Genomic DNA, 72,089 nt, shown 5'->3' on the forward strand with positions numbered 1-72,089 from the left:
TAATTGCCTACTTCGAATTCTAACTCACTTCTTTGGTTGTCGACATGATTGTTTTTGCCTATTTTAAGCTATCATAAGATGCTTTTTAATCAATTCACATTTACGCAATTTTTTCCACTAATTCAGGTCCAATCAGTTTTGTTCTCTAACTTCTTCCCAAGAGATAGGTGATCTGTATGGTCTTCCATACAAAGCCTCATAGGATGCCACTTGGATGCTGAAATAATAGCTATTGTTATATGCGAGCTTAATCAAAGGTAAATAATCGTCCCAGTTACCTTGCAACTCAATGACGTAGGCTCGTAGCATATCCTCCAGAATTTGGATTATTCGTTCTAATTGACCATCTGTCTGAGGATGGAAAGCCCTACTGAAGGATAACATGGTCCCCATGACATTTTATAAACTAGTCTAAAACCTTGAAGTAAGGCGGAGATCTTGATTGGAAACGATTATAACTAGAATTCCATGCAATCTCACAATCTCTTTGATATAGACCTAGCTAACTTGTCCAATTAGTCATTTACTCACAAAATCCATGATAATATGTTCCCATTTCCACTATGATATTGGCAAAAGTAAAAGTAGTCCTCCTGGTCTTTGACACTGAACCTTCACTTGTTGATAGGTGAGATATTTGGAAACTAACTCTGTTATATCCTTTTTCATTCCACTCCACCAATATTTAGTCTTCAAGTTCTATTACATCTTAGTGTTATTAGGGTACATTGTAAATCTACAGCAATGTGCTTCTTTTAATATCTCATTATTCATACTATTATTTGCCACACATACCATGTTTTCAACCTCAATACACCAGCTTTTGAATGTCTGAATTATGGCCTAAGTTCCTTATTAACATTTTCTATAGTAGACTTCAAGGCAAGATTAGACTGTTGGACTTCTTTAACTTTATGCACCAAGATGGATTGTACTTTTATATTGGCTAGGTATCCTGTTAATCTCTTTTGTTAGACATTTAGGTCTAACTTCTAGAACTCCTCTACAAATCTTCATTATAAGGCCATCATATAGGCAATAGTGTAAGAACTCTTTTTACTAAGTGCATATGCAACCATATTGCCTCTTTCTGGATGGTGTATGATCTAGTAATCATAATCCTTAAGTAAATCCATCTATCTCCTCTGACACATATTAAGTTCTTTAAGTAAGAATAAATACTTCAAACTCTTACAGTCTATATAAGTCTCAAAACTCTCACTATATAGATAATAACACTAAATCTTTAAGACAAACATTGTAGTGACTAACTCTAAATCATAGGTCAGAGTTCTGCTTATGATTTTTTAATTGTCTGAAACCATAAGTAATCACTTTCCTATGTTGCATTAACATGCTTCTTAACCCTTATTTTGAAGAATCATTATAGATAGAGAATTAACTAGTACAATTGGGAATATTTAGTAGTGGAGCTGTTGTCAACTGTTTCTTTAGTTCTTGAAAACTTTCTTTACACTTGCCATTTTACTTGAACTTTATGTCGTTTTTGATGAGCTGAGTTAATGGAGAAGCAATCTTTGAAAACTTTCAATAAACTTCCTGTAATATCCAACTAAACTAACGAAACTTCGAACTTCAGTCATTGTTCTAGCCTTTTCTAGTTTATCATCGCTTCTACTTTAGTTGGATCTATTGATATACCGCTATTTGAAACTATATGTCTAAGGAACGTAACTTTCTTTAACCAAAACTTACGCTTCTTAAACTTAGCATACAATTTTTTTTCCCTGAGTATCCCAAACACCATGACCAAATGCCCCACATGTTCAGTCTTTCTTCATGAATATATCAATATGTCATCAATGAAGACGGTGATAAAATTATTCAAAAATAGTTGGAAGACTCTATTCATCAAATCCGTAGATATTTTGGGAGCATTTGATAAGCCAAAATGCATAATTAAGAATTCATAATCGCCATACATGGTCTTAAAGACAGTTTTAGGAACATCCTCTTTCTTAATCTTTAATTGATAGTATTCAGAACATAGATTAATCTTTGAGAATACTTAGCCTCTTTGGAGTTGGTCAAACTGATCATCGATACAAGGCAACGAATACTTATTCTTTATGGTAACTTGGTTCAATTATCAACAATTGATACATAGTCCACAGATACTATAATTCTTCTTTACAAATAGTACTATTATTCTCCATGGTGATATGTTTAGTCTGATGAAGCCTTTGTCTAATAACTTTTACAGTTGTTTCTTGAACTCCTATAATTTGGCTTTTACCATTCAATATAAATCCTTAGAAATAGCGCTCGTATTAAGGATTAAGTCAATAGAGAACTCGATCTCTCGATTTGAAGGTAGACTTGAGAGATCTTCTAGAAAAATATTGAAAAATTCCTTCACTATGGGTATCTATCGTAGATTAACTTCACTTTTATTCTCCACTACGTAAGTTAGATGCATTGCACATCCCTTCTCAAGTAATCATTGAGCTTGAATACAAGTTATGAGAGACGAATGCTAGGGTTTTATAGTTCATTGGAATTTGAAGGCCTTTTCATTGGAAACATTAAAGGTTATTGTCTTTTCATTTCATGACAATCTACACTATCAGAGTATGCCGTCAACTAGTCCATTCTAATATATTGTCAAAATCATGCATATCTAAAAGCATAAGGTCTATTAATAACTCTCTAATGGCAGCTTCCACAATGCATGTGCAACAGACTATACTAGTGGTCAAGTCTTTATTGGCTAGGGTAGAGATTACTAATTCATAATCTAAGGGTAACTATTTAATGAAATGTTGAGCGAACTCATATGATGTAAAAGAATGTATAGATCCTGAGTCTATAAAAATCTTAGCAAAGGTATTAAAGATAATAAACATAACTTAGATCACATCCTGGAGGATTCAGCATCTTGCTTCATAATTGTATATATTCTTCTTTAAGTTCTTTCTCTAATATGCTTTTTAGAGATATGACACTTCTTGATTCGATGTTGAGTACTACCACATTTAAAATATCATTTTATCAATTTGTAGCAGAGTCTGCTACCATAGTTTTTTCGATAAAAGGGTAGATCTACTCTAGCTCTTGTGCTGGGGCCCATAAAAAAACTATGAGAATCATCTTCTGTTTTTTATCACACTATTATTACTAATGAGCCTTCTTTTTATTATTTGATATGAATGGTCGAACCGCTAGATCCGTTGTAAGAGTAGGCTTGTAGCATCTTTTATAATCTGGGCACGTTCTAGTGCTTCTTGGTAGACACTAATCTTTAGAACTGAGATCTTATCTCATATCTCCTAACGCATACCTCTATGAAACTTCCTGGCTTTTAAACTTTCATATTCTACTAAGTTGGGTGCAAAACAAGGTAGTTCTGTGAACTTTTTTGCATATTCTACTACAGTCATATTCCATTGCTTTAACTGTAAGAACTCTGTTTGCGTTTATTCTCGAACAAAGTTAAGAAAATACTTCTCGTAGAATAATGCTCCAAATGCTTCCTAAAGGATCAGAATCCTGAGGAATCTCTTTTTTAAGTGCTACTAGTGTTCCGCAATTCCTTTGAACATGAGTGTGTACCTTTTGCTCTGAAGTGGGACTAAGAACCTCGAACATTTTTTCTAATTCCATGATCCACTGCTCAACTAATATTAGATCTGGTCTTCTGACAAATTGTGGTGGGTTCATCCTCTCAAATCTTTCAATGAGTTTTTTATTATTTCTCTCAATTGGCTAGGTGTTATTAGTACTAGCATTATTACTGTTTGTAGCACTTTGGCTATGGATATACATTGACCTATCATCGTAGTCAAGCCTCGACTATACATATGAGTATATCTAGACTCTATTCGATTTGATCTTCCGGAACCCGATATGTCTGCTCTCTCGGTACTGTTGTTATTTCCTTATATTCATAAAATTCAAATTTAGAGGTGTTTCACTATTTTTTACAACTCTATCTAAATCTCATGTAATCCTAAATCTTGTACTCAAGTGATGTCCTAAAATCGTGCTCTACCACCTATCAAATAAGTACATCGTTTTATAGGGCAGTGACTGAAATATACTTATTTATATCACATAAACTTAAGTTAAATAAAATAATTTAATTTTATTAATCACAAAGAGTTGTATTAACATTACATCAATTGAATGTAAAATAGAAACATATGATACAAGGTTCTAAATTTTCTTTCTTATATTACAAAACAAAGGTACAAAACAGTAATCTTAATCTCAAGGCCTAGGTTCAAAAATTTTTCTCCATATTACTGCTCTCTCTACAACGATATCTTCGGTATCTAAAGGATGATAGGAGGTGAGATATAATATCTCAGTAAACAATATTATAAACTCATAACATAGTACATATAATATATAGTTTGTTTTTATACAATAAAAATATATATCATATACACTTTTCACAAATATATATACGAATCAAAAATCAAATGTACGAATCAAATAACGGAATCACAATTACTATATTCTACAATAAACTACAGTTCATCACTGTTATAAAGAATTAATCAGTTACTACACATCATGCGTAGATATATGCGCTTATCACTGGTTCTCTTACACTTAGAACACGAAATGACATACATGGGTACCCCAAATCACTATTACCTCCCAAACACGAAATTATCAGGGCACGTAGATCACACTAATTTCTTATACACCCGAATACGGAAAGACATATATGCGTACACGCATAACATTTTGTTAATACATCTGAACACGAAGCGACATGTAAAGACACACTGAAGTCTAGTATAATGCAGGTGCTCATGGAACAACTCATTTCCATAACGAGTGATGCACATATATCAAAATTATATTTTAAAAATAAAAAAAATAACATTTAAATTGAATTAATACTTAATAAATACTTATTTTACACAAATAAAAGTAAGCATAAAATATTTTTCAAAAATACGTAGGTCGTAATATCACAACATCCACTTACACATATACTAAAAATACATAAAATACTTTAAAGGTACATAGGCTAATGAATTCATAATATCTGCTTACCTTAGGTGCTATTTAATTGTATTTCAAATATTTTCTTTTTATTTATCGCTTTATGAATTCCCTTGGCAGAGTTTCGGGAAGATTTTGGTCACTTTCTTCTTTAAGAATATCCAACACAATACTAAAAAATAATCTCAAAAATCAAAGAGAAATCGGATTTCAAAACTTAAGAAAACACTTACCTTTCTCAAGATTTATGACATCTTTTGGTCAGGAACCTTATTCCTCTTATCTTTTTCTTTTTTCTCACAAATTTAACAGAATTTTCTCAAGTATTTTTTTATCTAAAAACTTTTTAAAACTCTCACGAAATCACACACTTCACACACTTTCTTCTTCCCTCACTTATTTACTTCTCACTCTTTCTTTTCCATCCATAATATTTCTCCCTCCATTCCCCATCCTCTATTTATAGAAGTGGGGAGCCAAGAGATAAATGTTACTACTTTTTCATCATGTCACTTCACAAAAAATGTTGGTACTTTTCATCATACCACTTTATCTAAAAAATTATCATCTTTCATTATGTCACTTCATCTAAAATTTTTTTACCATTTCTTCATATCTCTTCATACTTATTCTAGATTCTTCCACACTCTTCTACTTATTTTCTCATCCTTATCCATCATTTAGCTACTTGCTAATCAAATTTGAGCTAAAATAGAGCTCATTAAACTCTCTTAGGCTCACCTAAGCTCATAAAGCTTATTATAAGCTTCTCCACATGCCTCTAGATTTTTCTTGGTTTTCTATCAAATTTCTTCTACGTAAAATTTTTCTCACTTTCCTAAAGTACCTTTTAATGTCTTAAGATGTCGTTGTGGTGTCGAAACTCGTTGCTTGGTCGGAAAAAATTAGTTTTCCGTTTTGAGGAAAATTCTCACTATAAGGAATTCCAATTAACTTAACTATTTGACTTTAAACTGAGTTTTTAATCTTATTATATATATGTATATATATTTAAATACATATCAAAGTCAAATTAAACATGTCAAATAAAAAAAAAATTAACTCAGTGGCAGTTTCAGATTAGGGATTGACTACATTTACTTGGGACTCCTTAAAAGATGGCTAGTTTTCAATCAAATCCACCAACAAATTTCTCAGCCCTGTAAACTAAACCGACACAAACAATACTTGGAAACCCATATGGAATATCCACTTCTACTTTGACAACTGTGATGTGCTTGGGTAAGAATGATAAACTAAGTGATTATGTTTTTTCGGTTCTATCGTTTTAAGGAAAATTAAAAAGAAAATAAAAGTTAGATAACTCTTAATTCAAATAACTCAACTTTTTCTTACAAATTATTTAACCTAAGGAAAAACAGTTATTTTTTTCTTCCAAATTAGATAACTCAACTTTGAAAATGCAGCGTTTTATGTAATGGTAAAAAATCTTAGATTGAAAGAAAAGAAAAGAAATTTGACCGTGCGATCCCTGTCGTCAAGCATAGAAATATCTGATTCTGATTTCTGATCCTACCCCTTACCTCGCTCTATAAAGTCCCTTAATCCCTTCACTTATCATTATAATTACCATCAATTAAACCCTAAATATTTTTTTTTTTGAAAATAAACCAGACATTCTCAGACAACGACCATTTTCTTCCATGTGGTCACCTATATCCCACTCAACACAAACGCTCAGAGACTCACCCAATCTTCTCTCTGTCTCTATTATATAATCATCCTTATATATATATTCTGTTTTCGGTCCCTCCCATTTTCTTCTCTATGTTTCAAAATTGTCTTTTTCCTGCTTTTCCTCATCACTGCGCTGCGGGAGAATCACTTTTTTCTTTTTCTTCTCTTTGTACCTCTAGACCTGCGCTACGCGTTTCTGTCCTTTCCCACAGATTCTCCACGCGTTCGTCGACTCCACACAAACACCAAACCACATGTGCCTCTCTCTCTCTCTCTCTGTTTACATACATGACTGTAACTGATCGAATTATACAGGCTAGACAGTCTATAGATACTATTGATTTCATCAATGGGGACGTTTCCCAAGCACGAACGCCGCTGGGCCTCCGACACTGTCCCCGGAGCATCCGTCTTGAGCTCTGGGACGTCCCCCGGCAGCGAATCTAACTCCGCTGAGGAGTTCGTTGAGGTCACTCTCGATCTCCAAGACGATGACACTATCGTCCTCCGCAGCGTCGAGCCGGCTACCGTCATCAATATTGCCGACGACGGGGTCGACACTTCGTCAACCGCCTCCGCCACAGTGTCGGCTTCGGTTTCGAGGTCATCAACCATCAGGCGGAGCTTTTCAAACAGCCGGTTGAGGCAGTTTTCGCAGGAGCTCAAGGCGGAGGCCGTAGCCAAGGCCAAGCAGTTATCACAGGAGTTGCGAGCAGAGCTCAGACGCTTCTCCTGGAGCCACGGCCACGGGGCTAGGGCTTTCCCGGCTACTACATCGCCGGCGACGGCTCGGAATGGAGGTGGATTTGACTCGGCTCTGGCAGCTCGAGCGTTGAGGAAGCAACGTGCTCGGCTTGATCGGACTCGGTCCGGCGCTGAGAAAGCGCTTCGTGGCTTACGATTCATCAGCAACAAGAAGAACAACGGCGTCGATGCATGGAATGAAGTGCAAAACAATTTCGATAAGCTTGCCAAAGACGGTTATCTCCACCGCTCCGATTTCGCTAAATGCATAGGTTAATCTCATTTTTCTGTAATTAAAAATTGTTAGTTAATTTCACTCTATTGTTTTCGGAAAGAAAAATCTTAAAGCGCATTGTTAATTCTTTTAAATATTTGTGAAGGAATGAGAGATTCGAAAGAGTTCGCGCTGGAACTGTTCGATGCTTTGAGCAGAAGAAGGAGAATGAAAGTTGAAAAGATTAGCAGAGAGGAGCTTTACGAGTATTGGTCGCAAATCACCGATCAAAGCTTTGATTCTCGCCTACAGATCTTCTTTGACATGTACGCATAAGTAATAGTCAAGTTTTACTCTTATTTTATTTAATTAGCTCAATTAGTTCATTATAATCTTGATTTCTCAATGCAAATTAGTGGTTAATTTAATGAAATTTTAATATAAATTTAAAATTAATTAAGTACATGCGTAAAAAACGCCTTGGAAAATCCATAATTGGTGTCTGTTGTAAGAAGAGTGAGGCGATGAGAAGAGGACAAAACTGTCTTTGCAGGGGAATTTAACCACAGTATTAATCTCCTTGATTTTCTAATTATGTGTAGCTAATTTTGTACTGGTGCTATAGGGTGGACAAAAATGAAGATGGTAGAATCACGGAAGAGGAAGTCAAAGAGGTAAAATTTTGTGCTTCTCAGTTAGGCTACTTTTTTAATTGTATGAAATTATTATTATTATTATTATTTTTTATTTATAAAAATTTATAGGTGGAGCCTGATTATTTTCATAAAGTAAGTTTTAAATAACTTAGTTTAATAAGCAGGCACATTAAAATAATGAGGTCATTACTCAACCAATCATTTTCCACTTTAAACATTAAAAAGAAATTGTATAGCCGACTCCCCCATTATTAGAGAAATGAAGAAATATAAATTGATACATATATATATATAGAGAGAGATTAGGCAAATGAACTAACAAACAGAAACAGGGTGTCATTTGTTGTTTATAATAATCAACGTTAGGCGAGGATTTGGTGAACTTAATTGCTTAAAATTTCAGCACTAACCACTCCAATGTAAATAAAAAGCAAATGGAGTAATCAATTTTGCTTCTCCTTTGACGTAGCCCATCTTCACAAGCATCCTTTCCCTTCCTATTATTTTTCCTTTTGGATGTTATTTATATGAATTAAATAGTTAACTGAGAAAATTATAGTTTCTTTTGTTATAGAAATGTAATTATGACGTTCTTCAGTGGGGTTGGTAGGGGTAATTTAGGTCCATGTATATGTTTTCATTGAATCAAAATTTAAAAAAAGTCATACTTTTAATAGGATAATATTTTAGATAATCATTTTCAACGTAAAAAGTAATGGGGGTTTACTTGGTACAAACACAGATCATCATGCTAAGTGCATCCGCGAACAAATTGTCAAGACTAAAAGAACAGGCAGAGGAATATGCAGCATTGATAATGGAAGAGTTAGACCCTGAAAGACTTGGCTACATCGAGGTGGGTCCGATTCTCTATTCTAACTCTCTACCCACAACATGTATATATATATATATATATGTATATCTATAATATAAATATATGTAGGTGTATATATAATATATACAATTCTTTCTTAGTTTGTTTCATCAAAAAATATTCTTTGCCAGTGTGGGTATATTTCCAAAATAATTTCCAGGTATTGCATCTGATCTATACCATTGACTAAAAAATTTTAATTAACGACAATAATTAAAAGAATAGTTAATTATTATTTGAGTTGGACTTTTTCATTCATAATCTTCACTATTAGACGAGGCGACAACTGATCAAACCTGCCAACTCTTTTGAGTTTATCCTGCACGAAGGAAGAAAGAAAAGAGAGGAAAGCAAATAGTGTGTGTGTGTATATATATATATATATATGTCGACTGCAGGAACTTAAGACCTAAACCTAATTAATTTTGTGAAGGCCAAATAAAATTAATAATAATAGTATTTAGGTAGTTGAACAGTATTCATGGGCTTTTTTTTTTTTTTTTTTTTAACTCTCTAATCAAATGGCCGGTTCAGAGTTTTCTGTAAAGAATTAGTCTGCATTTGTTACTTATCTAGTATTTTTGCCAAAACTGTTTTTAGTATATATTTTGATTTAAGAAAGTTACAAATATTTACATTAAAAATCATATAAAAATTATTTATTATTTCATAAATTTAATTATTTTAAATAATTAATAGTATAATTAAGAAAATTAATAATTTCGTAATGAAAAATTATAATTCTTATTGTGATAGACTTTATTTGAAATTATTTTAAAATTATTTCTTCTACTTAAACATAAAATTGTTGAAGTTTCAATTTAAAATTCTTAGTCAAAGATCCAATACAGCATATAAAATTTACAAAGTGATGTATGACTTAATTAATTTAACTTGATGATTTTAAACTAGACTATCTCAGTGGCTATCTAGGCCAACACTCTTAGGACGTTTGCAAACTGCACAGTGTGAAGACTTGATGATTGACCATTTTTGAACTAATAATCTTCCTTTCAAGTGCCAAGTGGCCTCTGATATAATACAAAACAATACGAAGGTGGGTTACCATGTGGATTGTCTTTTCCAGATTACGCGGACTCATCATTAGCATTGCAATATATATATACACACACATACACACACAGTGATGACTGACATAGCGCCTTCACGCCTGCTGCATTTTCCATCACTTATAGTGTCGTTAGTTGAAGATGTTGATGATGACGTCTTTTCTTCTTTAGTGACATATCCGATAATATTCATGGTGACGATGATGATGGATACTAATTATATATATGATAAGATTATTTATATATATACATATATATGCAGCTGTGGCAACTCGAGACACTGCTTCTACAAAAGGACACGTACCTAAATTACAGTCAAGGACTTAGCTACACGAGTCAAGCATTGAGCCAGAACCTACAGGGACTAAAGAAGAGAAGCCGCATACAGAGACTAAGCAAACAGTTTCTGTATTATGTGCAAGATAATTGGAGAAGAATTTGGGTGTTGTCGCTTTGGGTGATGACCATGATAGGATTATTTGCATGGAAATTTTTTCAGTACAAGCAAAAAAGTGCTTTTAAGGTGATGGGTTATTGTCTTCCTACAGCCAAGGGTGCAGCCGAGACACTCAAATTCAACATGGCTCTTGTCCTCTTGCCTGTTTGTAGAAACACCATTACCTGGCTCAGGTCTACCAAATTCAGCTTCTTTCTCCCTTTTGACGACAACATCAACTTTCATAAGGTCAATTTACTATACAATATCATCTAATAACTATATGTAATTTGTACATTCATTCTGTATCTAACTATATGTTTATGTACCTACTTGCAGACGATTGCAGCAGCAATTGTAATTGGTGTGATTCTTCATGCTGGAGACCATCTCGCATGCGATTTCCCCAGGCTTATAAATGCTTCTTCTGATAACTATAACTACTATTTGAGTGGAAATTTTGGTACCCAAAAACCCACATACTTAGACCTTGTTAAAGGTCCAGAGGGAGTTACAGGAATTTTAATGGTGATCTGCATGGCTATTGCATTCACATTAGCAACAAGGCGGTTCAGACGAAACCAGATTAAGCTTCCAAAGCCCTTTGACAGGTTTACTGGCTTCAATGCCTTCTGGTATTCACACCACCTCTTTGTCATCGTCTACATCTTGCTTATCGTCCATGGTGTTTGCCTTTATCTCGTCCACAAGTGGTACCTTCAGACGGTATATTAACTTTGAAAGCTTTTCTTCTCCTCAATTACATTATATGTTCATCCACAAGTTGAGTATATGACTCTAAATCTAAGATACTGGGATCGTTTTTTTCTTATTTCAGACATGGATGTATCTTGCTATCCCAGTTTTATTATATGCTGGAGAAAGAACTCTTAGATTCTTCCGCTCTGGCTCCTACACTGTCCGACTTTTGAAGGTAAAGTCTTTTGAATGTATATATATAGAGAGAGAGAGAGAGTAATTCAAGGTTCATTACCTTGGAACTTTGTTATGTGGTGTTGTAGGTTGCCATTTACCCTGGAAATGTTCTCACATTACAAATGTCCAAGCCTTCTCAGTTTCGGTACAAGAGTGGACAGTATATGTTTGTTCAGTGCCCTGCTGTTTCTCCATTTGAGTGGTAAAAACTTAATAAGGATTTTATCTTGAATCTTATATATATATGTATACATTGTTTGAGTGCTTGATCTTGATAGCTCTGTACATTATTTGATAATAATGTTTGCTTTAATGGAAATGTCTGCTCAGGCATCCATTTTCTATTACCTCTGCTCCGGACGATGACTACCTGAGCGTTCACATTAGGCAACTAGGTGACTGGACACAAGAGCTTAAAAGGCTATTCTCTGAGGTGTGCGAACCTCCTGTAGCCGGAAAGAGTGGACTTCTGAGGGCTGATGAAACAACAAAGAAAAGGTATGTTAGATTCCTCTTTCTGTTAAGAGTCCTAGTTTTCACTTTCCTAAACCAATTTGTGACTCTATTCTTATAATAACAGTTTGCCAAAGCTCTTAATAGATGGGCCTTATGGTGCCCCAGCACAAGATTATAAGAAGTATGATGTTCTGTTACTTGTTGGTCTTGGAATTGGAGCAACACCCTTTATCAGCATCTTAAAAGATCTGCTCAACAACATTGTTAAAATGGAAGAGCAAGCGGTCAGTAACTCGTGATGTTCATAGTTATTTGCAGAAGAAACAAAATCTGACACTTTTTTTTTGGGTCTGCAGGATTCAAATTCAGATTTAAGTAGGACATCGGACCTGAGTGCGGGTAGTAATGATTCCAGCAATTCCAGGAGAGTATGTCCGAAAAGGAAAAAATTTGTGAAGACCACTAATGCTTATTTCTACTGGGTAACAAGAGAACAAGGTTCTTTTGATTGGTTCAAAGGCGTGATGAATGAAGTTGCTGATTTTGATCAAAGGGTAGGTATCAATTGGCATCCCTTGATCGACCTTCATGTTAGTATAGTGTTCCTTATTAGTGATTCTGGATGCCTGCAGGGTGTGATTGAAATGCATAACTACTTGACCAGTGTGTATGAGGAAGGGGATGCCCGATCAGCGCTCATTACCATGGTTCAAGCACTAAATCATGCCAAGAATGGGGTTGACGTTGTTTCTGGCACTAGGGTAAGGCCAACGATCTCTCCCTCATTTCATTTTCTTATTCATTGCAGAGTTGTTATCTCCATTAAATACTTGATTAATACACGGTCTTTCTTTTTCCTTTTGGTTTTCGTCAACATGTTGCTTGTTTATGTGTTTTTTTCTCTTGAAGCTTGATCTTCTAAGTAGTGTTTTTATTAGATGGGTTTCGAGTAAAATTAGTGTTCAATTTGTGAACCCAGTTGAAGTGTTATGTTATTATAAGTACATTATGTTGACGGTATTCTAAATATTGGTAGTTATTTATAGTTGTTTAATTTTATGATCAGGTACGGACCCATTTTGCAAGGCCCAATTGGAAAAAAGTTCTCTCTAAAATAAGTTCAAAACATTCTGGCGCAAGAATAGGTAATTTTATTATTTTTAACAAAGAATCATAAGAATAAAAAATATATATATATTTTAGTTTTATTAATGTTAATTTAAATGTTTTTGGTACAGGAGTCTTTTATTGTGGTGCACCAGTGTTGGCTAAAGAACTGAGCAAACTCTGTTATGAGTTTAATCAAAAAGGTTCTACAAAGTTTGAATTTCACAAAGAGTATTTCTAATACAATTCTCCCCACTTCCCCCAAACAAGGAAAATCTTTACACCATTCAAAACCTTATCTTAATCTAAGACATCACTTCCGTACGTACAAAAATAGTAAATAGAAATTTAGTAATAAGCCAGACAGATCATGAGGCATTGTACAGTTCCAGATGTGAACAAATTATTTAGAAAGATACAACAGAAAAGAAAGGTAAATTATCTCTTGATATATTGTATAGGTATAGAATAAGATTTGGCATAGCAAACAGAGAGAACCAGAAAACGTTAGAGCCCTCCAAGTGGCTTTCCAGAAATTCGAAGGTGAACCTGCTCCTCTTTGAAGATTTACACGTGACAAAATATTAGTGTGACAAATGGAACGTGTATGCGAGATTGTAAAGGAGTGAAGAGATTGATCGATCCAGCCCTAGCATTGATTGGAGTAGAACCAACTGATGAAGAAGTAGAAAAACGTACAGTTTTGAAAACGACAGAGGCTGCATTAGGATTGCAATTGGCTTTTTTATTTGTTTATCCTATTTTATTGACCCCCTTTTCTTTTTGCTTATTATTATTATTATTATTATACTTTTGTTGGGTTGGCCGCAAAAGGAGTCCTTCAAGATCTTGCAAATCATATTTGGATTGCTCGATTAGAGACAATAGAAAGTATAAAAATCTTGTTTATACTTGCCTATAACTTATATGTATTTCTCTAAAGTGTAATTTATTTTATATAGTTTAATTATTTGTAATTTAGATCCATATTTGTTTATATAATTTAATTTGTTAAGTTAATATTGAGCTCAATATAAATGCAAACAAAGCATCCTCTTGTCACCAAAGAAGTGATGATGTCCACAGGTTTTACATGCTCGAATTGCGAGCCCAGCTTGTTTTTTCAAGAAATATGTAGTTAACTGTTCAATGCTCCGACCCTGGATAAAGAAAATTAATTTCTTTTGAGAAGTTTGAGCACCAAGGTTCTACTTCAAGGCTTTTATGTGAGTTATTTTTCTTTTCATAATCAGTGTAATAACTCAAATATAAATCTTTCATTAAATATTTTGGTTACATTTTTTTAATGAGAAAATCGTTACAAAATTAAGTATTTCTATTATATTTATTAAGGAGTAAAATGTTACAAAATTAAGTATTTTTGTTCACGTTTTTTAATTAAAAAATATTACACAATTAAGTATTTTCATTATGATTCTAATAAAAAAAATATTATAGAATTGAATTGTCCATTAATTGCGCATAACTTTTTTTATTAAAAAATCTTTATGAATAGAAGCAACATTGTTGGCTCACTAAGCACAAAAAATTTTCTTCAATACATTGTTCCATCATGCTTAGAAGAATCAAATGCAGAGAGGAAAAGCAAGTCAACTGTTCAAACTAAGCAATGGCGGAAGATATTTATCGATCTTTTACTTCTGCTAATTTTCATTTATCTTGTCATTTAAATATGTTATAATGTTTATATGTCTTACATTTGGTATTACAATGATTTATAATATATTTCTTGTTTATGTTAGAGTGTTTACAAAAAATTTTGTGAAACCAAACATTTGAACAACACATTGTTTTGTCTTAAAGATGTTCCAAATGATGTGTCGTTTTTTATGACCACAATTGTTATAAAAGCATAAAAAACTATTGGGGTTGGTATTTCTTAAGTTTAATCTTTTATAAAAATTTCACAAATCTGATTATTTTGTGTAAATTTTTATTGAAGTATGATCGTAAATTTAAGTAATTTAAATTTTATTAATATTTAAGTTTGTGCTTAAATTTTATATTTATTGTATGTATTTATTGTTCTATGCACACAATTTTTTTTTTTTAAGTAAATAATTTCATTCATGATGTTGCATAATGTATTTAGCAAATCATTTCGAATAAAATTCATGAAAAGTAATCAATATGATTTTGTTTGATTAAGGATTAGTAACGGCACCCTTAATTAAATAAAATTATATTATGTCTGAGATCACATGAAAAAATTATAAATTGCATAATAAATTAGTAATTAAATTTTAACATAATGTCTAGTGATACACATAATTGTATTTAATTGGAGAGTAGCCATAACATCTCTAATTAAATAAAATAATATATCATGTTTAGGATCACGTAAAATAATTATAAACATTATTGTAATTAATTATGCTCAATATAATAAATTTACCCACAAGAAATTATTTATATTTTGCATAATTGATTAGGATAAAAGTATTAGATAATTTTTTATAATCTGCCCACAAGAATTATGGAGCAGAATTTAATAGATTTATCATAAGGAATTGATAGAATATCAAATTGTTTATGAATTAAAATTGATAATTCTATCATAAAGTATGAATCTAGCTTAATTTAAAATTTAACCCACAGGCAATTTTTATGTCATTAGATTTATTATTTATATGATTTGTATTGGTAAATCATAATTTTTGTTAATTAGCCTAAATTAATTATAAGCATATATTTTTATAGTTATGCAATCTGCAAATTTCTCTAATATTAAAATTGATATTTCTGAATTAAATGGTGAGAACTATAAGGTTTGGAAGAAAAGAATTCTTCCAATTAGGGCGCATGGATATTGACTATGCTATTAGAGAAGACAAACTAATGGTTTTTGTAACCAACACTCCAGTTGAAATCGTTCTTCATGAGTAGTGGGTGCGGTCTAACAACCTTAGTGTGATGCTCATTAAGACAAAAATTTCTGCTGATATTTGTGGTTCTGTCGAACACTGATGTCAAGGAATTACTGAAGGCAATTGATGAACAATCTAAAACTTCAGAAAAGGCACTTGCGAGCCCCCTAATTATGAATTTTTCATCCCTAAGGCTCACTAGTGTGAAAGGTGTGCATGAGCACATCATGTAGATGAGGGACATTGCTGCCCAACTAAAGAAACTTGAGGTTGAAATGTCTGATACTTTCTTTATGCACTACATTTTGAACACTCTTCCATAATAGTATAAACCCTTTAAAATCTCACACAACACGCATAAGGATAAGTGATCAATTAATGAACTTTTGGCCATGTGTGTTCAAGAGGAAGGGAGGTTGATAATGGAGCAGGGAGAAAGTGTTTTTATGGTAACACAAGGAAAGAATAAGAATCAAGTAAATAATAAGGGGAAAGATAAAATTTCTCCCAAGACTAATATAAAGAAAGAATCCAAGTGTTTCTTTTGTAAAAAGAAGGATCACATGAAAAAGGATTGTACTAAATTCCAGAACTAGCTTGAGAAGAAAGGAAATATTGGCTTGTTATGAATCTAATATGGTTCATGTCAGTCATAACACATGGTGGATTGATTTTAGTTCTACAACCCATATTTCGAATACCTTGCAGGATTTACAAAACCTAATAAAACCAATAGAAAGTGAGCAATGCATCTATTCAAGCAGCAATATGCTTTCACATGTGGAGGCCATTGGAACATGTAATTTGATTTTAAGTAGTGGCTTTATTTTGAAGTTAGAGAAAGTATTTTGTATTCTAAATTACTCTAAAAATTTGATTTTAGTTTCAAGACTTGTACCTTTTCCATATTGCTTTAATTTTTCAAATACTCATTTTGATTTATTTCATATATCTAAACTTATCGGGAATGGTACGTTGTCTGATGGTCTTTTCTCTCTTAGTTTACAAAATAAAATCACTTACGATATTATACATGTTCAAGCTGGTACTAAATAATGTGTTATGGTTGAGGATTACTCTATTTTATGGTACTGGAAATTAGGGCACATCTTTGTTGATAGAATTAAAAGATTAGTAAAAGTCGGAGTACTTCAAACTTTTGATTTTACTAATTTTAGCACTTTTATGGAATGTATTAAGGACAAACAAACCAACAAGTCAAAGAAAGGTGCTAAAAGGAGCTCAAATATATTAAAAATAATACATTTGGATATCTGTTGTCTAGATATAGACGCATATGGTCAGAAATACTTCATCACCTTCATAGATGACTACTCACGATATATGTATCTCTATATGCTTCGTAATAAAGATGCAACCTTAGATACCTTTAAAGTTTTCAAGGTTGAAATAGAGAAACAATATGGTAAACAAATTAAGATCGTGAGGACTGATAGAGATTGAAAGTAGTATGGTAGATACACTGAAGATGGACAAACACATAGTCTATTTGTAAAGTTTCGTAAAGAAAATGACATAGTTGCCCAATACATTTTGTCTGACTCTCCAGACCAGAATGACGTAGTAGAAAGAAGGAACCGAACTTTAATGGACATGCTGTGTAGTATGCTTAGTAGGTCTAAGCTACCTAATTCATTGTGGGTCAAAATTCTTAAGACATCAGTGTATATATTAAACTGAGTTCCAACTAAGGCTGTCCCAAAGACACCATTTGAGTTATTTAAGGGTTGAAAACTGGGTTTACAACATATATGCATATGGGAATGTCCGTCTAAATTAAGAGTTTACAATCCCAAAGAAAAGAAACTAGACTCGAGGACCATTAGTGGGTATTTCATTGGATATGCTGAAATGTCCAATGAATATAGGATTATTATCCATCACGTAGCACTAGAATTGTGAAGTTAAGAAACGCAAAATTTCTTGAAAATGACTTAATTAATATGAGCGATCAATTTAAGAACATAGTTTCTATGAGAGATCAACCTGTTAGAATTAATTTATTTTATTAAATTATCAGTCACAAAAAAATTATAAATTAGCAGTTATAAAACAATTAAAACAAAATAACATAAAATTAAATAACAGAATTTAATAGTAATTAAATAAAATAAATGGGCGGTTACCATTTATCTCTCTTCAATATATAAATGGGTAGTTACCATAATATATTTTATCTTTTCAATATATATCTCTAGTTATTTTAAATTTTATATTTTCGCATCAGTGACAACCTCTTATCTTTAGTTTATTTTAGTCAACTAATATCAGAGCTTGGTTCGAGGACAGACATTAGCGAAATAGTGAATTTACGTTCTTGAAAGAAGAAGCATTTTTAATTGATGGCTTCAAGTGTTGGCGCAAGTATGGCGCAGACAATGGTTCCCATATTTTTTGGAGAAAATTATGATATATGGAAGATGAAAAATGCGAACGTTGCTACGATCACAAAGATTATAAGATATAGTTGAGAATGGTTATTCTCAGTTTGTTGCTAGACATCAACTAACATCAGCAGAAACAAAAAGATTTGGAAGAAGATCAGATGAAGGATGTCAGAGCCTTGTTTCTCATACAACAAGGTGTTGCAGAGAGTTTGTTCTCTTGGATAATTGGTGCAACTAGATCGAAAGAAGCATGGGATATATTGCAAGAAGAGTTTCGGGGATCCGCAAAGGTGATTGCCGTGAAGTTGCAGGTCTTGTGTAAATAATTTCAAATTTTACAAATGAAGGAGTCTGAAAAAATAAAGGAGTATTTCTCGAAGGTGATCAAGATCGTGAACCAGATGCGAAATTTTGGTAAAGAAATTGTTGATCAAAAGATAGTAGAAAAACTTTTAATTAGTTTACCTGAAAATTATGAATATATTGTTACAGTAATTGAAGAATCAAAAGATTTATCTACTCTTATAATTCAACAATTGATGAGTTCGTTAGAGTCGTACAAGGCAAGAAAATTGCAAAGTGGGAACAACTCTATTGAAGGTGCTATTAGCACTAGTTTTAGAACTCAAACATCTTTGAAAAACCAAAGAAATTCTCAGAAAAAAGGCGAACAAAATATGTAGAAATAGTAAAATGAAACTGAAAGAGAAGTAGGTTCGAGTTCAAATATGTGGTGTTATATATATAACAAATTGAATCACAATACATCGAGATGCTAGAAGAAGAAACGCTGCAACAAATGCAAGCAGCTCGACCATATCACAAAATACTGCCAAAGTAGAAGTCAAGTTCATGATTGTACAAATTTCATAGAAGAAAATGAAAATTCTGAAAATATTTTCTTCACATGTCATGCTGTAATAGAAGAAAAGGATGATATTTGTTACTTGGATAGTGGGTGTACAAACCACATGGCAGGTAATAAAAAATTATTTAAAGATATAGATGCATAATACAAAACAAAAGTACGCATGGGAAGTGGTCATCTAATTTAAGCTGAAGGCAAAGGCAGTATTGCTATGCAAACTAAGATGGGACCTAAATTTCTTCGAAATGTGCTGTTAGTGCCAGATCTGAAACAGAATATGCTAAGTATCAGACAAGTTTTATAAAATGGTTATGCAATTCATTTTGAATTGGAGGTAGCAAAATTTTCGATCGAAAAAATAACAATTATCTACTTGCCATAGTTGATATGGAGAGGCTCATAAATTTTTCGCTGCAAATAAAATATCCTCTAGAAGTGGTATTACGAACTGAGGTAACTGACTGCTTAGATTTATGGCATAAAAGGTACAATCATCTTAACTATAATACTCTAAAGCTATTAAAAGTTAAAAATACAGTTTAAGTCCTACCATTTACCAGCACAAATTTGAGCACATGTGAATGATGCATCTTTGGTAAGCAGTATCGAACATATTTTCCATCCAGAGGATCTTGGCGAACACGTGCACCACTTGAGCTAGTACACACCGATATATGTGGAAAGATGTAAACACATTCATAAGGCCAAACCTAGTACTTTTTAATTTTGGTTGATGATTATTCAAGGATGACATATATATATTTTAAAATAAAAATTTGAGGACTTTGAAGTGTTCAAAAAATTAAAGTTTTGCGAAGTGATTAGGACAGTTGGTTTACGTCAAAGAACTTTGATAGTTTTTATAAAAAACACGGTATTCAAAGACAGTTGACAGCATCATATACTCCTCAACAAAATGGTATCACTGATAGAAGGAATTGCACAATTGTTGAGATGGCTAGATCAATGCTGAATGAGAAAAATATGCCTAACACTTTAGGCAGAAGCAGTGAATACAATAGTTTATATATTGAACAAAAATTCGACAAAATCTGTTCCAAATCGAACTCCAATTGAAGCATGGAGTGTGGTGTTAAGCTAGTGATTAATCATATGAAAATTTTTTATTGTGTATGTTATGCTCATGTACCAACCAAAAATAGATTAAAGTTTGATAACAAAAGTGAAAGATATATTTTTGCAGGCTATGCTGATGGTACAAAAGAGTACAGGGTGTACAATTTAGAGAAGAAGAAGCTTATGATTAGCAGAGATGTCATGTTTGATGAGAATACTTCTTGGAATTGGGAAGATGAGAAGGTTTAAGAAAAGCTATTGTTTCCAACTATTATCTCATTGAGAGGACAAACTACTCAAGATAACACTCCAAGAAAAAATGAGTCTAGTTCAAGCTCAACTTTTAATCCAAGTTCAAGCCTGAGTTCTAGTAGAAGTGCTAGAGAAGAGTCAACTACTCCAAAGTTAGCTCCAAAAAGAGTAAGAAGTTTAGCATAAATTTATAAGTCATGTAATTTATCACTAGTTGAGCCGCAAAGTTTTGAAGAAGTTGAGAAACAACAAACTTGTGTAAAAGCCATGGAAGATTAAATTCACATGACAGATTAAAATAATACTTGGGAGCTAGTAGATCGACAAGAAAGACTGTGAAATAATTGGTGTTAAATGGATTTACAGGACAAAATTGATTCTAAACAACTCAGTTCAGAAGTATAAAGCAGGGCTCGTGGTAAAAGGCCTTAAGCAAAAGTGTGGTATAAACTATTATGACACTTATGCTCTTACAGCAAGACTAGGCAATTAGAACTATTATTGCTCTAACAGCTCAAAAAAGTTGGTGATTGTATCAATTTGATGTCAAGGAAATGGTTATCTTAATGAAGAAAATGATGTCGAATAGCCACAAGGATTTTTAGTTGATGGGGGAGAGAATAAAGTATACAAGCTAAAGAAAGTACTATATGGCCTAAAGTAAGCACCAAGAGCATGGTATAGTGAGATAAACAAGTACTTCACACATAAATAATTTTAAAAAAGCAAGAGCGAGCCAACTTTATATGTCAAGAAAAGAGGTATTGATATTCTAATTGCCTCATTATATGCTGACGATATAATTTACACAAGCAACAATGAGATAATGTTTAGAGAATTCAAAAAAGATATAATAGAGACATATGAGATGAGTGATTTTGGCTTGCTGTATTATTTTTTGGGTATAGAAGTATGCCAAGGTGATACAGACATCTTTATATCACAGGAAAAATATGCAAAAAATATTTGAAGAAATTTAATATGCAAGATTGCAAATCAGTTACAACTTCCCTAATGGCCAATGAAAAGCTTAAAAAAGACGATGGAGCAAAGAGGGTAGATGAAACCACCTACAAGAGTTTAGTTGGAAGTTTGTTACGTCTGACTGCAACACGACCAGACATCATGTTTGCTGCTAGCCTATTATCAAGATTCATGAACAACCCAAGTAAACTAAACTTCACAGCTGTAAAGAGAGTGCTCAAATATATTAAAGGTACAATAAATTATGACATATGGTCTGGACCAGTAGAAAACTCAAAATTAATCGGCTATATAGATAGTGATTGGACCAGATGTGCTGATGACATGAAAAGTACATCAGGATATGTTGTTTCACTCAGATCTGGTCTTTGTTTATGGTCATCAAAGAAGCTGAGTGTAGTGACGTTATCATCAGTTGAAGCTGAGCACATAGCTCGTGCTGTCACATAAGCAGTTTGGTTAAAACATATTTTAGACATTATTAGTGAGAAGCAAGAAAAACCAACAACAATATTCTGTGACAATAAGTTAGCAATTGCAATTAGTGAGAATCCAGTTCGCAATGACAGAACCAAATATATTACTATCAAGTATCATTATATTTGAGAAGCAGTTGAGCACCAAGAGGTACAACTCAAATTTTGTAGTTGGCTGATATCTTCACAAAAACGTAGACCAAAGAAAAGTTCATACACAATCAGAATCTGATCGATATGTTAAAGAAAATAAATTAAAGGGGGAGATTATTAGAATTAATTTCTTTAATTAAATTATTAGTTACAAAAAATTATAAATTAACGGTTATGAAAAAATTAAAATAAAATAATAAAAAATTAAATAGTAGAATTTAATAGTAATTAAATAAAATAAATGGGCAGTTACCGATAGAAAAATTAATAGAAAATTTTTGTTGTCTATATATAAACTATGTATTGTTTTGTAATAGCATCCCATTCAGATTAAATATAATATATTTTTTCTTTTCAATATATCTCTATAATTATTTTAAATTTTATATTTTCGCATCAGTAACAACCTCTTATCTTCAGTTTATTTCCAACACAACCTTCCACTTCATGAAGTAGATTGGTTACCATACACAACACCCTTGGAATTGAGCAACCCATCATTGAAGTTCCACAAGATGCTGACAATATTTTGATAGATCAAATTATTCAAGAGACACTAGAAAACTCTGAACAACCAGTTGAAGAACAACATAATTCTCAAGAACCTATTGTTGCAACATTAAGGAGATTTACTAGATAGAGAAAGTTAGTAATTTCTAGTGATTATGTTGTATATCTATAAGAATTTAACTATAATATTGGAGCAGAAAATGATCCTGAGTCATTTTCACAAGCCATGAGTTGTAGAGAGTCAAAATTATGGTTTAATACCATGAAAGATGAAATGGATTCCATAAAGAGTAACGAGGTATGGGATCTTTTGAGTTGCTTGATGGTGCAAAAACCATTGGCTGCAAATTGGTCTTCAAAACAAAGAAAGACTTATTAGACAACATTGAGAGATATAAGGCATATCTCGTTGCAAAGGGATTTACTCAAAGTAAGGGAATTGATTACACAAAGATTTTTTTTTTTATATCTAAGAAAGATTCTTTACAAATTATATTAGCATTGGTTGTTCATTTTGACCTAGAGTTGTAACAAATGGATGTGAAAATGGCGTTCCTAAATGGCGATTTAGAGGAAGAGATTTACATAAAACAACCAGAAGGATTCTCCTCTAGTGATGGTTAACACTTAGCGTACAAGTTGAAGAAATCCATATATGTATTGAAACAAACCTCCCGTTAATGGTATTTAAAATTCCATGATGTTATTTCTTCATTTGGTCTTATAGAGAACATTGTGGATTAGTGTATATACCAAAAGATTAATGGGAGCAAAGTTTATATTCTTGTCTTATATGTGGATAATACTCTACTTGCAAGTAATGATAAGGGAATGATGTGTGAGGTGAAACAATTTCTTTCTTAAAATTTTGATATGAAAGATATGGGTGATGTTGTTTTAGATATGTTCCCAATCCGCACGAGGAGAGAGAATAGATCTTGAGCGAGAAGAGAGATAGGAAGAGGAGTTACGCATGGTAGAGTAACGCCGGAGAAGAAGATCATAGCGCAGCGGCCATTGCATGATTTTGTGCATTCATACCTTTTCCCGACGCGAACCAGATCTATGTCGGGTTTGAGTCCGTGATGCATTCAGCAGAGAGTTCTGCTCGGGTCGTGGCGGCGAACGGTGGTTTCGATGGCAACGAGTCACAGTTCGACGATGGTTCGTGGCGGTCCAATGGTGGCATGTGTGGAGGCATACGAACTTCCAGTGGTTGCACACAGTGAGTCCCAAAACCCAATTCAGGTATGTGAGTCAAAAACCCTAATGGTTTGCCGTTTTAGGATTTAAAGTTAACTAATTATATTTAAATGTAATGCAGTTAGTTTTTTACCCGATTTAAAATTAGGAATAAGTTTTGATATAGGTGTTTGAAATTAGAAGATGCCCAACTCACTACTTACTCGAGGCAGATATCACTGTAACAGGTAGATTTTGGATCTCGAAAATAATTTCATGAAAGAGATTTATGAGAAAATCAAGTAAGTGCATAAGTACTTATAAATGTAATTTAATATGTCCAAGATACTAAAAATATAGCGTTTAATAATCAATAATTTTATTTTTATATTCTAAATAGGTACAGGATTTCGACAAGACTTTATTATTTATTTTTGTATTTTTATTTATATTTATTACTAGAATTATTGGTGATTTATTATGTTTTATTTTGTAACTAAATCTGTATATGTACTGGTTGCTATGTATTGACTATGAGTATATTAAGGGTACGTATAAGAGTTTAGAGTGATGAATATTTGATAGTATGTATGTTGTAGATGTAGGAAGTATTAAATCACAAATTAAGAAATTTATTAGTGATTTGTAAGAAAGAAAGAATATTAAAAATGTGAAAAACTCATTTAACCGGTATCACTGAGGGGTGGGTATGTGTGTAGCCTTTTGGCGTGTGACTGTGGTGAACTCTACAAATAGATACATTTTTAGCTAGATGTGGCGAAGCGATAAGTACTGTAAAACTGTGAACTATATATTGTGTACTACGAACGGTAAACTTTTAACTGTGACGTATCCACATGATAGAAAGGATCATTGCCGCCCTCGTTGATACTGACGAAGATGATATCGCATGATGAAACTATTTTTAATAAGAAATATACTGATAGGAATGAATGTAAGTCATGTATGTAGCTTATGATACTCAAATATTGAATTTTGATGTTCATTGAACTGTTTAGGTATTAGATTATGATACTGTGATACTGGATTTTAATATTTACTGAACTATGTATATTTTAATTTATAATATTAGAATATTGAGTTTTGATGTTTATCGAACTGTTTATACTGAATCCTGATATTTACTGAATAAACTTGTAACACCCCAAAATAAATTGTATGTAATTTAAAATTTATAAATTTATTTTTTATTTAATTTAGAGTAAAAATGAAGTAACATTGATTGAGGATTAAATTGAAAATAATTTTGGAGAAAATGAATGTAAATTTAAGTTCTGTGGGTATTTTTAATAGAAATATCAGTTAACAATGGCCAAAATACAATTTTGAGAAGTTTTGCCATGTCAGACGCCCGGTCAGCAGGCTCAGTGAATCAGGACGTGCCGCGTGGCAGTGGATGCTGACGCAGTGCCATGCGGGCGATCCGCGTGCCAGCAATCGAACGGCTCAAATCTGTTCCCGCGTGCACAAACGACCTAGATGGGTTCCCTCCCCAAACGCAATAGGACGACCCAGAGTGGATCGCGATGGACAACCCAGATTAGATCGCGATGAACGGTCCAGATTCACTCCCTATTTAATCGCGATCGGATGGTCTGGATCAAACGTGATGGATGATCCAGATCAAAAGCGAACAAACATAAATAACCCCCATCCACACCAAACCCTAACCCTAGTCGCCAGACCCCCTCGCTGAAGATGAAGACCTGGCCACCAGAAGAACACCGCCGCCACCTGCCACCATCCCAGAATTTCAAAATTGGCCAAGTAGACCCCGAGATTGATTTTGGGTTTGTTTGGGATATTTTTACATACTATTAGCGCGTTTTAATTCTCGAAAAAAATTCAAAAAACTCAGAAATCGCCCGTAGGCACAGTCGAACAGTTTAGCTTTACGGACATCAAATCGAGTAAGGATCCCTCACCCTACTCACTATCATATAATTGAAGTTTAAATAAATAATAATACGATATTTGAATATATTTAAATAATGTGCATAATTAATTACAGATTGCTAATGGAGTCAGAACCGGAAATTCTCTACTGTTGCTTTGTTAATTGTTTTACAGTTTAAATGCATGGTAATACCTCATTATTTGATCTTAGGGCTTTGAATGCATGTATAGTTTATTTTATATTTTTACTACTGAATCAGAAAAAATAAAGGTTAAACAGTTAAAATTATGTGATGAAAGGAATAGATGAAACGATAGTCTTACTGGATATCTTGGGAGATGGTGAACGGATCGGGTACATAGAGAACCCTACCGTAAATGTTGTCTCATACCGAACGGGGTATGGAGACTTGATAATTCGGCGCTCATACCGGACGGAGTTTGGGGACGGCCCGCTTCACCCTCATACCGAACGGGGTATTGAGGTTTGGTAAATTGACGCTCATACCGGATGGGGTATGGGGACGACCTGTAATTGAAAATGTTAAATGAAAGGGTTCACGTGTAGCGGGGACATTCCTATGAACCCCTTTAGATACCAGCAGGCTGGTAAAAAGAGTGACAGTTATTATTTGATTTATTGATGATGGTTATAGATTTATAATATGTGCTATGATTACTGATTATACATGGAATCATGATCTGTATAATATTATTGTCTGTATAGATTGTTTTTATAAATTTCACTATCGTAAGTGAACGATAAATGATTTTTATGATTAATAAATGAGTTTGTTAAATTTAGTGCTTAATTAGTATTTTTTTTTTGTACCAACTTTTACTTTTGCGTCAGTGATATAGTGTGATATCTTTACTGGGGTAGTGTAGCTCATCCCTTATTTAATCATTTTAGATTAAAAAGACCAGGTTTCAGAGCCCGATCCGTAAGAGAATTGCGAGTAGATACTAGATTTTTCTATTTTCCGTTTATTTCCTTATTTATTGTATTTCTTTCAAAATGGTAAATTCTGTAACACTGTTTAGTACTTTAAGTTATTTGTGTAAAGAATATAAACCGTGAATATTTATTAGGCTTCCGCACTTTAATTATCTTTTATTCTCTTTAGATATTTTCGGGGTTGTTACAAAACTGATTTAGAAGATTTAGTGAATGAGTTACGGTATAGATACTACGTATTTTTAGAATTGAAAAGAAAATTACTTTAAACTCTCACATTTGATGGTTTTATATTTTTTACCAACTTGGATAGATTACTATATTATTTGTAGATACTTATACACTTACTGAGTATATTAAGCTCATTCCATTGATCATTTTTTTCAAATCAAGACAATCATAATCTCGCCCTTAAACAATGAGAGATTTGTTAGCAGATCATTTTATTTTATTTTATTTTATTTTGAACAGTACTTAAGGTTAATTATTTTTTTTGTAGTAAGAATTTATTTAGGACTTAAACATACCTCTTGAATATTAGATATTTTGAGCTGGTATGCAAATAATGTACTTTTATTATTTAAAAATTTGTTAAGTAAAGTATTTTTATAAATTATTTTATCATTATATTGTGTGCATACGGTCATAATTTTAGATGAGAGTTCAAGCCGTCCTGATGAGTAAAAAATGAATGTTTTAGAGGGCTAGAAAAAGAATATTTAATTGATCACTTTGCAGATAAAAAAACTATCTAATTAACAAAGAAAGCTAACAACCAGCTTTACTAGCAAGAGAAAAGGGGAAAGAGACATGGAATTGCAAAATTTGGATACCATAAAATTGACGTTTGGTTTGTTTTATATTTTTAATATTTTACTTTTCACTATTCTTAATTTAACCAACAAATTTTAATTTCATAGGCTTTAAACTTTTTAAAAGAATATTGAAGTAGCTGCTTTTTTCTCCAAGTTTTTCATTCTAAAAAGTCTTGAGATGTTTAATAAAATTAAAAGTTTAAACCGAAATTCTAGGAAAATAATAAGAGAATAATATTTAATTATTGTTTCATTAGTCATTGAAAGGTAATTTTATGCCAAAAATATTTTTAAATAATCTAAAAATTATCAACATAAAAATTCTAGTTTTAGTAGCCTAATATAATATGTAACACCCTAATTCTTTTATTATTATTATTATTAGAATTATTTTTATTTTATTTTATTTTAATTATTATAACTGATTTATTATATAATAATTTTATGGTTTTAAATTTAATTTAATTTAATTAAATAGAAATAATAATAATAATAATGATAAAAATGGGTAAAATTATTTTTGAGATTTAATTAAAAATAATTGAGAAAAAATGGTGAAAATTCAGATTCTTGGGGTATTTTTGAAAAGAAAATCGAAAATCGGGGGTCAAAACACAATTTAAAAAAATTGTGCCACGTCAGCAGCCACATCAGAAGTCCGGTCAGCAGCTCCGGCCAACCAGGACACGCCGCGTGGCAAAGACATTGACGCGGGAGGCCACGTGGGTGATCCGCGTGCGCGCGATCGGACGGCTGAGATCCGTTCCTGCGCACACGGACGGCCCAGATCAAAAGCATGTGCAGACGGCCCAGATTTCAAGCGTGCAGATGGCTCATATTGGATCACGCGCGAACGGTCCAGATTCATTTCCAATTTAATCGCGATCAGACGGCCCAGATTAAATCATAATGGATGGCTCATATTAAAAGGGAAAAGTTATAAATAATCTCATCCACACCCAACCCAAAACCCTAGCCGCCAGAGCCCTCGCCGGAGAAGACAACCCAGCCGCCGCCAACTGCTGCCACACCGGAACACTTTCCGGCTGCCAAACGAGGTAAAATTTCTCCCTTTCACTAAGATTTCGATGCTGAACCCACCTATGGCCAAATCGGAGCCAAACCACCGGTCAATTGGCCAAAAAACGCCGCTGAAGCCCAGCAGCACCGCCGTGGGTTTTCTCAATTTTTGCCTCCGATGAGGCCCTTCCTGATTCCTGTTCGATGTAATTTTTACATCACTGTGACCACTATCATTTCCTCTACAGGTTGACCGGAGCAAAACTCCAAATCGCGACTCGCGTCGGAGGAGCCGCCGCACCCGAGAGCTTCGCCGCCAGTAAGTCTCACTTTTCTGTATTTTTTTGGCCCACCGAGGGACCTACATGTGTTTCCTTGCAGGAACTGGTGCTAGTTTGGCTGAATTCAACCGGAAAAGGCTGAAAATAGCCAACCTGAGGTGGATCGCCGCCGGAGCACGGCGAAGCAGCCGTACCAGAATTCTGAAATGATAAAACGGTATTTTATGAATTAATAGATATGTATAATTAATTAAGGTTGCTAATGGGGTCCGAATCTGATATATTTTCGGTCAGTTGCTGTTTTAGTTATTTTACAGTTTTTAAGGCATTATGGTGTCTAATCTATTCATTTTATGGTTTTGAATGCATGAATCACTGTTTACTTTATTACTGCTTGATTTTGTGAATCCGATGATATGCCTGCATTGTTGGATGCTCGTTACTGGTTTAAATATTTATGATTATGTGAGGAACAAAAAACTAAAAAAAGAATAGAAAAGGTATGTGAATTGATAAATGGATAAGTCGACAGCCTCACTAGATATCCTGGGAGATGGTGGACGGACCGGGTTCATAGGGAACCCTATCGGGAATGTTGTCTCTCATACCGGACGGGGTATAGAGACTTTAAATATTTTGGCACTCATACCGGACAGATTATGAGGACGGCCCGCTTCACCCTCATACCGGATGGGGTATTAAGGTTTATGATTTTGGCACCTATACCGGACGGGGTATGGGGACGACCCTGGAGTTAAGTTATTAATGTGAATGGTTCACGTGTAGCGGGGACCCTTATGGATCCCCATGAATACTGGTAGGTTGGTAAAAGAGGAAATTTATTGCCTGATGATTGAAATATTAAAAGTATGACATGTGTTATATTACAGAGTGCGTATGATTTCATGATATTATAATGTTATTGTTTTCATAAGTTGTTTTCATGAATCTCACCGAGGTAAGTGGACAGTAAAATGTTTTATTATTGATAAATGAATTTGTTATAAATTATACTGAATTGGTCGTTTTTATTTTCTACCAACCTTTACTTCTGTGACAGTGAGATAATGTGATATCTTTACTGGGCTAGTGTAGCTCATTCTTTACTTCACTGTTTCAGATCAGGAAGACTTAGTTCCCGAGCCCGTTCCGCAGGAAGACGGTGAGTAGATGCCTAAAGATTTTATAGTTTTCCTTATAGTATTCATTTCTAGTTTTTACTTTAATTAGCTTATTCTTTCATACGTTTAATACGTTTTGGTTATTGTGTAAGGGATGTTAATCATAATATTTTATTTCGTTTCCGCACTTAGAATTTTTATATATACGTTTCATTTTAATTTTCGGGGCCGTTACAGTTGGTATCAGAGCCGCGTTCCTCAGACTCATCCTTTACACAATAATACTTAGAGAAATACCAATCGATTAATTGTTAATCAACCCTTTCTTGTAAAATGCAGGTGTAGAGAGATGAGGAGAGGAAGACCCCTACTAAATCGAGCAGCCTGGGATGATTCACTTAGGGAAGATGTGGACAGAAAATTTGAGATGCTAGAAAGGATCATTACTGCCCAGCAAGGTCGAGAGGAGAGAAGGGAGTTACCCGACCCTCCCCCACTACCACAGGTTGAGCCACCGCTACAGCGAGCGGATCCTGAGCCACCCCGGCATGAGCCTGCTCCTCCACGGTACCACCCGGCACCACTGTCGTAGTATAATCTAGTGTCAGCCACAGTACTACCCGGCACTGCCACAGAACAATCCAGTGCCCCCATTATATCAGCAGGTGCCACCACAAGGCCCCCCAGTCTATCATCAGCTCGACCCAGTCCCTCTTCCACGGGACCCAGCTCCTTCCCTGATTGACCCAGGCCACATAGAGAGGTACAGGAGACTGAACCCTTCCACTTTTGTGGGGGAGTCCTCTTTCGAAGATGCCCAGTACTGGTTGGCGGAGACAGAGAAGGCTTTCAAGACCTTATGAGTGGTTCCCAAGCAGAGGGTTACTCTTGCTTCCTACATGCTGGTGGGGGAAGCAGGTCGTTGGTGGGAGCTCAAGCAGACCACCCTGCCTACACCAGTCACTTGGGAGTAGTTCTTAGCAGCCTTTCATGCGGAGTACCTCCCTAAGCATATCCGACATTTAAAGGAGATGGAGTTTGTCCAGCTGGTCCATAGAAACATGATGGTATCAGAATATGCTCGTAAATTCCTAGAACTGGGCCGATACTCCCCTGAGACATTGATAGATGAGGGCAGGAAGGCTAGGAGGTTCCAGTGGTGCCTCCACCCAGAGATGAAACAGCACTTATTGGTACTAGAGCTCAAGACATATTCAGCCATTCTCGCAAATGTGCAAATCTTGGAGAGGAATTTCAACACACTTTCTCAGTCGGCAGGGAGTCACAGACCCTCAGCTCCACCCCGCAGACCAGCACCTACTGTGTCTATCCAATAAAATAAGAGGCCCAGACTGGCAATCCAAGCTCCCCCTCAGGCTCTAGGGGTAGCACGTGGCAAGATCTGTCAGCACTGCGGCAGGGATAACGGTGATTGAACATGCTATCGTCTCAACAACACCTATCGCATATGTGGTAGTGCCCAACACTATGCGAGAGAATGCCCGAGGAACCAGAACCAAGGAAGACCTCCTATTAAGGGCAGGGTTTACAACCTCACACAGCAGGATGCCGATGCTGACCCGGACGTGGTACAGGGTATGTACACTATTTGTAACCATATTGCTCATGTTTTATTTTACACTGGTGCATCGCATTCATTTGTTTCACATGTTTTTGCATCCAAACTTAATGTATCACCTGATAAACTTGATTCAATGTTATTTGTGTCTACTGCTGGGGGTAAAACACTATTAGGGGAAGTTGTCTACAGGGCTTGTGCCGTGGAGATAGTAAATAGAAAACTAAGTGTAGACCTAATAGGGTTAGACACGGGGGATTTTGATGTAATTTTAGGGATGGATTGGCTAGCGGCGTATCACGCCACCATAGATTGCTTTAACAAGAAGGTTGTATTCAATCCTCCTAATGAGGAGCTATTTACAAATTAATAAAATCATTTGGTACTTATTCCTTGATGGCAAGTTTCCTTAATTTTTAAGTACTTTAACTTTGTTATTTTCTCTAACTAGGCAAGCCTAAGAAGGAAATTTGTATCCAAGAGATTTCAGTAGTCCGAAACTTTCCAAATGTGTTTCCGGACGAACTACCCAGACTGCCAGTGGACAGGGAAGTTGAGTTCACTATAGATCTACAACCAGGCACCCAGCCCATTTCGGTTGCTCCTTACCGCATGAGCCGCGTTGAGATGGAAGAGCTGAGGAAATAGATCACTAAATTGCAAGACAGTAGTTTTATTAGACACAGTGTGTCTCTTTAGGGTGCCGGAGTCACTTTTACCAGGAAGGGAGATGGAACGTTGAGACTGTGTATTGATTACAGATGATTGAATAAGGTCACAATCAAGAACAAATATTCCCTTCCCAGAATTGATGACCTCTTCGATCAGCTGCAGGGTGCGCAGGTCTTCTCCAAAATAAACCTGCGATCAGGTTACCATCAGGTGAAAATAAGAACAGAAGACATCCCTAAAACGACCTTTCGAACCAAGTACGGACACTATGAGTTCTTGGTCATGCCATTTGGGCTAACCAACGACCCGACCATCTTTATGGATCTAATAAACAGGGTCTTTAGAGAATTCTTGGATCAATTTGTTATCGTGTTCATCGATGACATCTTGGTCTACTCAAAAAGCAGAGAAGAGCATGCTCACCATCTAGCCCAAGTTTTACAGGTCCTCAGAAAAAAAAAGCTATATGCAAAGTTGAGTAAGTGTGGATTCTGGCTTGAGCAGATCGCCTTTCTAGGACACATCATATCGAAAGAAGGAGTATCAGTGAATCCCGAAATGGTTGAAGTGGTACTTAGCTGGGACAAGTTGACATCAGTTAAGGAAATCCGTAGCTTCCTGAGAATGGTAGGTTATTACTACAGGTTCGTCGAAGGATTCTCTATTCTAGCGGCTCCCCTAACCCGACTCACAAAGAAGAATACCAAGTTTGAGTGGAATGAGAACTATGAGAAAAGTTTTTCAGAATTAAAGGAGCGGCTGACCACTACACCCGTACTGGCTTTACCGAGTGGATCGAGGGGATATACAGTTTATAGTGATGCCTCTTATCTAAGCATGGGTTGTGTCCTAATGTAGCATGGGAATGTCATAACCTATGGTTCCAAACAGTTAAAGAATCATGAGAAGAATGATTCCACCCATGACTTGAAACTTGCCGCAATCATACACGCCTTGAAAACCTGGCGCCATTATTTATACGGAGAGACCTTTCAGATCTATACCGATCATAAGAGTTTAAAACACATATTCACTCAAAAGGATCTCAACATGCGTCAGAGAAGGTGGATGGAACTCCTTAAAGACTATGATTGTGATATCTTGTACCATCAGGGTAAGGGCAACGTGGTGGCAGATGCTCTCAGTAGGAAAAGTGCTGGTATCTTAGCCCATTTGATGGTTTCAGAATGCAGGCAAATTGGGGCCATACAATAGGTTTGACTTCAGGATCTGAAGAGAGTCGCATGTTTGGACTGTCTAATCGTCCAACCCGAGATAATACAGAAAATAAGGGAAGCCCAGTTAGTCGACCCCGCCCTAGTAGCCTGCAAGATTGATGCAAAACAGGGAGTGAGCTCAGAATTCCGAGTCTCTGCCGATGGGTTACTCCGGTTCCAGGACAGGGTGTGTGTCCCAAACAACAGTGAGTTAAAGAGAGACATCATGACAGAGTTTCACAGCTCGAAGTTTTCCATGCATCCCGAAAGCACCAAAATGTACCAAAGCATGCGACCCTGGTTTTGGTGGAATGGGATGAAGAGGGACATAGCTGACTTTATATCTAAATGCTTGGTATGTTAGCAGGTCAAAGCAGAGTATCAACGCCCAGGCGGGTTACTTCAGCCTTTACCGATCCCGGAGTGAAAGTGAGAACATATCACTATGGACTTCGTAACGGGATTACCCAAGGCACGTTTAGGACATGACGCCATCTGGGTAATTATTGACCGGCTTACCAAGTCTTCCCACTTCCTAGCCATTAGGATGACCGATCCCTTGGACAAGTTGGTAAGAATGTATATCCGAAAAATAGTCAGATTGCATGAAGTTTCAGTGACAGTGGTATCCGACAGGGACCCCAAGTTTACTTATCAGTTTTAGAGTAGCTTTCAGCAGACCATGAGAACAAAGCTGTCTCTCAGTACTGCCTTCCATCTTCAGACTAATGGACAATTAGAAAGGACAATCTGTACACTTGAAGATATGCTCTGAGCTTGTATCCTTGACTCTGGGAGCCATTGGGACAACAATCTATCCCTAATAGAATTTACCTACAACAACAGTTACAAAGCGAGCATTGGCATGGCTCCGTATGATGCGTTATATGGGTGCCCATGCAGATCGCCGATTTGTTGGGAAGAAGTGGGCGATAGAAAATTATTCGGCCCGGAGTTGGTGAAGGAGACCACATCTAAAATAGTTAAAATCAGAAAGAACATTCAGACGGCTCAAAGCAAGCATAAGAGTTATGCAGACACCCGGATGAGAGATTTAACATTTGAGAAATGCGACCGGGTGTTCCTTAAGGTCACTCATTTCAAGGGAATTAGTAGGTTCGGCAAGAGGAAAAAACTGAACCCCCGATTTATTGGACCATTTGAAGTCTTATACAAGATTGGGACTGCCGCCTACAGACTAGTACTGCCTCCAGAGCTCTCCAAGGTCCACAATGTGTTTCATGTGTCCATGTTACGTAAGTACAACCCAGACCTCTCTCATGTCTTGGCTCATGAACCGCTTCCACTCCAAGAAGACTTGTCTTATAAGGAAGTACCAGTCGGTATCACGGACCGAAAGAGCAGAATACTCCGCAACCGGGAAATATCATTTGTAAAGGTCGTGTGGCAGAACCACACGCCAAGGGAGGCTACCTGGGAGCTAGAATCAGACTTTAGAGCCTAGTATCCTCATTTGTTCGATCAAGAGTAAGAGGCAAATTTGGGGGACCAAATTTCTTCAATGGGGAGGGTTGTAACACCCTAATTCTTTTATTATTATTATTATTGTAATTATTTTTATTTTATTTTATTTTAATTATTATAATTGATTTATTATGTAATAATTTTATTGTTTTAAATTTAGTTTAATTTAATTAAATAGAAATAAAAATAATAATAATGATAAAAATGGGTAAAATTATTTTTGGGATTTATTGAAAATAATTTTGAAAAAAAAGGGTGAAAATTCGGATTTTGTAGGTGTTTTTGAAAAGAAAATCGAAAACAGGAGGTCAAAACGGAATTTAAAAAAATTATGCCACGTCAGCAGCCCAGTCAGCAGCCCCGGCCAACCAGGACACGCCGCGTGGTAGAGACGCTGACGCGGGAGGCCATGCGGAACGGAGCCACGTGGGCGATCCGCACGCGCGCGATCGGACGGCTGAGATCCGTTCCCACGAGTACGGACGACCCAAATCAAAAGCGCGTGCGAACAGCCCAGATTTCACTCGTGCAGACGGCCTAGATTGAATCACGCACGATCGACCCAGATCACATCGCGATGGACGGTCTAGATTCATTCCCAATTTATTCGCAATCGGATGGGGCATATTAAATCATGATGGATGGCTAAGATTAAAATGGGAATGTTACAAATAATCTCATCCATACCCAACCCCAAGCCCTAGCCGCGAGAGCCCTCGCCGGAGAAGACAACCCAGCCGCCGGGGGAACTGACTGCCGCCAACCGCCGCTGTATCGGAGTACTTTTCAGCCGCTAAACGAGGTAAAATTTCTTCCATTGGCTCGAATTTCGATGCTGAACCCACCTGTGGTCAAATTGGAGCCAAACCACTGGCCAATTGGCCAAAAAATGCCGTCGAAGCCTAGCGGCGCCGTTGTAGGTTTTATCGATTTTTGCCTCCGATGAGGGTCTTCCCGATTCTCGTTCGATGTAATTTTTACACCACTGTGACCACCGTCCTTTCCTATACAGCTTGACCAGAGCAAAACGCCAAATCGCGACTTGCGCCGGAGAAGCCGCCGCACCCGAGAGCTCCGCTGCTGGTAAGTCTCAATTTTCTATATTTTTTTGGCCCACCGAGGGCCCTACGTGTGTTTCCTCGCAGGAACTGGTGCTAGTTTGGCTGAATTCGACTGAAAACGGTCGAAAACAGCCAACCCGAGGCAGATTGCCGTCGTGGGCGGCGGTGCCGACGCTAGAGCACGGCAGATTGCCACCGTGGTTGGCAGCGCCTTCGCTGGAGCACGGCGGAGCCGCTGTGCTGGAATTTCAAAATTGGGCGAGGAGGCCCTGGGTCTGATTTGGAGTTTTTAGGGGACATGTGCAAGTACTAGAAGTGTGTTTCAGTTCCCGAAAAAAATATTCAGGGAATCTAGGGACTGCTCGTAGGCACAGTGAAAAACTGATTTTAGACTTTGAATCAAGTAAAGATCTCTCACTCTATTTTCTATCACGGTGTTAAAGCTTAATAAATGATAAAATGATATTTTATGAATTAATAGATATGTATAATTAATTAAGGTTGCTAATGGGGCTCGAATCTAATATATTTTCGGTCAATTGCTGTTTTAGTTATTTTACAGTTTTAAAGGCATTATGGTATCTGATCTATTTATTTTATGGTTTTGAATGCATGAATCACTGTTTACTTCACTACTATTTAATTTTGTGAATCTGATTATATGCCTGCATTGTTGGATGCTCGTTACTGGTTTCAATATTTATGATTATGCGAGAAACAGAAAACTAAGAAAAAAATAGAAAAGATATGTGAATTGATAAATGGATAAGTCGACAGCCTCACTAGATATCTTGAGAGATGGTGGACGGACCGGGTCCATAGGGAACCCTACCGAGAATGTTGTCTCTCATACCGGACGGGGTATGGAGACTTTAAATGTTTTGGCGCTCATACCGGACGGAGTATTGAGACGGCCCGTTTCACCTTCATACTGGACGGGGTATTGACGTTTATAGTTTTGGGGCCCATATCAGACGGGGTATGGGGACGGCCCTGGAGTTAAGTTATTAATGTGAATGGTTCACGTATAGCGGGGACCCCTATGGATCCCCATGGATACTAGTAGGCTGGTAAAAGAGGAAATTTGTTGCCTGATGATTGAAATATTAAAAGTATAACATGTGTTATGTTACAGAATGCGTATGATTTCATAATATTATAATGTTATTGTTTTCATAAGTTGTTTTCATTAATCTCACCGAGGTAAGTGGACAGTAAAAGATTTTATTATTGATAAATGAATTTGTTATAAATTATGCTCCATTGATCGTTTTTGTTTTCTACCAATCTTTACTTCTGTGACAGTGAAATAGTGTGACATCTTTATTGGGATAGTGTAGCTCATTCCTTACTTCACCATTTCAGATCAGGAGGACTTGGTTCCCGAGCCCGTTCCGCAGGAAGGCGGCGAGTAGATGCTTAAAGATTTTATAGTTTTTCTTATAGTATTCATTTCTAGTATTTATTTTAGTTAACTTATTCTTTCATACGTTTAATACATTTTGGTTATTGTGTAAGGGATGTTAATCATAATATTTTATTTCGCTTCCGCACTTAGAATTTTAATATATACGTTTCTTTTTAATTTCCGGGGCCGTTACAGTATAATAGTTTAAGGAATTAAAAACTCTTAAAAGTTGTGTGATTTTAGTAATTTTTTCTTTGTTTTGCCAAATATTTTGGAACTTTTTAAGGTAAAAGTACGCTTCAAGAACTCTTGGAGAAAAAAGTAAAACAATATGAACAGATTTAGTAACTTTCATTAATTCATCTAGCAATTTTGAAGTCCACCAGTCATACATATGCTTGTGGAGTGGCCAAATTGCTTTTTCTTTTATGTATATATATATTTTGTCTTTATTGACTCGCTTGCATACAATTAAACTATAAAATTTGTGAATATTAAAAACAAAATTATATAATATTAAAGTGAAAAATATTAAAACTCATAAAAGATAACACTTTTTATAAAGATAAGAAAATAAGTGAAAAACATAAAGGAGTTGCAAATTTATAGATATGCTTTTGCTTACATTTATGTTGTTTGTTTGGGATTGAAATTGCTCCCAGTCTTTGTCAGTATGGAACTAGTACAACTTAAGCAGGAGTTTCAAGTAGACATTGTTATATTTAGGGTAACTTGCTAGGAACTCTTGCTCTTTATCACTAGTTACCAAATCAACAATCGTTGGTATTTTTACCTGAAAGAGAGGGGAAATAGGGAAAAGTTGATTTATTGACATTTTTGCCTGATTTTTGGATTGACTACTGGTGATATGAATTTCTCAACTTTTGGGTGCTGACATCTGCTCTGGTTCAACTTTGGGTATTGAGCCCTTGGAATCAACTGGAAAGCTCCCTGATTGGTGCGTACATCCAGTACACCTCTCTATTCTCGAGCTTTGTTTGGATGAGATTGCTAATTTATATGGGCTGCTTCTGAGGCCCACCTCAACGAGGATGTTTTGTGTTTTGTATATCTTTTGAACCTCTTTTCTTAGCTTTTTTGTTGGGAAAAAAAAAAAAAAAAAAAAAATTTAACCAAAGCACATCATAACTGATGTTATTATATATACAAGTTTAGTCAACAGATGCTCTTGATTTCATCAATGGGGACTTCTCCAGAGCATGGAAGCCGCTGGGCCTCCGACACTCTCCCCGGAGCATCCGTCTCGAGCTCTGGGACGTCTCCCGGCAACGAATCTAACTCCGGTTATGAGTCCGTCGAAGGCACCCTCGTCGTCCGTAGCGTCGAGCCGGCTACAGTCAGCAATGCCGAGCTCAGACGCTTTTCTCGGAGCCACGGCGAGGGGGCTAGGCCGGCTACTTTATCGCCGGCTTCGGCTCCGAATGGAGGTGGATTTGACTCGACTCTGGCAGCTCGATCGGACTCGCTCCGCTTGCCTCGGTACCGGCAACTCCGTTCTGGCAGAATGGAGGTGGATCTGAGAAAGCGGCGCGTTCTGCTTGATCGGACTCGCTTCGGCGCCGAGAAAGCCCTTCGTGGCTTGCGATTCATCAGCTACCAGGACAACAGCGTCGATGTATGGAACGAAGTGCAACAAAATTTCGATAAGCTTGCAGAAGACGGTTACCTTCATCGCTCTGATTTCGCTCAATGCATAGGTTAATCTCATTTTCTATAATTTTCCAAAAATCTGATTAATTTCACACAGTTGTTTCCAGAAACAAACATCTGAAGATGCATTTGTTGACTTTTTCTTTTCTAAAAAAGATGTTATTGAAGGAACGAGATATTCGAATGAGTCTGCACTGCTGCTGTTCGACGCTTTGAGCAGGAGAAGGGGATTGAAAGTTGAAAAGATTGACAGAGAGGAGCTTTACGAGTATTGGTCTCAAATCACAGATCAAAGCTTTCAATCTCGCCTACAGATCTTCTTCGACATGTACGTATCATTAATTCTCAAGTTTACTCTTTATTTTTATTTAATTAGCTTTTATTGTTTTACTAAAGTTTTGATTTTTTAATCCTAATTGGTGTTATTTTAATAAATTTTTAATATAAATTTAAAATTAATTACATATATAAAAAAAAGCCTTGGACTAGTCTCCGTTGTAAGAAGACTGGAGGTGACGAGAAGAAGACAAAACTGTCTTTGCACGTGAATTTGACCAATTGATTAAGCTCCTTTATTTTCTAATTTTTAATCTAATTAAAATGATAATTAATTCATGAAATATAATTAATTCTAATACACGAATTCGGTAAAAAAAAATTCCAAACACACATTAATTATCATATTCATAACCTCCAGTTAACTTAACTCTTTAGTAAGACAAAGAGTGTTGACACTTTGAAATATACAAATTATTATTTTCAATACTTCCCCTTAATTTTCAAATTTTATTTTTTCCCTTATATTAGCATGTAGCTTTTGAAAAAGTTTCAAACTTGAGTGATTTGGTGAAAATATTTGTAACTTGATATTGAGTTTTTACGCACTTGAGCTCAACTTTCTTTTTAAAAATGCAATCCCTTATGAAATAATTCCTTATATCTATGTGCTTGTTTTATTCATAAAATACCGGGTTCTTAACTAATACTTGCACCAATTTATTTTTAATAGAAATTTCAGCAGCTTCTCCTTGAGCTAAGTGAAGTTCATTTAAACTCTTTAGTTTTGAGTCAAGACCTTTCTCTTTCTCCTCTAAGTTTCTCCACTTTCTTATCCAATTTTTGCTCTAGTTTGCAACCTTCTCCTCTGTGTGTTTTACTTCAACTTCTGTCTTCTCCACTTTAGTCACCTTGGTTTTTAGGTCCTTAGCCACATATTTTCTCCATTGATCAACTTTCAATTCAAATTCATGCTTCTTCGCATCCATAACGGCATTTATGTTCATCAAGTAGTTTTTGAGTTTCAACGTTTTCAATAGTATTTAACTTTTTCTCTATTGTAAGCAATTCTTTTCTATGTTATTTCTCATAACATCATACTGTTCTTTTTATTAGAAATAAACTGAAAGATAAAAAGTTGTTATTAATGTAAAAATATAAAATTAAAGATAAGTAGAAAAATATATTAAAAAAATAAAATACATTAAATTCAATCTGAATGGGATACTGTTACACAACAACACATAGCCTATATATAGGTAGCAAAAATCGCCTATTAATTTTTCTCTATGTAACCACACATTCATTTTATTTAATCGCTATTTAATTTTTACTATTTAATTTTGTTTTAATATTTTCATAATTACTAATTTATAATTTTTAATCGTAATAGATAATTTATAATTTTTATAAATTAATTCTTACATAATTTTGAATCATTTATTCAACCCTCTCTCTTGATTCAAAATTGCATACACTAAGTAACGATTTAAAATAGACATGTTTCTGATATGGAAGTGCTACTTTTGTAAATATATATATTACTCGTTCAATCTTTTTCTTTAATTTGAATGTCTTTATTATCTTCAAACTTGATTGTCGTTTTTTGTGTTTCATCAATTGTTTTCATACTTGATATATAGTTAGAGCAGCAACTTTGTTAGTATCATAATAAACCATAAATAACTTACTTTCTTCATTAGTTGTCTTGGCATAATTAGTTGTCTTTGCATAATAAACCATAAACAACTTACTTTCTTCATTAGTTGTCTTTGCATAATTAGTTGTCTTTTCATAATAAATCATAGACAACTTACTTTCCTCATTAGTCGTTATCTGTGGTCACTATCTGCCTCTTTTTTCATCGATGGACTCACCTTTGCTCAAAACTTCTGTTTCTTCTTCTACCACGGTTCTTTGCACCTTTGCCTCAATTTCTTCTTGTGTATGTCTTGTCAAATTTTATTAAATTGGATGTTTCCCCCTTCACTTAAAATGTTTTCTCTGTCTGTAATGCCACTTTTGAAGAATACTTTATTTGCAAAGGAAAATTTATGGACTTCTCCATGTCGATTTTGGTTAGCAAATGATTGTTGTTTCTTTGCCCAAAAATTTTGCAACCTTCATATTCAAAATAAACTGCATAACTGTTTTCTAGAAGTTATTCGATACTCAGCAGATTCTTCTTCAAATCTGGCACTAATAATAGATCTTGAATAAATTTATACAACATTTTAGTTTGCATAACAATACTGTGTTTGCCTTTAGATCGAACCAAGTCACCATTTTCCATGTGTACCTGGGTCTCGTATGATGCATCTATATCTCGGATAATTTTTGGTTACCTTTCATGTGATTTGTGCAGCCACTGTCCAAGTACCAATTATCATCATTTTCTTCTATTGTAACATAACATATGAAAAAAATATTTTTGGAATTTTCATTTTCTTCTATAAAATTTACGAGTTTATGAACTTGACTTATGCTTCTGCAGTATTTTGCGACATGGTCGAGTTGCTTACATTTGTTGCAATGTTTCTTCTTTCAACATCTCGACGTATTGTGATTTGATTTTTTACAGATATCTCACTACGTATTTAAACTCGAACATGCTTCTCATTCAATTTGATTTTGTTACTTCTGCATATTCTGTTCGCATTTTTTCTGATAATTTCTTTGATTTTTTTGAAGAAGTTTGTATTCTAAAACTAGTGTTAAAAATACTTTCAATAGAGTTGTTTCCACTCTGCAATTTTTTTATCTTGTGTGACTCCAACATTAATTGTTGAATTGTAAGAGTAGACAAATCTTTCTTGACTCTTCAATTGTTGTAACAATATATTCATATTTTTTAGGTCAGCTAATTAAAATTTTTTTCACCATCTTTTGATCAGTAATATCTTCACCATAATTTTGCATCTGCTTCACGATCTTAATCACCTTCGAGAAATACTCCTTTATTTTTTCCAACTGTTTCTTTTGTAAATTCTAAAATTATCTGCGCAAGATATCCAACTTCACAACAATTACCTTTGCGGATCCCTAGAACTCTTTTTACAACATATCCTACACTTCTTTTGATCTAGTTGCACCAATTAACCGAGAGAACAAACTCTTTGCGATACCTTGTTGTATGAGAAATAAGGCTTTGATATCCTTCATCTAATCTTCCTCCAACTTCTTTGTTTCTAACTGATATCCAGCAACAAATTGAGAATAAACATTCTCAACTATATTTCATAACCCTTGCTATAGTATCAACGTTCATATTTTGATCTTCCATATATCATAATTTTCTCCTGAAAATATGGAAACCATCGTCTACACCATACTTGTACCAACACTTGAAACCATTAATTAAAAATGTTACTTCTTTTAGGAACGTAAATTTACTATTTTGTTAATATCCATTTTCGAATTAGGCTCTGATACCAGTTGTTGGAAATTAACTGAAGATAAGAAATTGTTACTGATACAAAAATCTAAAATTGAAAATAAGTAGAGGGATATATTAAAAAGAAAAAATATATTATATTTAATCTAAATAGGATACTGTTACACAACAACACAGCCTATATATAGGCAGCGAAAATCGCCTATTAATTTCTCTCTACGTAACTTGCCATTTATTTTATTTAGTCGTTGTTTAATTTTCACTATTTAGTTTTATTTTAATATTTTTGTAATTATTAATTTATGATTTTTTATAGTAACGGATAATTTATAATTTTCATAAATTAATTCTAAAATAATTTTGAATTATTTATTCAACACATTTAAAGTTTGATCTTTGAGCCTACAACTTTTATATTATTCTCTACTCTTCAAATATAATTTAGCTGCATTAATTTTCTTTTATGTCCCTTCAAGGTCCTCTTCCTTGAGCTTAATGATCCTATCATTCTCATTTTCCTTCTCTTCTCTTTGGTTGATAATCCTTGAAATTTTAGCAAGCCTCTCTTCTCCCATTCTCGTAAGGCTTCTCTCTACTTTGAGAAAATAGTTTTGTCGCTTCTCGTTCAATAATAAAAGATAAATGTTCTCTTTAGAGACTCGACCTCTTGTAACTTTCTCTCAGCCTCCAAACTTTTTTTCTACTCACTTCAGCAAGCCTTGTGTTAACAGCACGCAACTTAGACCTTACCTCAAAAGATTTCTCTTCAACACTAGTTACCAAAGCATTTGCTTCAATCAACTTTGAATAACTTGTAAACTTGATTTTTGCATGATCAAAAAGTATCTTAGCAGAGCCTTTTCTAGGTCAAGTACATATTGTTTCTCAACGCACAAAGCTTCCTCACATTATTCTCGCTTCTCAACTTTAGAGCTGCTTGTTCACGTTTTAAGGCATCTTTGGCTTCTGCAAGGGTTTGTTTAAAGTTCTTCATATTTTGGCGACCAATCATTTTTCTCAATTAAATGAAATCTCATATTTTATCGGTATTTAAAAAGCTCTTTTTTTAGCTTTGAGATCTTATAAGCTAATGCTTCTAGGTCCACAAGGCTAATGCCATTATCACTTACCTGACCCAGAGGCAAAGTTATCCATTCCACGCAGGCCATGTTTTTTTTCCCTCTCCTTTCCCAAAAATTTTAATCTTCGAAGAACCTTTAGAAAACCATCACTCAAGGAGGCTTTTAATTTGAGAATTTGCTCCAAATGCTCCTTTTGTCTTCTTTTTATTTTGTCATCATGAGCTTATAATAATCATTTTAATTGTCAAAAGTCATAATGTCTAGATCTTTTGACTCTTTAATAGCATAAATCACATAATTAAATTTTAGGAGTAGAGATCGAAAAATTTTGTGTACTACATGAACATCTTCCATCGTCTCTCCATATTTCCTTATTTAACTCAATATGGACTTCACTCTTAAGTAAAAATCTGAAATAGATTCAACATTCTTCGTTTGCAAAGTTTCAAATTCGTTTCGTAAAGTTTGGAACCATACCTTCTTCACCTTTTTAATTCCTTTTTGAGAATTCTTCAAGATCTCCTTGCTTGCTTTGTTTTGAGAGCAGTGACTACCTTCATGAATATAGATTCATCCAAACTTTGATGAATGAGAGCAATGACATTGTTTTACTAAAACATCCTTCTTATTTTGAGTCAATGATGCATCACTGTTCAATTGAGTAAAGATTTTGTCTATCGTATCTCATACATCTTGTGAGTCAAGTATGATTCGCATGCAAAAGACACAAATTTTCATAGTTTTCTTTTGTAAGACGAGAAACTTGAAATGAAATTATATTATTGCTAATTATCTCTTTAAAATTTTAGAGAATCAAGGAACCAAGTAAGAAGTTATTATACAACTTTGTTGGAAAAAAAATTAAGAGATAAACTATATTTAGGTAATGCTTTGTTGGAAATAGGAGGAAGGAATATGAGATACTTACAAAAAAATTCAAATTTTAAATTTATGGTTATCCTTATAAATCTTCATGTGCATGAGTATGTCTAGATAATATCATAACTTTTAAATTTTCAAATACATAAATCATAATTAATTTAATTCATAAACTATAATCAAATAGAAATTTAAAAAAGCACATTAATTACAAACTTATAATTTACAATTAACTTAAGTCTCTAGTAAAATAAAGGGTCTAAACATATAGAAATATACAAATCCTTCAATCTAAAACACCGTCATAGCCATGTATAAAGTATGTATGAAGTGTCTACGTGAATAAATTGTTTTAACCCAAAAATTGTCAGCACGGCAGTCACGTGGCTGCCAACCACCTCATTGTAATATTTTAAGTATTAAAACCCTCTCTTTGATACTTCTGTTCTTGTTCCCCTTTCTTTCTGGACTACCAACTCTCCTTCTTATACCCATTTTATTTTTTATTATTTTATTTTTCTCAACAACTTTCTTCCAGTACTATTTAATCTCTTCTTCTTCTTTCTGTGCCCCACTTGAAACGAGCTGTCTGATAGTGTGACATCCTCCCTCTAATACGATAATGCTGTTAAAAATAAAAACTAGTCTAAATCAAAGTTTAAATTTCATGTTGTTTCTAAATCGAAAAAACGTGCATAGTTAGTATGAAGTTTTTTTTTTTTTTTTTTTAAACATTACATGAGCTGTGTAGGGGTACTAGATCTTATATACTACCTAATCTCAATACTAGGGTGGACGAAAATGAAGACGGTAGAATCACAGAAGAGGAAGTCAAAGAGGTAAAAAGTTTAATCTAATTTTTTAAGCATCATTTTTGTTTTTTCAATTAGGCTTTCTTAATTGTGTGAAATAATTTTTTATAAAAATATATGGGTTTGACTATGGTTATTTTCATAAAGTATGTTTTAAATAATTTAGTTTAAAGCTGGAAATCTAAAATAATTGCCATGAATTAGCCGCCATTACTCAATCAATCAGGCTTTATTTTTTAATATTTAAAAAAAAAAAAAGACAAAGTTCCCATCTCTCTATTAATTTTCCCTGACATATCAACTTACATTTACATCAATTTTGAATTTACTGATGCCACATGGACATTGGCACACAAGTACATACGATGTCAATATTTTAATTCTTTAGAGAGCGTTGCCAACCCACTTCGCCTCCTCTCTCCTGCTTCAACCAGTCGTATCATGTTTCTTTCCCAAATTAGTACAGCCTATTCTTCACCAATTGCACTCCCGAGACCCGCGTCTCCATGACTGTATACACCGAGATATATGGTACTTCGTAATTGACGAGGAGGAAGAAGAGGCTGCTGAATTGGCTCTTAGAGAAGAGGAAGTTCGAGCTCTAAAATTAGAGATTTGGATCTTTGTCGGTACTTCTTCCTCTTGAGATTTTCTGCTGTTAAAGTGACAACAGAGAATTTATTTTTATCAGGTCTGCTACTTCAGATGCAGGTCCAACTTTATTCTGTTTTATTTTATTTTCATGCTACAAGGCACTGGTAATCGCATCATCAGTTTCTTTACTGGATACCATTAAATTCCGAAAGGACACAACTAAAGCCTTAAAAAAAATCCCATTTTTCTTCTTTTGTTTGTTTTCCCTTCAAGAACTCAAAAACCCTTCTTACCTCTTGTGATTTTTGACGCAGAAAGCGTTTTAAAAGCTTGCTTTATTGTGCCCTATTTTTTTTTCCCTTCCTCCCAAATTTCAGCAAAGCTTCAGTAATCTCTCTCTCTCTCTCTCTCGTTTATTTTTTCTCTCGGCTATCAAAGGAAGAACATTTTCCTCAAATACCTTCAGTCACTTGCTTGCCCTGTTTGTTCCCTTCGCTTGGTGCGTCTTCTGCATTGAAGAAGAACTAAAATTAATTAATTAGTTTATTAATTAAAATTTATTTAATAATATTGTTATTTTAAAAAATATTGACTTGGTGTCCATGCGCATGTTGAGGTGAACGTAATATTAATGAATTCAAAACTGGTGTACATAATAATCAACGTGATATATATATATAGTTGGCAATGAATTAACGCAAACAGAAACTGGGTGTCATTTGTTCTCATAATAATCAACGTGAGGATTTGGGAACTTATTTCCAAAATGATCAATTGTTGCATGTTCTTTGAGGTAGCCAATGTTCACAAACATTTTTATTTTCCTATAATTACACAGATATTATTCTTATTATTTTTTTTGTGATAATTAACTGAGAAATTTATAGTTTTTTTTTTTTTTTTTTTTAACTTTTCATTTGCTGTAGAAATGTAATTATGGAAAATGTATATGTAATTATGGTAGGTCTAATTAACTTAATACATGTACATGTTTTCATATTTTCTTATTGAATTAATTTAAAAGTCATATTTTTAAAAAGATATTATATTACTTAGTATTCTATTTAAGTTAGGGGGGGGGTTTTTTATGTGGTAAATAGATCATCAGGCTAAGTGCATCAGCAAACGAGTTATCCGGATTAAAAGAAGAGCCACATGAATTTGCAGCACTGATAATGGAAGAATTCGACCTTGAAAGACTTGGCTACATCGAGGTGGGTCCTGTTGTCTACTCTCTACACACAACATGCATATGTACATATAATATAAATATATATTATATATATCTTAGCCAGCGTGAGTCTATTTCCAAAGTAATTTCCAGGTATATATTAAGTAAGATGGGTATTGCATCTGATCTAACATTGACTACAATTTTCTAATTAACGAGATAATTAAAAGAATAGTTAATTATATTGCGTTGGACTTTTTCTTCCATAAACTTCACTGTTAGATGATGCGACAACTAACCAAATCTTCCAACTCTTTTGAGTTACCCTGCAGAAAGAAAAGCAAACAGTATACATATATATGTGTATTATATGTATATCTATATGTACATATGTCGACTGCAGGAATTAAGACCTAACTAATTTGTTCAAGTCCAAATAAAACTAATAATAGTAGCATTTAGTGAAACTTGTGTATTGATTTTACACTTATCTTTCTATGGTCTTGTTTCTTTTTCCTCTCTAAACAAATGGCCGGTTTAGATTTTCCCGTGAAGAATTAGTCTACATTTGTTACTTTATTGATCTGGTATTTTTCAACTGTGTTCGTTCTTTTTTGTCAAAACTGTTTAAAATATATATTTTGATTTTAAAAGGTTATAAATATGTACTACAAGTGCTAAAAGTTACAAATTTTTACTGAAAGGAAGGTTCTACCATTCTGAAAATTTCAACCCTAGCTCATTAATCTTCATTCCAAAGTTTTAATTAGAGTTATAATATTTGATATGAAATCACTTTATATTTACATTAAAAAATTATATTAAAAACCACGAAAATATCTATCATTTGATAAAGTTAATTATTTTTATATAATAAAATATCATGCACGTAATATTATAATTAAAAAAAATTAATAAACTACTTCAAACAATAAATCAGTAATGCAAAATTATAATTCTTATTTGGATAGACTTTATTTGACATTATTTTAAAATATTTTATATGAAATTATAAAAATAGTTATACTTATAAAAATAACTAGTTTTCTTTATTTTAAGTTTCAATTAAATATTTATAATTTTTTTAAAAAAATTTGGCAATATTTTGGACTTGAATGGTTGGGACCATATGTTTTCTAATTCAGAGTTAAGTTTTGTTTTCATGTATTTTCTTTAGAAATTATTTTTATTGTGTTATGAACAGTTTTTTTTATATCAATTATATTGATTTCTACAACAAAAATTAATTTGATTATGTTAAAACTAGAATGTCTCGGCAGCTATTTAAGCAAAATTTAGATATTTATGCCAAAGGTCTTAGCTTTATTAATGAGTCAGCATGTTAGCATCAATCAAATTAAAAGATATAATTAAAACGCATATAACCTAATCTAGTTAATTATAGACTGGACCAGCGAGTTAGAGTCCTGACACAGTTTTGAACACTTGATGATTGACCATTCTGAACTAATAATGTTCCTGTCAACTGTCTTGTGGCCTTTCATACAGCACAGAACAATACAAAGGTGGTGGTTAACATGTGAGTTGTTTTCTCCAGATTATGCGTGCTCATCATTAGTCATGCAAAATATATATATACAGTGATGACTGACGTAGACGCCTCCCCCCGTACTGCATTTTGCATCACTTATAGTGTTGTTAGTTAAGGATGATGAAAGATTATTATTTTTTTTTTCTGCTTGACAATTTATTGGACAGTTCATGATGACGATGATCAATGTTAATTTCATATTTCATATTTCATATATGGTAATGCTATATATGTATATACGTATACATATTCAGTTGTGGCAACTTGAGACATTGTTTTTACAAAAGGAGACGTACCTAGACTACAGTCAAGAATTGAGCCAGAATTTACGGAGAAGCCGCATACAGAGACTGAGCAACAAGTTGATGTATTATTTGCAAGATAACTGGAGAAGTATTTGGATGTTGTCAGTTTGGGTAATGATCATGATTGGATTGTTTGCATGGAAATTCTTTCAGTACAAGCAAAAAAGTGCTTTTAAGGTGATGGGTTATTGCCTTCTTATAGCCAATGGTGCAGCCGAGACACTCAAATTCAACATGGCTCTTATCCTTTTGCCTGTTTGTAGAAACACCATCACCTGGCTCCGGTCTACAAATTTCAGCTCATTTCTCCCTTTTGACGACAACATCAACTTTCACGAGGTCAATTCACTGTGCAATATCATATAATAACTATATGTAATTTGCATATTTTTTCTGTATATAACTACATGTTTACGTACTTACTTGCAGATGATTGCAGCAGCAATTGTAATTGGTGTAATTCTTCACGCCGGAGATCACCTCGCATGCAATTTCCCTAGGCTTATAAATGCATCTTCTGATAACTATAATAACTTTTTGAGTAGAAATTTCGGTACCCAGAAACCCACATACTTAGACCTTGTTAAAGGTCTAGAGGGTGTTACAGGAATTTTAATGGTTATCTGCATGGCTATTGCATTCACATTAGCAACAAGGAGGTTCAGGAAAAACCAGATTAAGCTTCCAAGGCCCTTTGACAGATTTATAGGCTTCAATGCCTTCTGGTATTCACACCACCTGTTTGTCATTGTCTACATCTTTCTCATCGTCCATGGGGTTTTCCTTTACCTCGTACACGAGTGGTACCTAAAGACGGTATATTAATTTTGGAAACTTTTTTTCTCATCAATTAAGTTACAGGTTCATCCACAAGCTGAGTACATGACTTTAAATATAAGATATTGAGATCGTTTTTTTGGTCAATTATTCAGACATGGATGTATCTTGCTATCCCAGTTTTACTATATGTTGGAGAAAGAACTCTCAGATTCTTCCGCTCTGTCTCCTACACTGTCCAAATTTTGAAGGTAGAGTGCAGGAGCTTCTGAATATAATATATATATATATATATTAAATCAAGGTTAATTTCCTTGTAACTTTATTTTATGATATTTTAGGTTGCCATTTACCCTGGAAATATTCTTGAATTGCTAATGTCAAAGCCTTCTCAGTTTCAGTATAAGAGCGGGCAATATGTGTTTATTCAGTGCCCTTCTATTTCTCCATTTGAGTGGTAAAGACGTAATGATGATCTTATTCTGAATCTGCACAGTATATAATACCCAGTTCTATATCTTGTTTGAATGCTTGATTTTAATAACTCTGCAGATTATTTGATGCTAATATTCAGTCTAATATATATATCTGATCAGGCATCCATTTTGTATTACGTCTGGTCCTAACGATGACTACCTGAGTGTTCACATTAAGATAGTAGGTGATTGGACACGACAGCTTAAATGTGTATTTTCAGAGGTGCACAAACCTCCTGCAACCGGAAAAAATGGACTTCTGAGGGCTAATGAAACAACAAAGGAAAGGTATGTCAGATTCCTCTTTCATATATACTCCTAGTTTTTACTTTCCTAAAGCAATTTGTGACTCTACTCTCTTATTAGCAGCTTGCCAAAGTTCTTTATAGATGGACCTTATGGTACCCCTGCACAAAATTATAAAAAGTATGATGTTTTGTTACTTATTGGTCTTGGAATTGGAGCAACACTCTTTATTAGCATCTTGAAAGATCTGCTCAACAACATTGTTAAAATGGAAGAGCAAGCGGTCAGTAACTCATGATGCTCATCATCTCTTGTAAAAGAAACAAAATCTGACAATTGTTTTTGGGTTTGCAGGATTCAGACTCATATTTAAGTAGGACATCAAACCTGAGTGCAGGGAGTAATGATTCCAGCAATTCCAATAGAGTTTATCAAAAAAGTAAAAAACTCGTGAAGACCACTAATGCTTACTTCTATTGGATAACAAGGGAACAAAGTTCTTTTGAATTGTTCAAAGGGGTGTTGAGGGAAGTTTCTGACCTCGATCAAAGGGTAGGTTTTCCTTGTTCAACTGTGATCTTAATAATTATCGTGCTCTTTGTTTAGTGAATTTGGATACATGCAGCGTGTGATTGAAATGCATAATTACATCACTTCTGCTTATGAGGAAGGGGATGCTCGGTCAGCACTTATCACCATGGTTCAGGCACTAAATCATGTCAATAATGAGGTTGACATCCTTTCTGGAACTAGGGTAAGGCTAACAAGAATATTTCTCTTTTTCATTTTTTTTTCAATCCTATGTCCATTAAATACTTGCTGAGTACATAGCACTTACTTTTTCCTTTTCTTTTTTTGTCAATGTGTTCCTTGTTTATTTATTTTTTTCTGTTGAAGGTTGAGCTTAAGTATTTTGTGTTTGTTGAATGGGTTCGAGTAGACAGTCAAGTTACAAACTAAGTTATTAATTCTAGAAATAGTGTTATATCATTTTTAATTTACATGATCCTGGCAAATTTAAATCTTGTTAGTTACTTGAAGTTTTTTAATTTTATGGTCAGGCACGAACTCATTTTGCGAAGCCTAAGTGGAAGAAAGTTCTTTCAGAATTAAGTTCAAAGCATCGTGGTTCAAAAATAGGTAATTCCATTATTTCTAACAAATGAATCACATAAGAATAAAAGCAAAAATATTTAGTTTTGAGTTTTATTAATGTTAATTGCAATATTTTTGGTGCAGGAGTCTTTTACTGTGGGCCAGTAATATTGGCCAAAGAAGTGAGGAAATTCTGTTATGAATTTAACCAAAAAGGTTCTACAAGGTTTGAGTTCCACAAAGAGTTTTTCTAAAAGCATTTAGTATAGGAATTTAAGAACTTATCTTAATAAGCCTGGCAAGGTATTGTAGAATTTCCAAGGAGAACAGATCATTTAAAAAGATAAGAGAGAGAGAGAGAGAGAGAACAAAGGTAAATACTTTCTTGATATATTGTGTAGGTCTAAAATACGTTTTGGCATAGCAAGCAGTGTAAGCCACAAAACAATAGAGCCCTCCAAGTGGCTTTCTACAAATTCAAAGGGGTTCGAACATGTTCTTCTTTAAAACTTTACACGTGGCAAAATATTAGTATGATAGGTAGAAAATAGATATGAGATTGAGTGTAATTGCGCTGTATACCTACAATGAAGAGGTTGATCTATTTAGCCCCAACATTGATTGGAGTAGAACTAACTGATGAAGAAAAAGAAAAACAAACAATTTTTAAAATGAGAAAGACTGCATCAGGATTGTGTTGGAAAAATTTATTTCTATATCCTGCACAATCACAACAAAATATAACAAAATAAAAAAATATAAGATTTAATGTAATTCGACAGCGTGCTTACATCAACGGACAAGACTAATAATAAATTTTTTCACTTTGATGGTTTGAGAGTGTACATCATCAATAGGATCATGTGCCTTTAAATAGAGAAATTATTAGATTTTTTCTTCTATTGAACTCCATAAGATATACATTAAATATTTTTCAAGATAGATACAAATTATCTTCAATATATACTTAAAATATTCATTATGATAAATACAAAATATTCTCAAAATATAGAAAGATATTTTCAAATTCAAGTCACATCAATAAATCTTCCAGTTGGATTGAATTCTCTTTATTGTCAAAGCAACTAACCGTTTTATCATATCGTTTTGCTAACAAGCCCCACAGAGGAACTCTATTAAGTATTTATTGTATACTCTAACTAAGTCTAGGTTGCATCTAAACTTACCATTTGATCACTGAACGTAATAATATTTGTCATCAAACTATTCACACACAGCACCAATCCCTTGATCTGCGTCTGAACTACTTGGTCCCTACAAATCAACTATCCCTACAACTAAGAAAGCATATACAATCAGATTTTATACTCTGTGGTAATTTAATATGTCTTCTCTCCCTCCCTATTGCAATGTTATATGATTGTTGTTGATTAGGTCTACTATCACCTTCTTCATTAAGAACCTGCACTTTATTTCCTAGAATATTGAACTAAACTTCTAGCTCTACTTGTTTGATTATACTATTATCTTCTCCTTCTAACTGTTTAGTGAAGCAGACTCATTAAATATCTCATATCTGCTGATAATCAACCCTGGAGAAATATGCACTTCACTACACCACAAGCTGTAGCCTCTAACTCCATATGCATATCCTAAAAAATATACATTTCTTTACCTTTGGCTCAATTATACCATAGTTCACATGAGCATAAGCAGAACAAATAAATACCTTCAACTGAGAGTAATCAGAAGGAGACTTATACCATACCTCAAAAGGAATTTTGCACTTAATAGTTGTTGATGAAGATCTATTAACCAAGTAATAGACAGTGTTCATAACCTCAGCCAAATATTCATGTCCTAAACCCGAATGAGACAACATGCTTTGTACCCTATCACAAAATGTCATATTCATGCATTCTGCAATGTCATTTCATTGTAGCATCCCAACACAAGTGTGGCACCTCACTATGTCTTCCATCTGCAGAAATCATCAAACACATAATTGCAAAGTTCTAGCCCATGGTTAGTCATTGATCCTTCTCTCTATCTGTTTCTCAATCATGGTCTTCTATCTGAAAAATATTGGAAATATCTCTTCTTTTAACTTCAAAAAATACACCCAAACTTTCGAGAATAATCATCAATCGGCATAAAAAAGTATCTGACACCACTCTTGGAGAGAACTCTATATGGACCCTATAATTCAGAATAAACATAATCCAACTTACTTAAAATCTTATGTGTAACACCCAAATTTATTATTTTTATTTTTTAATTTATTTTAATTTATATTAGAATTTTAATTTAATTTTTTAATATTTAATTTATAAGGTTTTAATTTAATTTAATTTAATTTAATAAAAATAAAAATAATAATAATGATAAAATATGGTAAAATTATTTTTGGGATTTAATTGAAATTGATTTTGGGAAAAATGGGTGAAAATTTAGATTCTGTGGGTGTTTTTGAAAAGAAAATCGAAAATCAGTGGTCAAAATGCAATTTAGAAAAGTTGTGCCACGTCAGCAGCCACGTCAGCAGCCCAGTCAGCAGCCCCGACCAACCAGAATACGCCGCGTGGTAAGAAAACTGACGCGGGAGGCCACGCAGGATAGAGCCACATGGGTGATCCACGTGCACGCGATCGAACGGTCCAGATCTTACGCGCACGGACGGCCCAGATCGCATCGCGATGGACGGTCCAGATTTATTCCCATTTTAATCGCGATCGGACGGCCCAGATTAAATCATAATAGACGGCTAAGATTAAAAGGGGAAGGTTATAAATAACCTCACCCACACCCGACCTCAAACCTTAGCCGCCAGTACCCTCGCCGGAGAAGAAGAACCAGTCACCGAAGGAGCCGGCCACCGCCACCCGCCGTCGCACCGAAAGATTTTTCGATCGCCAAACGAGGTAAATTTTCTCCCATTGGCTTCCCTCAATTTTTGCCTCCGATAAGGCCCTTTCCGATTCCTGTTCGATGTAATTTTTACATCACTGTGATCACCGTCATTTTCTCTACAGGTTAACCGGAGCAAAACATCAAATTGCGACTCATGCCGGAGAAGCCGCCGCACCTGAGAGCTCCGTCGCTGGTAAGTCTAAGTTTTTCGTGATTTTTTGGCCCACCGAGGGCCCTAGGGTTGTTCTATCGCAGGAACTAATGCAAGTTTGGCCGAATTTAGCCGAAAACGGCCAACTCGAGGCGGATTGCCACCGCAGGCGGTGGTGCCATCGCCGGAATTCTGATATTGGCCAAAAAGGGGCCTTGGGTCTGATTTGGGGTTTTTTTGGGACATGTGCAGGTACCGGTAATGTGTTTCAGTTTTTCAAAAAAAATTCAGAGAATTTAGGGACAGCCCGTAGGCACATTGTAGAGCCGATTTCAGACCCTAAAACAAGTAAAGATTTCTCACCCTATTTCCTATCACGGTATTAAAGCTCAATAAATAATAAAACAGCATTTCGTGAATTAATAGATATGTATAATTAATTAAGGTTGCTAATGGAGCCCGAGTCTGATATATTTCCGGTCAGTTGCTATTTTAGTTATTTTACAGTTTTAAATGCATTATGGTATCTGATCTATTTATTTTATGGTTTTGAATGCATGAATCACTATTTACTTCATTATGGCTTGATTTTGTGAATCCAATGATATGTCTGCCTTGTTGGATGCTCGTTACTGGTTTAAATATTCATGATTATGTGAGAAATAGAAAACCAAGAAAAAATATGTAACGGCCCCGGAAATTTAAATGAAATGTATGTATTAAAAATCTCAAATGCGGAAGCGTAATAAAAGTTTTGATTAACATCTCTTACACAATAACCAAAACGTACTCAAAACATGAAGGAACAAACTAACTAAAAAAGATACTCGAAGTAAGAACTATAAATATAACTATAAAGTCTTTAGGCGTCCCCTTCGCCGTCTTCCTGCGGAACGGACTCGGGAACAACGTCTTCCTTATCTGAAATGGTTAAATAAGGAATGAGCTACACCAACCCAGTAAAGACATCACACTATCTCACCGCCACAGAAGTAAAGGTGGGTAGAAAATAAAAATGACCAATGGAGCATAATTTATAACAAACTCGTTTATTAACATAAAAACATTTACTGTCCACTTACCTCGGTGAGATCCATGAAAACAACATATGAAAGCAATAACATTATCATCATCATGAAATCATATAGACTTTATAACATAACACTTACCATGCCTTTGCATTTCAATCATTAAACAATATATTTTCCTCCTTTAACAGCCTACTAGTATCCATGGGGATCCATAGGGAGTCTCCGCTACACGTGAACCATTAACATTAATAACCTGATTTCAGGGTGGGGCCGTCCCCATACCCAGTCCGGTATGGGCATCAAAATACATAAGGTCTCCATACCCCGTCCGGTATGAGAGACCACGTTCCCGGTAGGGTTTCCTATAGACCCGGTCTGTCCACCATCTCCCAGGATATCTAGTCAGGCTATCCACATTATCCACTCATCAATTCACATTTTGCCGTTTTCCTTGATCTCACTCATCCAATCATACACAAACATGTAAATCAGTAATTGACACCAAACAAGACAACACAGTATCGGGTTCACCATAATACCAACCATAATAAAAGAAACCATAATTTATGCATACGAGACCATAAAATGAATACATCAAACATCATACTGCATTTAATACTGAAAAATAGATCAAACGACAACTGACCAACAATGTACCAGATTCAGGCTCCATTGGCAACCTTAATCAATTTCAGATCTATAAAGTTATAAAATACTGTTTAATTATTTATTAAGCTTTAATATCGTGATAAGAAATAGGGTGAGGGGTCCTTACTTGTTTCGGGGTCTGAAATCGACTCTACAGTGCGCCTACGGACTGTCCCTAATATCCTGAAAAATTGAAACGCACTACTGGTACCTGCACGTGTCCTAGAAAATCCCAGATCAGACCTAAGGCCCCTTTTGACCAATATCAGAATTCTGGCAAGGCGACTCCGCCGTGCTCCGGCGACGGCGTCGTCGCCTGCGGTGGCGATCCGCCTCGGGTTAGCCGTTTTCGGCCGAATTCGGCCAAACTTGCATCGATCCCTGCGATAAAACAACCCTAGGGCCCTCGGTGGGCCAAAAAATACGAAAAACTGATACTTACCAGCAATGGTGCCCTCGGGTGCAGCGGCTCCTCCGGCGTGAGTCCCGTTTTGATGTTTAGCTCTGATCAACCTGTAGAGAAAAGAACGGTGATCACAATGGTATAAAATTTACATCGAACAGAGGCCGGGAAGGGCCTCATCGGAGGCAAAAACAGAGGGGAGTCGCGGCGGTGCCGCCGGACTTCGGCGGGGTTTTCTGGCCCTTTGGCCGATGGTTTGGCTCCGGTTTGGTCATAGGCAGATTCAGCATCGAAAAACGAGCCAGGAGGAGAAAATTTACCTCAATTGGCGGTCGGAAACTTCTCCGGTGCGGCGACGGGTGGCGGCGGCCGGCTCCTCCGGCGTCTGGTTCTTCTTCTCCGGCGAAGCACTGGCGGCTAGGGTTTTGTGGTTAGGTGTGGATGGGGTTATTTATACCCTTTTTCTTTTAATCTCAATCGTCCATGAAGATTAAATCTGGACTGTCCGATCGCGATTTAATTAGGATTAAATCTGGGCCTTCCGTGTCTGATTGAATCTGGGCTGTCCGTGCGCACGTTTGATCTGGGCCGTCCGTGCGCGCGGGAACGGATCTGGGCCGTCCGATCGCGCGCACGCGGATCGCCCACGTGGCCCGTCCTGTGTCAGCGTTTCCTTGCCACGCAGCGTGTCCTGGTTGACTGGGGCTGCTGACCGGGCTGCTGACGTGGCACAACTTTTCTAAATTACATTTTGACCTCCAGTTTCCGATTTTCTTTTCAAAAACACCCCCAGAATCTAAAATTTCACATCTTTTTCCCAAAATCAATTTCAATTAAATCCAAATAATATTTTTACCCAAATTTATCATTATTATTATTTTTATTTTCATTAAATTAAATTAAATTAAATTAAATTAAATTAAAATCTTCTAAATTAAATATATAAAAAAAATTAAACTAAAAATTCAAATATAAAAATAAAAATAAAAATTCAAAAAAATATTTGGGTATTACAAAATAGAAAATATATGTAAATTGATAAATGGATAATGTGACAGCCTGACTAGATATCCTAGGAGATGGTGAACGGACCGGATATGTAGGGAACCCTACCGGGAACGTGGTCTCTCATATCGGACGGGATATGCAGACCTTATGTGTTTTGGCGCCCATACCGGACGGGGTATGGGGACGGCCCTGGAATCAGGTTATTAATGTTAATGGTTCACGTGTAGCAGAGACCCCCTATACATCCCCATGGATACTAGTAGGCTAGTAAAAAAGGGAATTTGTTGTCTGATTATTGAAGTGCAAAAGTATAACATGTGTTATGTTACAAAGTGTATATGATTTTATGATGGTTATAATATTATTGTTTCCATATGTTATTTTTACGAATCTCACCGAGGTAAGTGGACAGTAAAGGTTTTTATCATTAATAAATGAGTTTGTTATAAATTATGCTCCATTGGTCGTTTTTTTATTTTCTACCAACATTTACTTCTGTGGCAGTGAGATAGTATGATATCTTTACTGGGCTAGTGTAGCTCATTCCTTACTTAACCATTTCAGATCAGGAAGACATGGTTCCCGAGCCTGTTCCGCAGGAAAACGGCGAGTTAGACGCCTAAAGATTTTATAGTTCTATTTGTAGTTTTTATTTCGAGTATTTCTTTTAATTAGCTTATTCTTTCATACGTTGAATACGTTTTTCGTTATTGTGTAAGGGATGTTTATCAGAATTTTTATTTTGCTTCCGCATTTAAAATTTTTAATACATACATCTTCATTTAAATTTCCGGGGCCGTTACATTATGCATATCCCTTTTATATAACTTCACCTGGTCTACCTTCCGGACACACATGTTCACTATGATTTCTTCTTTGTGCCCATTCAACAAACTCTATTTGCTCAAAATAGTTAGTTTGCTCCTTCATGTTTTGAGTACGTTTTGGTTATTGTGTAAGGGATGTTAATCAAAATTTTTATTACGTTTCCGCATTTGAGATTTTTAATACATATATTTCATTTAAATTCTCGGGGCCGTTACAATATCAGTTATAAAAAATGACTTATCATTACCCATATGTACAATACCACTCATCTATGTATATGTAATAAACCAATGCTTGTATGGACACATGATGAGTGTCGAATCTACCAAAAATAATTTTTTATTATAACAATAAATTAAAACTTGTAGTAGTGGCGAATAAGGTTGAATCCTCAGGAAATTGAGAATTACTCTCTTTATTAGCCACTAATAAAACAAAGCTGGGATTTTCGTTTTAATGCAAAATAAAGAATTAAAGTAAATTAATAAAGCTTAAAACAGAAATATAAAGAATATTGTCAGTAAGTAATTAAAGTAACAAACAGTTGTGATTGAGTTTTAGTTAAAGAAATAGTTTTGATTCCAGTTACAGGAATGATCATGGATGTAATGATTGTTTTTTTCAAACTTCAATAAACCAGTTTTAGCTATCAGCGATGCTCTTAACAATCGATCTTTCACTAATCCTAATTAATTAAGAAACGGTCGTTAGTTAATCCTTGTTAATAAATAACTCCGGAGACGCTCTTAAAATTTAGTTTACCAACAGTATTAAAAGTTAGAAATACTTGGTTATAATCAATGAATTCAACCGTGCAATTCATTCAAACTATATTATATATCCCTCTTAATGTGAAACTAATTTACCACTAATCATCAAACAACCTAAATAATTACGGATTTAGAAGTTCGAATGGCAATCTGCTGCTATGCCGCACACTCAACGGGTCCTGTTAAATTATCAACAAACAACAATAATAATAAATGCATAGAGACATATAAATATTGAAGCTTAAATGATAATAGGAATAATTGGAACTTCAACTATCCTAAATTGGAACTTCAACTAATCTCTAACTAAAAAAGAGTTTATCAGTCGCTCATAATGAGCTGAATACACACAATGTTGTCTTTAGTTTTTTACATAAAAAAATTATCTGGAAAATCTAAACTTGTTATAGTCCTCGGTGGCGTGTCTTCTTCTTCTTTCTCTTTCTCTTTTTAAAGGCTAAGAGGGTCCAAGTGTTTCCTTGCGAATCTAGGGTTTTTCGCATTGATTTCAGCTTTCTTTTTGCTATCCAAAATTATCTCTTCCTTAATTCTTGATTTTCTACTTCTAGATGCAACGGGATCTCTCTTTTAAGTTTAAAAACACGTCGGGTTTCAAATTTGCTACTGTCCGAGTATAAGCTTTAGTCGAGATTTACCCATGTGTGACTTGATACTTCCTATGGCTACCAGGATGTTAGTTTTGCCTAAGGATTACATGTGCATCCACTAGTGCTTCTACTACCACGAGAATACAAGCCTTGCTCGAGGCTTATAGTCAGATACCTGCTACCTTTGCTAGGGTATAAGCCTTGCCTGAGGCTTATACCAAAATTGATGTCAGTTTCTGTACAAAATCTACTTCTGTGGGACTTCTTTTCTAAAATTGTATTTTGTTCTCTTTCATCCAAATTATATAATAAGCAACTCAATTACATACTTAAAATAAACTATAAAGATGTTGTTTATGTGCGCCATCAACACATATGGAATATAGTACCAGAATCAAGAATTTAGGTATTATTTCTATGATCTGAACTCACATATAGAACTTACCTAGAAATACTAGTATCATTATCATCAAAATTATTCATGTCGACTATATTAATAAAACTCTCTTGGTTCTTTTTAATTTTTAACTTTAGATCTTGATATGATCTATATCTATGTTCTTCCCTGATTTACAAAACCCTCTCTTTCAATTCTATACTATGCAAAGTTCTTTTATAACTCTTTTGATTTTAATGTATTACTAATATCATCTAGTGAAATACCAACCTTCCCACATAGTCGAGTATCAATAAAAGTCTTATTAACAAATGGTAATGAACACAATACAATCATCACTTATTTGCAATTTGATTGTCTAGAATATACTTGTTATGCACAAAAGAAAAATCAAATTAGTTTCAAACCAATATTTCTTATTTTTCATTGATTTTGATTCCTGTAAAAAAATCCAAATAGGGATTCTTTTCATTTTCATGAGTTTGCACTTTTATGTTAATTCATATTTTACAAATACTTCATTTGTAAGATCATTTTATCATAAAAGGTAATGAAAAGAGTTATGGAATACTACTGATTCTCATTATTAACTTTGATATCTATGTGATTTAGGTTTATAATTATGAAATTAAATTCATCAAAAATGTTGTTTGGTAGATGTACCTTCATTCATTCTAAGATTATACGAGCCTTTTTTTAAACAAGGGCGGTCTATTAATGATTTCACATAGTAGAAATTTCTCAATTTCTTGGGCATAGCTGAAGCTAAATTTTCTCCAATAATTTCCCATAGAACATTATTAGTCACATTCTTAAAGATTGCACATAAAACTCTATCTTGCATATATGCCTTATCTAACTCTTTTATACTCTTAGAAAATATTTGCCCCATAAACCTTCTAAAACTAGGAACGAATTCTATCTTAATTTTTCACAAATTAAAACTCATACTACCATCAAACTTTTCTACCTCATATTTTACAGATATCATCCCGAATCTCTAAACTATACACCAAAAATAAACAGAGAAATTACACTTTCGGAAATAAGGAACTACCATTGTGAAAAAAATCATTGCGCCTAACCACCGGAACCACAAGCGTTACTGCACGTGCCTCCACGGACCAAGACACGTGGTGTATCTGGACCACTATGCGGTGCCCACACGCAGCTGCCGCAACCGTCAGGCACTGTCGTGAAGTGGCCAATAATCTCTTCATAACACTCTGCTCGCTCAGATTCGGCACAGATCGAGTGAAATTACGTCAAAAAAAGTTCGGATTCTACCTTCGCGCAAAACCAGCCGCTGTGGATCTTCTTCTTCTCCGGCGCGCGTACTCTCTATTCGACTCTCTGGTTTTGCACGACACCAGGGATGATTCATCTTCTGGCTGCGCGGCACACTAACTGGGCTTCTTCTCTACTCTGATCTGATTGCCCCAATCTGATTTTATTCTTCCGCCATGATATGCTTTCCTTGCTCCGATCTGGACGAACGAATCTAGCCTGCTGCGCACGGACCATTCAATCTCTAGAAGTTGCGGCTGCTTAGAATGGGGCCGAATCAGCTTTTTCTCCCTCAGATCTGGTTATCTCTCTGATAAGGCTCTCTCTCTACTCCAGGGTTTGATACTGTTTGTTGGGGGAAATAATCTTTAAATAACGTACAATCACAATAAAGTATAATAAAATAGAAAATCATAAAATATAATATCGTTGATAGTGTGTTTACATCCGCCGAATAAGATAAAAAAAAAAAAAAAATCACTAAAATAATATAAAAATGTACACCACTGATAAGATCATACGTCTTTAAATAAAAAATCTATAACAATTTTTCTCTTATAAAACTCTACATTATATACATTAAATATTTTTTAAAATAAATATAAAATATTTTTAAAATATACATAAAATATTTAAAAAAATAAATATAAAATATCCTGCAAAATATACATAATTATTTCCCATCAGGGCACACCATCCTATTGTAATTAGCTTTTTTATTTGTTTATCTTATTTTGTTGACCCTTTTTTTTTGCTTATTATTATTATTTAATTTTGTTGGGTTGGCCGCAAAAGAAATCCTTCAAGATCATGCAAATCAAATATTTGAATTGCTTGATTAGAGACCATAAAAAGTATATATTAATCTAAAAATCTGGTTTGTACTTGTCTGTAACTTTCATGTATGTTAATAGTATTTTTTTGAAATATAATTTAGTTTATGTAGTTTAATTATTTGTGATTTAAATCTATATTTTTTTTTTAATAATTCAGTTTATATAATTTAATTTTTGATTTCTTTGTTACAAACTTCTTAAATTTTTATAAAATATTTACATTTGCAAACAGAAAACATATTGAAGTGGAGTGGAGAAATTGAAATTGAAAACATAAAACTAGAATTGCGACAAAACAAAATACTGTTTTTGAATTAAATAATGTTTAATTGCAGACTTCAAATTTCTTTTTCTTTTTTTAAGTTAATGCCACCCCTACACTAGGGATGACAAATGGGGATAAGAATGTAGGGGGCTAATAAAAATATATAATTCATACTAATTTTATATCCAAAATAGATTAAAAAAATCTTTTTTGCATGTCATCTGGTTTTATGAGTAAAATTTTATACCCATTATTAGTCCCTATTTATTGTTTAAATCTTAAAAAATGTTATAATATATTTAAATAATTAATTAACATTTATTTAAGATAATATTTAAACATAATATTTAATAATAAATACTTAAGAATATTATAGATTTAATTAATTTTTAAAAAATTAAAAATTTATAATTAAATATTGCAGTGTTAGATGGATGCAAGATATATCAATTATTAAATTTGCATCCACTATATTAATTATGAAATTTTAACTACTCTGGATGAAAAGGTTAATAAATTACTATCTCAATACTCATATCTAGTGATCAATATCCTCTTATTCTTTTAATTTAGGTAATAACCCTTTTTTTTTCTTACTATTATAATAAATAGAATATTCTCTAAAATAATTTTATTAAATTTTAAATAAATTGATGGTAAATTTTTACCTTTTTTGTTATAGTTACCTTAAATAGTTATGCTTTTCATTACTTCAGCAAATAAAACTAATCTTAATATTTTAATTTTTTTATTATTAATATTTTCTCATTTTTTTTATCTCTTTTAACAAAAACATAATAAATTTGTACATGCACTATCAACAGTCTATTGTATCTTTAATTCTATTACCTCTTTCATTTCTTTTTTAGATACAAAGGAACAAAGAAAGCGCAGATACGCGAAACACAAGGGACCATCTATGTATTATACATTTTAGACCAACCCAGTAAAGTCCTCCCGTATGATACTCAGGATATCAGTAGAAAAGTGCTGCATGTAGTGTAACAGTCCCGGAAATTCATAATGAAATGTATATTAAAAATATCAAATGCGGAAGCGAAGTCAAAATTTGAATAACATTCCTTACACTAAAACAAAAAACGTGCTCACAAAATATAAAAGATCAAACTACCTAAAGGAGAAACTTGAAAGTAAAAGCTATGAATGTGACTATGGAGTCTTTAGGCGTCCCCTTCGTTGTCCTCCTGCGGAACCGGCTCGGGAACGATGTCCTCTTGATCTGAAATGATTAAATAAGGAATGAGCTACACTAGCCCAGTAAAGACATCACGATATCTCACCGTCACGGAGGTAAAGGTGGGTAGAAAACACAAAAAGACCAATAGAGCATAATTTACAACAAATCCTTTTATCGATAATAAAACCTTTACCATTCACTTACCTCGGTGAAATTTATAAAACAATATACGAAAGTAATAACATCATCATCATCATGAACCCATATATATAAACTGTATAACATAATACCTATCAAGCTTTTCGTAATTCAATCGTTACACAACATATTTTCCTCATTTACCAGCCCACCAGTATCCATGGGGATCCATAGAGGTCCCGCTACCCGTTAAACCTTAACACTTGAAATCATACTCCAGGGCCGTCCCCATACCCCGTCCGGTATGGACGCCAAACCATAGACCTCATTACCCCGTCCGGTATGAGGGTGAAACGGGCCGTCCCCATACCCCTTCCGGTATGGGCGCCAAAACACATAAGATCTCCATACCCCGTTCGGTATGGGAGACCACAATCCCGGTAGGGTTCCTTACGGACCCGGTCCGTCCACCATCTCCCAGGATATCTAGTCAAGCTGACCACATTATACAATTTCCATTTACATAATCTTTCATTCTCCTTTTTCCTCAGTCAGCATTATCAATCACATACAAACAAGCAAAACGATAATTTATGCCAAACAGACAACATACAGCATCAATATCCCGGTCATTCAATCCATAATCAATAAAACAGTAAAATATGCACATGAAACCATAAAATGAAAGCATCGAACCTCATGCTGCATTTAAAATTGTAAAACAGGCCAAATAACAGTTAACCGACAAACACACTAGACTCGGGCTCCATTAGCGACCTTAAGCAGTTTCACACACTCGTTGATTCATGAAACACCGTTTTATCATTTATTGAACTTTAAAACCGTGATAGGAAATAGGGTGAGGGGTCCTTACTCGTTTCAGGGTCCGAACACGGCTTCACAGTGCGCTTGCAGGCTGTCCCTAATTTTCCCTGAATTTTTTTCGGGGAACTGAAACGCACTACTGGTACCTGCACGTGTTCTAAAAAAATCCCAAATTAGGCCCAGGGCCCCTTTCAGCCAATATCGCAACTTCGGCACGGCGGCTCCGCCGTGCTCCGGCGACGGCGGTTCGCCTCGAGTTGGCCGTTTTCAGCCATTTCCGGCCGAATTCGGCCACACTCGCATTGGTTCCTGCGATAAAACAACCCTACGGCCCTCGGGGGGCCGAACATTTACGGAAAACCGAAGCTTACCGGCGGCGGTGCTCTCGGGTGCGGTGGCTCTCCGGTGAAGTTCGTGTTTTGGTGATTCGGCTCCAATCAACCTGTAGAGAAAAGAATGGTGATCACGGTGATATAAAAATTGCATTAAACGGAGGCCGGGAAGGGCCTCATCGGAGTCAAAAACTGAGGAGGGGCGCGGCGGCGCCGCTGGCTTTCGGTCGTATTTTCCGGCCGTTTGGCCGGGATTTTGGCTCCGATTTGGCCACTGGGGAAATCAGCGTGGAAAAACGAGTCGGGGTATGAAATTTACCTCGATCAGCGGTCAGAAATCCCTCTGGTTCGGCGGCGGGTGGCGGCGGGTGGCGGCGGCCGGCTTCTGGTTCGTCTTCTCCGGCGAGGGCAGGCGGCTAGGGTTTGGGGTCTAGTGTGGGAGTCTTATTTATACCCTTTTGCCTTTCGATCTCAGCCGTCCATTTTGATTTAATCTGGGCCGTCCGTTTTTTATTAAATCTGGGCCGTCCGTGCGCGCGACTGATCTGGGCCGTCCGATCGCGCGCGCGCGGATCGCCAACGTGGCCCGTCCCCGGTCGACGTGGTTTTGCCACGTGGCAGGTCCTTGTTGGCCAGGCCTGCTGACTGGGTCTGCTGACGTGGCTGCTGACGTGGCACGAGCCTTTTTTTTTTTTTTTTTTTTTTAATTTCCCCGGGCGCTACATGTAGTAGGATCGAAGGGGCCTAAAAAAGGCCTGATTAGCCTAGTAGTCAGCACGGTGATTCTCCTCACGATAGATGTGTTGTATCTTGTCATTCTTAATCTTTCATAAACCAAGCCTTAATAGCCAGAATCAGGTGAAAATTAGCACTGATGGGAATCCGCTCCCTATTGAGAGGTCTATTTAAAACTTGGACAGCCAGCACACTACCCATCTCCAAAATCACATGACGCAATCTTAAATTCCAAGCCAGCTCAAGACCATCAAGATCCCCCTAAAGCTTAGCCTGGAGAACAAAATAGGTGTTGATGTTCCTGACGTGACCCCCAAGCCGTTGACTGTTTCTGTCGCAACCAATGACCCCAGCGCAAGCCATTTTAGTGCTCCCCTGGAGAGCCCTGTCCGTGTTGATCTTTATCCAATTCTGGGGCAGTGATGTCAAATTGATAAGCTTTTCTTCTTTTCGGGTGTGATGACCAGATATGGTAGGCTCAATGGTAGATGCTTGAAAAGTGTACTATGTCATTCTAAAGATCTTGTATTTAACTCCTATAAACTAGAAGGGCTACCCCAAAAGACGAAAGCATTTCACTATTTCTAGAGTAGCCAACAGATGATAGCAAACAAAGTCTTTCAATCCCTGAAGGACGAGCACCAATTATACTTATTCTGTAAGTTAGTAGATAGCCAGTCGTCGAAGTGTGTACTGAAGAATGTAGGGTCGGCTGTCTGTGGGATGATCTTCCGTCAAAGACTCTTCAACTGGTGACACTCCCTCAGAACATGGTTGAGGTCTTCGATACCAAACCCACAAACCATGCAACCTGGATTGTTCGCCATGTATCTGCAGACCGCTCCTCACTTGTAAGTAGGCCTTTTCGCAAGACAAACTAGAGAAAATGACGAATGCGTTGAGTGTTTGGCCACTTCCATGCTAAATCCCATCTGTTATTTGCAAAAAGAGAAGAGATGTCAGTAAGCATATTATAAGTAGACTTAACCAAAAACTTACCGTCAGGTGCTAGGCCCCAGTACGGAGCATTTGCCCCTATATCATCTTGTGGGATGCTAATAGTAGCCAGTTGAAGGAAAACACTAGTCGGGAGCATATTCTACAAAAGATTTCAGTCCCACTAACCAGTCAGGGTCACTAGGTCCTTAACTCTTTTAGACCCATGGGAATCAACAATAGGTTATAAGGCAGGGAGCTTGAGGAGACTGCATCCCCCAGCCAATTATCCTCCCAGAACCTTACTCTAGTGCCATCACCAATATGCCAAGCCAATCCATTATTTAACTTATGGAAACAGGAATCCACTCCTCACAATTAACCAATTGGTCAATGTATTGCGAGAGATGTTTCATGCATAACATAAAGATATAAGGTGAGAGGGGGTCACCCTAGCGAATACTTTTCGAGGGAATGTACTCCTTAGTAGGCTCCCCATTCCACAGCAGCTGCATGGAGCCAGAGCAAATGCAATGCATAATAACTTAAAGAGAGGTTGTGGTAGACCAACATCCTAAAGGGAAACCTCAATGAAGTCCCACCTGAGTCTATCATATGCTTTTTCAAGGTCCACTTTGATAGCTATCTAACTGACCTTGACTGTTTTGTGCCTCATTGAGTGGACAACCTCCTTGACCAAAATGATATTATCTGAGACACTTTGTCCCTCCACAAAGCTCGCTTGGGTATAATTGATAAGGCTATACATAATACTTTTGAGTTTGTTGGCGATGACCTTAGTGATAATGGAATGTATATTAAAAATATCAAATGCGGAAGCGAAGTCAAAAATTCGATTAACATCCCTTACACTAAAACCAAAAACGTGCTCACAATATAAAAGATTAAACTATCTAAAGGAAAAACTTGAAAGTAAAAGCTACAAATATGACTATGGAGTCTTTAGGCGTCCCCTTCGTCGTCCTCTTGCGGAACCGGCTCGGGAACAATGTCTTCCTGATCTGAAATGATTAAATAAGGAATGAGCTACACTAGCCCAGTAAGGACATCACGATATCTCACTGTCACGGAGGTAAAGGTGGGTAGAAAACACAAAAAGACCAATGGAGCATAATTTACAAAACCTTTTATCAATAATAAAACCTTTACCATTCACTTACCCGGTGAAATTCATAAGACAATATACGAAAACTATAACATCATTATCATCATGAAATCATGTATAAACTGTACAACGTAATACTTATCAAGCCTTTCAAAATTCAATCGTTACACAATATATTTTCCTCATTTACCAGCCCACTAGTATCCATGGGGATCCATAGGGGTCCCGCTACCCGTTAACCCTTAACACTTGAAATCATATTCCAGGGCCGTCTCCATACCCCGTCCGGTATGGGCACCAAAACCATAAACCTCATTACCCCGTCCAGTATGAGGGTGAAACGGGCCGTCCCCATACCCCGTCCGGTATGGGCGCCAAAATACATAAGATCTCCATACCCCGTCCGGTATGGGAGACCACAATCCCGGTAGGGTTCCCTACGGACCCGGTCCCTCCACCATCTCCCAGGATATCTAGTCAAGCTGACCACATTATACAATTACCCATTTACATAATCTTTCATTCTCTTTTTCCCTCAGTCAGCATTATCAATACACATACAAACAAGCAAGACGATAATTTATAGCAAACAGACAACATACAGTATCAATATCCCAATCATTCAATCCATAGTCAGTAAAATAGTAAAATATGCACACGAAACTATAAAATGAAAACATCAAACCTCATGCTGCATTTAAAACTGTAAAACAGGCCAAATAACAGTTAACCGACAAACACACTAGACTCGGGCTCCATTAGCGACCTTAAGCAATTTCACACATTCGTTGATTCATGAAATACCGTTTTATCATTTATTGAACTTTAAGACCGTGATAGGAAATAGGGTGAGGGGTCCTTACACGTTTCGGGGTCCGAACACGGCTTCACAGTGCGCCTACAGGTTGTCCCCAATTTTCCCTGAATTTTTCTCGGGGAACTGAAACGCACTACTAGTACTTGCACGTGTTCCAAAAAATCCCAAATTAGGCCCAGGGCCCCCTTTCGGCCAATATCACAACTCCGGCACGGCCCGGCGACGGCGCCGCCACTTGCGGCGGCGGTTCGCCTCGAGTTGGCTGTTTTCGGCCGTTTCCGGCCGAATTCGGCCACACTCGCATTGGTTCCTGCGATAAAACAACCCTACGGCCCTCGGGGGGCCGAAAATTTACAGAAAACCGAAGCTTACCGGCGGCGGTGCTCTCGGGTGCGGTGGCTCTCCGGTGAAGTTCGTGTTTTGGTGATTCGGCTCCGATCAACCTATAGAGAAAAGAATGGTGATCACAGTGATATAAAAATTGCATTAAACGGAGGCCGGGAAGGGCCTCATCGGAGTCAAAAACTGAGGAGGGGCGCGGCGGCGCCGCTGGCTTTCGGCCGTGTCAAAACCACGTCGACCGGGGACGGGCCACGTTGGCGATTTGCGTGCGCGCGATCAGACGGTCCAGATCAATCGCGCGCACGGACGACCCAGATTTAATCGCACAGACGGCCCAGATTTAATAAAAAACGGACGGCCCAAATTAAATCAAAATGGACGGCTGAGATCAAAAGGCAAAAGGGTATAAATAAGACCCCCACACCAGACCCCAAACCCTAGCCGCCTGCCCTCGCCGGAGAAGACGAACCAGAAGCCGGCCGCCGCCACCCGCCGCCTCACCGGAGGGATTTCTGACCGCCGATCGAGGTAAATTTCATACCGCCAACTCGTTTTTCCAGGCTGATTTCTCCAGTGGCCAAATCAGAGCCAAAATCCCGGCCAAACGGCTGGAAAACATAGCCGAAAGCCAGCAGCATCGCCGCGCCCCTCCTCGGTTTTTGCCTCCGATGAGGCCCTTCCCGGCCTCCGTTTAATGCAATTTTTATATCACTGTGATCACCATTCTTTTCTCTACAGGTTGATCGGAGCTGAATCACCAAAACACGAACTTCACCAGAGAGCCACCGCACCCGAGAGCACCGCCGGCGGTAAGCTTCGGTTTTCCGTAAATTTTCGTTCCCCCGAGGGCCGTAGGGTTGTTTTATCACAGGAACCAATGCGAGTGTGGCCGAAAACGGCCAACCCGAGGCGAACCGCCGCCGCAAGCGGCGGCGCCGTCACCGGAGCACGGCGGAGCCGCCGTGCCGGAGTTGCGATATTGGTCGAAAGGGGCCCTGGGCCTAATTTGGGATTTTTTGGAGCACGTGCAGGTACCAGTAGTGCGTTTCAGTTCCCCGGGAAAAATTCAGGGAAAATTGGGGACAGCCTATAGGCGCACTGTGAAGCCGTGTTCGGACCCCGAAACGTGTAAGGACTTCTCACCCTATTTCCTATCACGGTCTTAAAGTTCAATAAATGATAAAACGGTATTTCATGAATCAACGAATGTGTGAAATTGCTTAAGGTCGCTAATGGAGCCCGAGTTTAGTGTGTTTGTCGGTTAACTGTTATTTGGCCTGTTTATAGTTTTAAAAGCAGTATGAGATTTGATGTTTTCATTTTATAGTTTCGTGTGCATATTTTACTGTTTTATTGATTATGGATTGAATGACTGGGATATTGATGCTGTATGTTGTCTGTTTGGCATAAATTACTGTTTTACTTGTTTGTATGTGATTGATGATACTGACTGATGAAAGAAAGAGAATGAAAGATTATGTAAATGGGTAATTGTATAATGTGGTTAGCCTGACTGGATATCCTGGGAGATGGTGGACGGACCGGGTCCGTAGGGAACCCTACCGGGATTGTGGTCTCCCATACCGGACGGGGTATGGGGACGACCCGTTTCACCCTCATACTGGACAGGGTAATGAGGTTTATAGTTTTGGCGCTCATACCGGACGGGGTATGGGGACGGCCCTTGAATACGATTTCAAGTGTTAAGGGTTAACGAGTAGCGGGACCCCTATGGATCCCCATGGATACTAGTGGGCTAGTAAATGAGGAAAATATATTGTGTAACGATTGAATTTTGAAAGGCTTGATAAGTATTACGTTATACAGTTTATATATGATTTCATGATGATAATGATGTTATTGTTTTCATATATTGTCTTATGAATTTCACCGGGTAAGTGAATGGTAAAGGTTTTATTATTGATAAAAGGTTTTGTTGTAAATTATGCTCCATTGGTCTTTTTGTATTTTCTACCCACCTTTACCTCCGTGACGGTGAGATATCGTGATGTCCTTACTGGGCTAGTGTAGCTCATTCCTTATTTAATCATTTCAGATCAGGAAGACCTTGTTCCCGAGCCAGTTCCGCAGGAGGACGACGAAGGGGACGCCTAAAGACTCCATAGCCATATTTGTAGCTTTTACTTTCAAGTTTCTCCTTTAGGTAGTTTGATCTTTTATATTGTGAGCATGTTTTTGGTTTTAGTGTAAGGGATGTTAATCGAATTTTTGACTTCGCTTCCGTATTTTTGTATTTTTAATATACATTCCATTATGAATTTCCGGGGCTGTTACATCGTGGGTCTCACCACCTTGGGAATCATGTGATTAAGGTTTTGTTGAGGCCCTTCTCCATCTCAGCCCCCTAAAATACTTTCATCACTATCTCGCAGATCGAGTCCCCTATAACTTCCCAATGGTGTTGGAAGAAGGTCGCATGAAGGCCATCTGGACCCAGAGCCTTCAGGGGGTTCCTATCGAACAAGGCTACATGAATATCATCTCTAGTAATCGGGGCACTTAACATGTTAAGAATGTCCATAGTAAGGGACATGAACCTACCCCAGACCTAAAAGTCTCGACCTCTCAACGTATCTTTTAAGTAGAGGTCGTTAAAGAAGCCAATAACCATGTGTTTGATTTGGTCTTCATCGGAAATCTAGTTCCCCATAACATCTTGGAGCATAATAATTTTTTTTATCTA

The 72,089-nt window shown here is 35.7% G+C and overlaps 2 protein-coding genes across 6 annotated transcripts; both read left to right on the forward strand.

The window, feature by feature from the left end:
- The first annotated feature begins 6,613 nt into the window (after nt 1-6,613).
- On the forward strand, nt 6,614-14,148 carry LOC110806666 (respiratory burst oxidase homolog protein A). Its single transcript, XM_022031587.2, has 14 exons — nt 6,614-7,694; nt 7,803-7,962; nt 8,262-8,310; nt 9,035-9,148; nt 10,499-10,921; nt 11,012-11,398; nt 11,511-11,606; nt 11,695-11,810; nt 11,939-12,106; nt 12,189-12,348; nt 12,421-12,618; nt 12,697-12,825; nt 13,131-13,209; nt 13,303-14,148. Exons 1-14 carry the CDS (start codon nt 7,028-7,030, stop codon nt 13,410-13,412), a joined length of 2,856 nt encoding a protein of 951 aa, XP_021887279.1. The 5' UTR covers nt 6,614-7,027; the 3' UTR covers nt 13,413-14,148.
- A 24,483-nt stretch (nt 14,149-38,631) lies between these two features.
- Nucleotides 38,632-52,372, forward strand: LOC110807842 (respiratory burst oxidase homolog protein A-like). 5 transcript variants are annotated; one of them, XM_088217818.1, is made up of 14 exons: nt 38,632-39,221; nt 39,343-39,502; nt 45,596-45,644; nt 47,312-47,425; nt 49,189-49,578; nt 49,669-50,055; nt 50,172-50,267; nt 50,358-50,473; nt 50,613-50,780; nt 50,862-51,021; nt 51,093-51,290; nt 51,364-51,492; nt 51,800-51,878; nt 51,978-52,372. In XM_088217818.1, exons 1-14 carry the CDS (start codon nt 38,687-38,689, stop codon nt 52,085-52,087), a joined length of 2,691 nt encoding a protein of 896 aa, XP_088073944.1. In that variant the 5' UTR covers nt 38,632-38,686; the 3' UTR covers nt 52,088-52,372. The 5 variants fall into 5 exon arrangements, with proteins under 5 accessions (XP_088073944.1, XP_088073943.1, XP_088073945.1 ...); XM_088217817.1 differs by having other exon boundaries at nt 38,634-39,221; nt 39,331-39,502; XM_088217819.1 differs by having other exon boundaries at nt 38,634-39,221; nt 39,331-39,502; nt 49,222-49,578.
- Nucleotides 52,373-72,089: the final 19,717 nt, after the last annotated feature.

Source organism: Carica papaya, chromosome 4 (assembly GCF_054855325.1).
Source record: "Carica papaya isolate Zhongbai chromosome 4, ASM5485532v1, whole genome shotgun sequence".
In the NCBI taxonomy this organism is placed as follows: domain Eukaryota; kingdom Viridiplantae; phylum Streptophyta; class Magnoliopsida; order Brassicales; family Caricaceae; genus Carica; species Carica papaya.

What these genes read in the sequence shown, in the direction of transcription:
- LOC110806666 (XM_022031587.2), top strand. Translation starts at nt 7,028, where the DNA reads ATGGGGACGTTTCCCAAGCACGAACGCCGCTGGGCCTCCGACACTGTC. An exon ending in CGATTTCGCTAAATGCATAG is followed by an intron (nt 7,695 to 7,802) that starts GTTAATCTCATT and finishes ATATTTGTGAAG; the next exon opens with GAATGAGAGATTCGAAAGAG. An exon ending in GATGAAACAACAAAGAAAAG is followed by an intron (nt 12,107 to 12,188) that starts GTATGTTAGATT and finishes TTATAATAACAG; the next exon opens with TTTGCCAAAGCTCTTAATAG.
- LOC110807842 (XM_088217817.1), top strand. Translation starts at nt 38,687, where the DNA reads ATGCTCTTGATTTCATCAATGGGGACTTCTCCAGAGCATGGAAGCCGC. An exon ending in AAAGACTTGGCTACATCGAG is followed by an intron (nt 47,426 to 49,188) that starts GTGGGTCCTGTT and finishes ATACATATTCAG; the next exon opens with TTGTGGCAACTTGAGACATT. An exon ending in ACGAGTGGTACCTAAAGACG is followed by an intron (nt 50,056 to 50,171) that starts GTATATTAATTT and finishes TCAATTATTCAG; the next exon opens with ACATGGATGTATCTTGCTAT.